The 72,089-nt window shown below is 31.6% G+C and overlaps 5 protein-coding genes across 10 annotated transcripts; all 5 read left to right on the top strand.

The window, feature by feature from the left end:
* Nucleotides 1–12,894: 12,894 nt before the first annotated feature.
* LOC150023291 (CLAVATA3/ESR (CLE)-related protein 53-like) lies at nucleotides 12,895–13,413 on the top strand. The gene has a single exon (XM_090297572.1). The coding sequence runs from the start codon at nucleotides 12,972–12,974 to the stop codon at nucleotides 13,215–13,217; it is 246 nt and encodes an 81-aa protein (XP_090153698.1). The 5' UTR covers nucleotides 12,895–12,971; the 3' UTR covers nucleotides 13,218–13,413.
* Nucleotides 13,414–32,946: 19,533 nt separating this feature from the next.
* Nucleotides 32,947–37,663, top strand: LOC137827240 (N-terminal nucleophile aminohydrolases (Ntn hydrolases) superfamily protein). Of its 4 annotated transcripts, none has more exons than XR_016517506.1 (10): nucleotides 32,947–33,170; nucleotides 33,250–33,421; nucleotides 34,607–34,696; nucleotides 34,866–34,947; nucleotides 35,044–35,170; nucleotides 35,634–35,737; nucleotides 35,838–36,057; nucleotides 36,628–36,751; nucleotides 36,817–36,921; nucleotides 37,235–37,663. XR_016517506.1 is itself a non-coding variant. In XM_068633525.2 (10 exons), exons 2-10 carry the CDS (start codon nucleotides 33,360–33,362, stop codon nucleotides 37,316–37,318), a joined length of 942 nt encoding a protein of 313 aa, XP_068489626.1. In that variant the 5' UTR covers nucleotides 32,947–33,170; nucleotides 33,250–33,359; the 3' UTR covers nucleotides 37,319–37,663. The 4 variants fall into 4 exon arrangements, 2 of the variants coding, with proteins under 2 accessions (XP_068489626.1, XP_068489608.1); XM_068633525.2 differs by having other exon boundaries at nucleotides 35,838–36,001; XM_068633507.2 differs by having other exon boundaries at nucleotides 32,964–33,170; nucleotides 34,612–34,696; nucleotides 35,838–36,001.
* An 8,996-nt stretch (nucleotides 37,664–46,659) lies between these two features.
* LOC137818631 (3-hydroxyacyl-CoA dehydrogenase family protein) lies at nucleotides 46,660–50,197 on the top strand. Its single transcript, XM_068622165.2, has 4 exons — nucleotides 46,660–46,942; nucleotides 47,127–47,348; nucleotides 48,947–49,059; nucleotides 49,654–50,197. Exons 1-4 carry the CDS (start codon nucleotides 46,757–46,759, stop codon nucleotides 50,021–50,023), a joined length of 891 nt encoding a protein of 296 aa, XP_068478266.1. The 5' UTR covers nucleotides 46,660–46,756; the 3' UTR covers nucleotides 50,024–50,197.
* Nucleotides 50,198–52,842: 2,645 nt separating this feature from the next.
* On the top strand, nucleotides 52,843–56,931 carry LOC137818638 (phytosulfokine receptor 2). Of its 3 annotated transcripts, none has more exons than XM_068622192.2 (2): nucleotides 52,843–53,014; nucleotides 53,526–56,931. In XM_068622192.2, exon 2 carries the CDS (start codon nucleotides 53,643–53,645, stop codon nucleotides 56,799–56,801), a length of 3,159 nt encoding a protein of 1,052 aa, XP_068478293.1. In that variant the 5' UTR covers nucleotides 52,843–53,014; nucleotides 53,526–53,642; the 3' UTR covers nucleotides 56,802–56,931. The 3 variants fall into 3 exon arrangements, with proteins under 3 accessions (XP_068478293.1, XP_068478287.1, XP_068478278.1); XM_068622186.1 differs by having other exon boundaries at nucleotides 52,843–53,222; XM_068622177.1 differs by having other exon boundaries at nucleotides 52,852–53,019.
* Nucleotides 56,932–62,532: 5,601 nt separating this feature from the next.
* On the top strand, nucleotides 62,533–63,468 carry LOC150023290 (uncharacterized). Its single transcript, XM_090297789.1, has one exon. The coding sequence runs from the start codon at nucleotides 62,533–62,535 to the stop codon at nucleotides 63,466–63,468; it is 936 nt and encodes a 311-aa protein (XP_090153915.1).
* The last annotated feature ends 8,621 nt before the right edge of the window (nucleotides 63,469–72,089 follow it).

Below are 72,089 nucleotides of genomic sequence, written 5' to 3'. Positions count from 1 at the left end.
TAAAAGATAGTCTTTTTGGAATAGATTTTTTTTTTCCATAACATAACACTGTTTAAAAAATAAAATTCTGCAAAAAGTTATTAAAGTAGAATGTTTTATTGGAGTTGCTCAGAATTAAGTCTTTAGTAAGCTAAATTCTAACCTTTTTGTCCAAAACTAGCAATAGAATTAGATAAACTTAATTCTAGCTTGATTTTTCAAATTTAAAAAGAAAAAAGGAAATAAAATTTATTTATTTTAAAGTAATTATATTATTAGAATTACCTGAAAAAAAATGCATTTAAAACTAAAAAGACTTAAGAGCTAACTAAGTGTTGTTTATAAATTTGTGTTTAATTAAATTTTTTTATTACTAATAATGATTTATATAAAAATTAAATGAAACAAAAATGAAGAAAAATTTGAATAATCAAAGGAATTAATAAATTAATATCAAGCAAATAGAATTGATATTAAAAATTATTAACTTACCAGGTTAATTACTTAATAACACTATTGTGTTGAAATTAATGAATATACTTATTATATTAATTGAAATTGTTAATATTTTACCACTTTATTATATATTTTGACTATTTAAATAAAAATATAGATTTAATTTTAAAATATATGAATATTTTTTAAAATTTCAAGGGATTGTTAAGAGGATGACAAAAATAATTTTTTATTTTTTGTATTTTTAAGTATATTTAAAAATTATAAAATTTTGAACTAATAAATTTTGTGGTTATATATTTTGTACTCAATAAGTTTTTTAAATAAATTTGATGGTTAGAAAGAAATTCAACTCACCCATCGTTTAAATTTATATAAACTTGTACAAGAATAATATTATTTTTAACTTTTTTTTAATAAAAAAGAGTTTTAATTTCTCTCATAATTTTGAGATAAAAGAAAGTTGTTAAGCCTCTATATCACTATATTGAAATTTGTTGCAAATCATTGAATATTTTCTTCAGTTTACACACATGATTTGAATGGTTATGATCTTCAATTTTAGTGATTGTAAAACATATATTTTTTTTTGATAAATCTATTCAAAAGTGTCTTTTTAACATTCATTCAAAAAAAAGTTTAAAATCACTCATAGCATAAACAATAAATAATCTCCCAACTTCTAATTTAACAAGAGATTTATATGTATCATCAAAATCAATTCCTTCTTCGTTATTATAAACTTTACCTATTAACCTAACTTTATTATTTAGTAATAACACTTAATTCATCTATTTATTTCTAAACACTCATTTAGTACCTATTAGATTCATATCTTTTTCTACACGCAAACATTCAAACATCATTTTTAACAAAACTGATTCAACTTTTCACACAAATTCAAGATTTAAACTTCTTGTATTAGAGACCACAATAATATATGAATATTAAGATACTAACATTGCAAATGGTAAAAGTAAGTTATATTATTCTTCACCCTTTTATAATTCATTATTTCTCTATTTCTAAGTATAATATGAATCATCTTATTTCATACTTTTCTCTCTTAGTTATATCTCTCTCTTAAGTGTTTTTCTAATATAAATATTAGCATTTTATACCATGACTATGTCTGACAGATTAAATTCACATACTAAAGATTAGGGATGGCAAAGCGAGCCAAGTGCGGTCAACCCGTCCCGCATTTGCCCGTAAAATGCGGGCCGGGTTGACCCGCCCCACAAAGTGAATGCGAGCTAGATTTTTTGTCTCGCCTCGCATAAGGGCTGGCCTGCGGGTTTGCAGGCCAATCCACATTCAATTTTTTTTATTTTTTTTTACAAATTGAATGATTTTTATTTTTCACTTTTTCTCTTGAAAAAATTGTTACAAAAAACAAAGGCAGTAGGATTAATACAACAACAAATATTAATTGAATGTTACATAATTCAAGTATCAACCTTTCAACATTCTTGACTTACCCACTACCTAACATATCCACTATTATTTATTCCAAATTACATGAAAAAAATCATATCCAACATCCTGTATTTTCATCCCGAAAACTAGACCAAAAAGGAGTCTCAAGGAAATTATAACTCCAATGACCCTTGTAATTTTCTACCCCAAAATGAAAAAGGAAGAAAAACAGAACATTTTCTCCACTATTGTCAAAGTCATTTTTTGTTTGTTTGCAGGCTTGTGGGTCAGCCCGCCCCGCCCCGCTGCTAGCCCGCACAGACTGTAAGTTATACGGAGCAGGCTAATGCGGGTTAACAGGCTGAAAAGATAAACCCATCCCGTGTTTTTTACCAGTGGGCTATGGCCCACCCCGCTTTGTTATTCCTACTAAAGAAACATAGAAAAAATGAGGATGACTTGTTGTACTCTGTTGACTCTAAAAGTTCAAACAATACTATAGTAGAAACCAAAACAACAAAACATATTTTATTTTATTTAAGACAAAATTAAAATAAATTTATAAACTAAATTTATTCAACATGAATTCAATGTTGTTGTCAGAACATAATCTTTAACTTTCTCATAGACAATTTAAGAGAAAAAAATAAATTTATTAACAATAAACATATTTTACTGCAAAAAGTTTTTTTGTTTTTATCCTTCATAGCATCATACATTCTTTACTAAATTCAAAAACACCTTAACTGAACTTACGAGTCTCAATATACAATTCCTGTCGATCCACGACACATCCAAGATTTACTTTCTAATACTTATGATCATAAGTCCCATAAACACTACATGAATTTTTTATTAAACTCAACGATAAAAAATATTTACCATCTTGTGTTATTTTATTAGACAAAAGTTTTGAACCTCCAATATGTGGAATTTTTTTTTCTTTTTTCTAACTTCAATATTTCTTTTACATAATTCCTAAGCGCAAGTAACTTATTAATTAAAATAAAAGATAAAAAATAAATTATTGATAACAATTATCTGTTGAAACTACATTATATTTTTCACTTAGATGATAATCAAGAAATGAAGAACAATGATTTTTGTGAATACCATTAGGAGCGTTAGCAATTAATTGTTATCTTGATAATGAGATATAATAAATACGATTCCACACATTCATCATTGAAAGTAAATACCACACTAAAGCTAAATAAATAATTAAACAAGAATTAATATCTATATCTCATTTAAAAGTTAAGAGTTTTCGAGAAAAGAGTATGATGCAAGGGAGTGACTGTGACTTTATCAAAAGAATAATAGTCCAAATATCAAAATAAGCCTATATGAGTAGTGGGCCCTAAAAGGGCCTTGTTTTATTTTTCACACTTTGTTTCTTCCTACCTTTTATTCTTTATCTTTCTCCTGCCACACACACAAGCACGACCTACCCACACCCAAACACCTCAAAACCATTTTGCTACTTAAATTTATTTTTCTATGCAATATGGAATTTCAAGTGTGAATTTCTAAAATTATTTTCATTCTAATTATCACCTAAATATTATAGTGGAACTTAATATAATGGTAAAAGTAAGATAGAATTGTGAATATTGTATTATTCTTATTAATGGAGGACTATCCACATAAAGGCAGCCACCACAAAAAAAGGTTTAGAGTAGAGACTCAAAGGCACAACAAATATTTACTTCTGAAGTCTCATATAAAAATATGTAAATAGTATATTAGGGTTTTCCTTTAACCTTGTGTTTTGGATCACAAAATAACATAGAATGAAAAATCCTAAATCTATAAATCTAAAGGCATGATGGATATCTTCTAAAATCCTAACTTACATAATAAGTTAGGGTTTGTGGAGGCCTGGATGGCAAGACGCAAACTCTAATCATAATTTGCCATGCAAGTTAGGGTTTTGGTAGCTTATCTTGCACACTACTCTCTCTCTCTCATAGCCTATAAATAAGTGCATTATCTCATGTAAAATTCAAACTTGAATGTGTAAAGAAACTCTGCAGAAATTAAGTTCAAGCATTATCTCAAATCTCACTCTAACCCTTGCTAGCATTCATCAACCCTAACCTAAGGTTCTTAGTGTTGATCAAGTGCTTTGAAGAATCCAAATCCAAGGTGTTTGATGAAAGGCTGGTGTTGTTGTTGTGTTTGGGTGGGATCTGGGTAGAATAAAGTGTGATCCACTCCTTTGTTGAATCTAAAGCTAATGTGAATTAAAACCTTTTTGAAATTAAGTGTTTTTCCAACTAAGTGAAAAACAACCTGTTGTGTTGTCGAATCAACCAGTTGTTTTACTCTTAAGAGTTTTTGAAAAGGTTGAAAGGTGTTTGGTTTGATTGACTTAACTGTCAAGCCAAAAACAATCGGTTGTTTCGTGATTTCAACCGATTGTTTCTTTGAAAATCCTAACAGAATTCAGTTTTGAATGGTGAATCTGTTTTAAATATTTTCTAACTGAATACGCTCCTTCATTAAATGCTTTGACCAATCTTTGGAAAATATAAATGGTTTGTTTATGTTTTCAAACAAGTAAGAAACAACTTTGAGAAATTCAGTTTGACAGATTTGATTCTAAGATTTCAAGATTCACATCAAGCTTTGGATTTTCAAGAGAGAGTGGAATAGGATTGCAATTGTATTCAATTCAGACTGTACTGTGATAAGGTGTAATCCTTTATAAACCTACTGTATTTTTGGTGTTGTGTTGCCAAGGAGTATTGTGTGTTCTTGAGGTGTTCAAGATCAATACTCTTGGTGTGGTTTGCTAAAGGTAGTGTGTTTCTTGAAGGGTTCAAGGTCACTACTTTGGTGGTTTGTGTTTTGTAATCTAGTTTGATTGCTTAGTGGGATTACCTAGTGGTATTTTGGGGACTGGATGTAGCTCTTGGCTTAAGAGTGAACCAATATAAGTTGTTTGTGTGATTCTCTCTTACCCTGGACTCATTTAAATTTTGTTTTAAGCTTAACTGATATAAATAACTGATTGTTTCGAAGAAACAACTGATTGTTTTTCTGTGTATTGTTGTATATTTGTTTGAGTTCTTGGCTAACTTGATTCCTGTTCTGGATTTATACAAAGAATTTCATTAAACCTGAAAAAGTTTTCAAAAAGCCCTTTTAAACAATTCACCCCCTCTCTTGTTTAAGGCCATATATTCTAACACTTAGAAGAAGTCTTCTTCACATAAATCAACTTGAATGGGTCCAATGTACGCAACCACTCAATTCCCTTAACGACTTCAGATCCTTCTATAGGTAAGAGATAGAAGGGAATAGTGAAGAGTGAGGTTTGGAGAGATATTTTTACTAAAGAAGAAATGCCTTGACATGTTATGAAGTCGTCGTTACCAACCATGACTCTAAAAGGTGGGTTGGGTTGAATGAGGAGGTGTATGACAATGTGAAGTTGGAGGATGTTGTGGGAGCTGCCGGAATCTATAAGAACTGTAACTGGAAAATTGTGGATGAGGCCTTGGAATTTTAAGATTTTAGGTGAAAAGTTTTCTGTAAGGACGTGAGTGGTATCAATAGGGTCTTCGTGAACCTCCAATGTTATATGTCGTCTAAGAGTAGTAGAAACCATGAGGTGGAGCATTTGTGACCTGGGATAAATTTCTCGCCACAATTATAGCATAGGTCGAGAGTGCGACGCTCTTGCATTTGTGTGGGACTGAGGCGTTTTATGGGGAGGTTAGGGGTTAGTGACGTGGTGGGCTGGGAACGGTTAATGGGTGTATGGGTGGGGTTAAAAACATTGGTGTAGGAAGGTGGACAAGCTGGTCTAGGTTTGGAGTCTTTGATTTTATCTCCAATGAGTATAGCTAGGTCAATAACTTGGGAGATAGAATAGGGGTTGAGGATGGTAAGTTCTTTGTGGATCTCAGGGATAAGACCAGAGATGAAACAATTGAGAATGGTTTTCGGTGTTAAGTTGTTTACACAATTGCATAGTTTCTCAAATCTGATTTGGTAGTCAGTAATTGTGGTGTGTTGGTGAAGCTTGAATAATCAACTTGGTGGTTTGTTTTTTAGGAGGAGCCAAAGCATAATTTTAGGGAACGTGTAAAGGAAGGTCAATCGGTAATGAGATAATTGTGATGCATCCACTTAAACCAGCTAAGTGCTTCTTCTTTCATGTAAAAAGGAACCATAGATAATTTGTTTTTTGGAGAAATATGGTAAAAGTCGAAATATTGTTAAGCTTGGAATAACCAATCCAGTGGTTCTGGTCCTTCAAAAAATGTGAGTTGGAGTTTGGATGGTCGAAGTGATGGGAGAGGGGGTGTTAAATTGTGGGGTTGCTCATGTGAACTAGTAAATGATGAAGACTAAGGAGGAGGTAAAGTAGAAATCTGGTCTTGTAACATAGCAAAGGAGGACTAGAGGAGGTCATTGCGTGCCTCCAGAGTGGTCTGACGAGCTTCATTGGCCTGCATATGATACTGAATGACAATGAGGCGGTCTTGAATGGCTTGAAGAAGGTCTTCAAGGTCTTTGGATTGAGGTTTGGGAGGCATGGAGCAAGATAGTGAAAGCACCAATGATAGAAGAGGGATGAACTACAATAGCTAGTGACGAGTATTAGGGTAAAAATTCTCTCAGCCTTTATTTCCAAAATTTCTCACTTATATATGTGAGTTTTAGGTTAACAAAGATTAGGTTGAAGGTATCGTCTTTTCCTATGATTACACTAATCTGCGGTGATATGTATTGAAGGAAGGTTGCTGCAAAATTGAAGATAAATGCATTGATATAAGATTACTGGACCAGTAAACTACATAAACAAAAGCAAGCAACATGTGACTATGGATTTTAGTTGACGTTAACGATGGATCTATCATATAAATGAAAACCCTAATTAGCAATCAAATGAAATGGTTTCTAGAATTTTTGAACCGTTATAAAAAATGAGCGAACAGAATACAGAACAGAGCAAATAGAATACGAATATGAATGAATGCTAGTGACTCGATTCATCAGGAGCGGTTCATCGAGCTAATGTAAGAGTTGAAGACAAATATTTTTTCCTTGAACAGAATAGTTTCAAATCAACAACTATTTTTCCTTAAGCAAAAGACTAAATTTGAAAAAAAATATAACTAAATTTAATTTTTTTTAAATAATATAAAAAATTGTGACAGTGAAAAAAAATATCAATGAAAATATTTCTAACAATTTATTAAAACTGTTAAAAAAATCGCTAATATTTTTCTTTTGTAGAGTGATTGATATAGCTTGTAGTATTAACTTTAGGATTATAACACCTACGCAATAGCATTCTTACTTTAATAATAAGCATATAAAAACTATTATATATATAATATAGAATTAGATTTCTCCATTTTGTTTAAATATTTTATATTACTATTTTATTTTTTTATATTTTAAAATTACAAAAAAAAAAAACTATCCTTCTTGTACCGGTAGGTCCGTACGACCATGTCGAAGTCCAACGCCTTGTCCAAGCCGATCGAGACCATCACAGCCTAACAGATGATTGACGAACTAATTAAAGGTCAAACATTAAATAATGCATTCTTAATTACAAATTAAATCCTTAATTAGGTCCAATAATGAAGGGTTCACAATAATTATATAAATAAGCAAGGGTCTCAAAGGATCAGGTACGTCATCATCTAGTATTAAACATTAAGTGGCAAGTGCCGAAGTTTGACTTGAGCGTCGGAGTGCCTTTTGTAGGTACCATCCGAGCCCAAAGTTCATGGAGACAAGGGGTGGGAGAGTGAGAGGAGCAGAAGGAATTCATTCGAGAGGAAGGAGTGAGGTGTTGACCGACCAACTGAGAAGAAGTTCAATAGTTCTTTTGGTTTCAACCCCTTCCAGAACACTTCTATTAAAAATAGTTAAAGAAACTTATAATTTCATTTCATTTATTCTTTTTTCATTCATTTAAATTTATAATTTATATTGTTCCTCCAGTATATTTTTTATTAAATACAAATATCAAATATAAAAAATAATACGAATATTGTATTTAAATAAATTATTTAAATTTACAAATTAATATAAATATTAAATTTTGAATTTATATAATAATAAAGAATGGGTATTATTATTATTGATATAAAGGTTTTCTTAAAGGGTCTTTTGTGGGTAAATTCCCTATCTAGCACCATTTACACTTTTATTTCCCTAACTAGCACCCTTTTGTTTTTATTTCCCTATCTAGCACCCTTTTATTTTTTATTTCCCTATCTAGCACCATTTCAAAAATAAATTAAAAAATAATAAATTAATTTTTTTTTATAATTTTAATTTTGAATGCATTAAAAAATAAATATTTTTAATGTTTAAAATAGTTAGAAATATAATTAATGAATAAAGAAATGAGTTTTTACAAAATAAAAATAAAAATTAATAAATTTAAAATGTTTAGTTTAAAAATTATTTTTTTTAAAGAATGAATAAAATAAAAAATTAAACTCTACAACAATATAAAAGTTGAATATATAAACATAAATGAGACATAAATTAGTATTTATTTTTATTATTATTGATGACATAATTATAAAAAACCAAGTTAAATAAGGATTGATATGGACATAAAAGAACAACATGATCGGACAAAAAATGTTCATATTGTCAAACACCAAGACACACATAAAGAATATGTCACAACATTACTGGATTGTGCACTTCTCGTCATTAATTATGTTTCATTTTGCACAAACTATTTAATGTACCATTGAAGAAAATATTAAATGAATGATCATCTTTCATTTATTTTCATTTTTATGATCAACATATACTTATTTAGTATCACCTTATATCTCTTATATTTATCTTATTTGGAATTATTTTTATATCTTTTATCTTTATCTTAATTTGTTTTGCCGTTATTTTATATCTTTTATGTTTTTAGTTATTATTTTTTTTCCACTATTATTTTTTTTTATTGTTGCTGTTTTTATTTTCTAGACTTTTTTTTGCTTCTCATTTTTAAGCATTAAGTGTAACATTTACATTAATTTTTTTTTTTTAGAATTTAGGGTTTAGGATAGACACTTGAATATTATTTGTGTATCCACTATTAATTAATACTAATTGACTTTGGTTTTTTTGTAATTATATCATGTATTTTTTACTTGAAATTAACATGATTACATCATCTATAATAATAAAAATAAATATTAATTTATGTTTATAGATTCAACTTTTATGTTGTTGTAGGGTTTAATTTTTTATTTTCTTCATTCTTAAAAAAAAATAATTTTAAACTAAACATTTTAATTTTTTTATTTTATTTTATAAAAACTCATTTCTTTATTCATTAATTATATTTTTAACTATTTTAAACATTAAAAATATTTATTTTTTAATGTATTCAAAATTAAAATTATCAAAAAATAAATAAATTATTATTTATTTATTTTTAAAATGGTGCTAGATAGGAAAATAAAAAATAAAATGATGCTAGATAGGGAAATAAAAACAAAAGGATGTTAGATAGGAAAATAAAAACAAAAAGGTGCTAGATAAGGAAATAAAAGTGTAAATGGTGCTAAATAAGAAATTTATCCGTCTTTAAAGGTTAAAATCACGTGATATAAATAATAAATAAAGTTAAACACGGTTTGGAAAGGAAGGGGTACATCGGCACGTAACTAACTTACAATTAGGAAAGTTTGTGTGACTATGACAAACTTAAAGGTTGTTATTATAATTTCTTATAAATGTAATTAATACAATTTGAAAGGGGAATGTTACAATGGTAACAAGATCACAAAATTTAGTAGATTTTGTATAGCAAAAATTAAATGAGGGGGTGCATTTGTAGTTATAGCAACCCTAAGTGCTGTTGTAATTAGCTATAATAATGTATAAATGTTTTTTGTGTTAATAAAGACAAAATAAATGGAACCCTAACTAAGTAATTATAAAATCATATTGATTTGGGTTTTGTGTAATGATGGTTTATTAAGTGAGTATAGATAAACATAATAATATGTTAGTTTCAAATTTAGAGTAAAAAACGGATCAAATTCAATTTATTTTATTTATTTCTATTGGTTTATTTGACTTCCATTTGTTCATTTTCTCATTTATTTTGATTGGATATAATTAATTTGTTATGCATTTCCATAGTATATATATATATATATATATATATATATATATATATATATATATATTATTGTAGCACAACCATTGGAATGGAGTCTATAAGATTACAATACATTGTTCAATAAATTATTAAATGATTATTTTATCAAATGCCTACTGAAAATAAACTTGATACGTTAAGACTAAAATTTCATATTTTAATTCTTAAATGTTACGCAAAAGACAATAACTTCGTTTTTTTAATATTTGTGACATGAAATTCATATTTTTTTCTACTATTTAAATTGATATAAAAAAGGAAGTACTTATTCAAAACATATGTTACAATAATTTGAATTATTACAAGTCACTTATTCCCTAAAAAAATAACTGAGTATTATAATATTGAAAATAAATAAAATTATAACTTTAGTAGAGATGGATATGACCTTTCTTTTATATATATATATATATATATATATATATATGTAAATATATAGAGAGAGAGTTTTTATATTTTAAAATTACAAAAGAGAAAAAGAAAAACTATCCATTTATTAAAATAGTTAAGGAAACTCTAAATAGTCTACAATATAATTACATTCTTTTTCTTTTTCTCTTTCCTTTAAATTTATAATTTATATTATTTTTCTAATATTATTTTTCTAATATTATTTTTATTCAAAAATATAGATTATGAATGTGAAATATAAAAATAACAATATAAATATTATATTTGTATTTGTATAGACAAAGTGGATCTAGATAGTACATGAAACTGGTTATACAATTATTGATGTGTTTGTTGTCTTTTCGCTTCTCACTTCAAGTTTTCTTCTTAAATTGATGGTACTTGATTGGGGTTGACCTGAAAAAGGTACTTCGAGTGTATAGTGAAAACTGATTAAAGCGTACCTTACACTTCTGTAGAGAGTTTATTTATACTATTTAGTAATGAGCCTTTAGTCTGATGAACCGAATCTATCAAATATCAGTGTTGATTGATTTCTAAGAATATTCCCTGATTTATAGGGAGGTATATTTGAAGAATAAATCAACATCTTCTACTAATCCATTTAACTGATTTCTCAAAAGTGTCATCGTGAGACAAAATCATGATTCATTGGGAGTTTCCATACTTGTTATTGCTGTTATTTATTGAATGTCTTGAATGTATATGTATATTGACGTGTTCAGTTTGTTACTAAAAACCGAGTGATTGGTACAATATTTATTAGACAAAAGAAGGTATAATTATTATTATTGAGTAAAGGCGGAGAAGACGTAGCTTTAACATTAGTCGCGTGGAATTGAAATTGTGGAGAAGAATAATAGAAAATCTTTATGGTGTGAGCATTTTACAAATAAACCAAAAGCTTTGTGAACAAGTGATGCGGAAGGAGTGAAGTGACGTGTGCATTCTGGTAATGCAAAGACGGCATTTGCGACAAAATGTAAAGAGTTTAGCTTTCACGTGGACAAAGCATAAAAGTTTACACGGCATGGATATCTTACATTATTTTTTTTGTACCATATAACCATATCATACAAAGGTTTTCTTAAAGGCTCTTTTGTCCTTATACCTTTTCTCCCTCCATCTTTCCAATAATCTGAACAAGACAATTTATGGTGAATTGGTTTGGTCTGCTCATATATTCACACATCAGGAGGATCAACCACTCATAATAGTTTCAAGATCCGATAACGAGTATTTCACATTTGTGACTAACAACTTGAACAACATGATATGATATGATATGATAGATACAATGAAGTTCTTTTTTAAATTGTGTGTTTTTTAATTCGATATGTATTAGACATTCAAACGCGAATAACACTTGTATTATTTGTATAAGTAAATTAATTAAGATATTTTTTTTATTTATGACAACTTTAATACTGTTCTATTATAATTTTAAATAAATAAATATAATAATTCTTTAAAAATTTATAATTTATTATATAAATTTGTTTTATGATTGTAAAAATTGTTGGAGATCCCACATCGACTAGAGATTAGAGCATTTCATAGTATATAAGTGGGTGCAAACCTTTATCCTATGAGCTGGTTTTATGGGGTTGAGTTATGCTTAAAGTTCATTACGTAATATGGTATCAAAGCCATTTCGAGCCTATCCTAGCGAGTATTTTTTGGTGTACATAATTTTTTCCGATTCTACCCTTATTTAATATATTTCATTTTATTAGTACAATGAAGTATTTTGTCATTTCATATGAATTACTTAAAAAATAAAATTATTTTAAAATTTTGTAAATTAATATTAATGTACAATTTTTATACACAAATTGACTCTCCACTCTTCCTTTAATTCCTTATTTTAAGGCAATAACAGGAAGAAAGAGAAAACCTCACATATAAAATAAAATAACCTCCATTTTCAATCACTCCCTTCATTCCATTTCAAGCAACTATATTCTTTGGTAAAACCATTATTATTATTTTTTTGTATCTACCATCAAGTCAATCACAACATTAACGTGAATGTCATCACACTCTCCGATCTCTAAACTACCAATGGAAGAAAAGAAAAAAAATTGAAGAAGAAGAAAGACTTAAACCGGAAAAGAAAAAAAAAAGGTTGTTTGATCAATTCATCATTTTTTTTTACATATTATTTTTTGTTTTTCAATTTTGACTCATCCAAAATTATTTTTGTATATATGTTAAATTTCTATCATCATAAAATTTGAATAAAAAAGAAAATTCGGATACACAGACATCTATTGCACCTGTGTTTCCGCGAATATAATATTCATAAATCCAAAAGAGGAAAATAAGACAAGTTTACTAAATTGGATTATAGTTATGTGCTTACAAAGCCTTCCAATAGTAAAGTTATACACTACTTTCTACCCTTTGGACGTATGGCTTACAACCTTGGTGTATATATATAGGGTGCATTTGTTATGCCATATGCTTCACTCAATTACAAATCTACAAGCTTTATTCTTAGCTTATTGTACTTGTTTTTATTGCTTGCTAAGTTATTTGTAACAGCATGGGTAGTTCAATGAAGCTCAGAGATTGTGTTCTCGTAATAATTGTTCTTGCATTGCTTGCAGTGAATGCAGAGGCAAGACTGGTCCATGAGTTTTCAACACTGAGCAAAAAGATTAATGGTAAAGTTGGGTTACGTGAATTGATCAACAATGTGCGAAATGGTGAGTGGCACCAAAAGAGGTCAATGCTTGGTGGAAAGTTGGAGAGAGTTTCACCTGCAGGGCCAGATCCTCAACATCACTAGACAATCTCAAATTGACATGTTTTCTTTATCAATTGCAATGAAACCACAGAACCATGTGTTGCTGGTTTTAGCATTAATAAAATAAGTTTAAACTATATATATGCATGTACTGCTTTTTGGTATTAAGAATAAGAGTCAATGTCGTGATGAACGTTTTGCTTATGTAATGATTATATCATTTGGTGTTTATTTTAAATTATTGTTCATTTATATTTTCTTATTCGTAGGAATGCCCCCATAATATTTTTTTATACATAATGGTGATGATCGGCAAGAACATTAATAAAATAAAACATAAAATTATGGGACCGGAGTAGAACCCATGATACAAAAAAAGGAAAAGCAAAATGAAAGATTTGGAGCTCATTCTTGTTCCAAAGAAATCATATCCTATAAAGTTAGGAATCTCATACCATCAAATATAATCTTGTTTACGGTCAAGGTCATAATTAACTGGTTTATCAGCACATAACGTGACATGCATTTATAACATTGTAAAATCAAAGAAGAAACATAGTTGAAGTTTGTTCTAAAGGGAGTTGAATGGAGCTTTTCACTCTTTTCGTAATGGATAAAAAAAATAATTTGTCTAGTAGATTATCTTTTGAATAGTCTAACAGACCATCTAAAGAAACGTTTTGTTAAACCGTCTAACTAATCGTCTAACAATAAGAATCATAAGTAACTTTTCAATTACATTGAGTATTTGTAACTTTTTAAGTTACACATTCTTAGCATTCCTCTGAGATTAACTCTCAATAAGAAACAAGGAACACCCTCATATAGAGCATAAAGATTATATCCTTTGATTGATGTTAATGCCCATATAAAATTCATTTATATCAATTCCTTGCATGTAACATTATTAAGAGAGCCTCCTAAATATCTATTCTTCGCATATTTATAAAATCTCTTTTTCATTATGATTAGATGTTGATAGCAATTAACATTTCAAATCTATTCCTGACATTCAAATATGTTAAGCATTATCATTTGGGTCAAGAACTTAGAGATATTTTTCAGTCAAATTTAAGGATCTAAATCATGATAAACAAGCATTACAGATAAGATGACAATACCAATCATCAATCAAGAACATAATATTATATTTAAATAGCACCTAATTACATAAGAGTTTGAACAAATTCCTCTCAATCTCAAAGGTAAAATTATCCACTCAGTTGGTCATTACAAGCATGGAAAGCAAGAAAAGAAGATCAAAGATGTTTCTCCTTGACGGTTGCCTCCTCTAGGGTTTTCTAACACTTTCTATTCTCCCAATTGATAACTAGGGTTGTGCCTCACGCTTCTTATTTAACTTAGTTAGGATTAGACTAAGTGACTTATCGCTTGGGCGTAATTGGGCTCGCTTGGGCGAGTTGGAAAAAAACAGACTTAACATTCTCCTTTTTATCTTATATATTCTCCTTTTGCCCTTTCATCTCCATTTTTCCTTAAAATCCAAAAATTAACAAAAAGTTTGGGAATAAATCGTTCTTATTCATATTATAATCACAAAATATGTAAAAAGGTTTAAATTCATAAATTAGGGGTTATATTATAGTTATTTTATCAATTAATATTCATAAATGTCTGTATTTTAATATGAAATATTACTGAAATATAAGACTTATCACTTGATTATTGTGAATATATCTAAATCTTGTCTAAACATAACCAATTTGAAAATTGAAAATCTTAAGTACTTTGTTTTCAGTATCATGTATTATCTGGAACGAAAAGATTTTGTAATTATGTTTTGATTTGTTTTTACTAATCCATATTACAAATAATTTTGAATTAGTTTTTGAACAATTTCAAAGCAAAAATACATTGAAAGATTGCATATCCAAGCTTTTAATTTTTTTAGCATGAAAAGATGAAGATATTGCAAGATCCAAAATTAACCGATTCACGTATCAAAGGACAAATTTAAAGAGTTATATAAAGAGATTTAAGGTTTAAAAGATATTTGCAAGACTTCAATTGAACAATTTTGTTTAGGAAAAGATAGATTTTATACGAAAAATAGGATCAAACAAAGTCATTCCACAAAATAAACATATTGAAATATTTTTTCTTTTTTTTATCATAATATCTATTTAATTGAATGTAGAGGCTTCATTGTCCCCTCTAACTGAATTTTAGTAAATAACAAATACAATATCAATGTTCACTTTAGATTCTAATAAGTGGTCGCACGTTACAACCTTGTGCATGTATCTTGTTGAATGAGTGTCACATAGAAACATAGTCATGTCCCACAATGGCGGCCACACCATCACACTCACTAGGTAAACCCTCAAAGGGTGGTTTGTGACTCACACCCCTGCAATAATTGTCATTGGATTTATTAAGAGGTATTTTAAAAATTAAGCATGATAATGCACATACCTCAATATTATTATTACCACAATTTATAATACACCTCGTCATAGGAATGGGACACAACATGTATTCAAATCATTTGGTGTACTTTATTGTAACTATTTTATGGGCTTTAGTCTCATTTTCCTTGACTCAAGCATTTTTTGATGTGTTAACCCTTTGGTAAGCAGATCCATAATGTTTCTTTCTAACCTCATAAATAGTAGTATCTAAAGTAATGATTTTTTCTTCCATGGTAGATCGTGAAATAATAGTTTGTTTAGTATATTTTCATGATATTGCACCTCCACCTAAAGTAAAAACATAACCAATAGTTGATTTTGTTTCATCAAAATCAAAAATCTAATTTGCATCATTATATCCTTCAATAACAATAGGATTTTGTATAATGAATGCATAATTAGTGGTCTCTTTCAAGTATTTAAACACGCTTTCTAATGTAGTAAATGATAGTGATCAGGATTATATGTGTATTTTTCTAATTTATCAATTGCATATGCAATATCAGGTCTAAAGAAGTTTTTTAAATGTAATAAGGAACCAATAATTTGAGAATATTTATGAGAAGAAATACCTTCACCTAAATTTTTCTTTAATTTAATAAATGGGTCATAAGGCGTTAAAATTGATTTCATAGAAAAATAATTGAATTTTTTCAAAAGTTTCTATAAATATTGAGATTGAGTTTAAATAATGTCATCATCTTTATTTACACGCTTAATACCCAAAATAGCATTTATAGGACCAAAGTCCTTCATGTCAAAAATACTGGATAATACATGTTTCATAGATTTTATAATATCTAAATTGGTACCAAATATTAATATGTCATCTACGTATAACAATAAACAAGCATAAGCTTGGTTTGTTTTCCATACACATTTATCACTATTATTAATATGAAAATCATATGAAAGAATAACTTAATCAATTTTTTCATCCATTGCTTTAGTGTTTGTTTTAAACCATATAAATACTTAACAAGTTTACATACTTTCTTTTCTTTTCCTTGCTCTATGAAGCCCTCAAGTTGATTCATATATATTTCCTCTTCGAAATTACCATTTAAAAGAGTGATTTTAACATCCATTTGATGAATTTCTAAATTAAAAATACAAGTGATACAAACCACAACAACCAGTAGATGACTAAGGATACATCAAACACTTCACAAAAAGGTTAGTCGTCTCAGTATACAAAGTCAGACCCCACCAAACCTCAAGAGAGTATCAGCAGAAGAAGAACCAGATAGAAACCAGAATATTAGAAGTTCTTCCTTCTTGTCTTTCCACAAGAGAAGTTACGAAAATAAATTGGGTTCACTTTGGGTGTCCAAATAGAAGAATTGGCTAGAGTAGATTCACATGGCATAAATGGGAGTGTGCTTAGTGAAATGGGCTTGTACCAAGCCAACTTTTTCAAGATATGGCACCTAGAATTAGGATTTTTAAACCTAACTTCTAAAAGCTATGCATAAAGGGTGGTTTTGACCATGGTCAACAACCCTAGGTCGCGCCTCTCCCCTTCCCATTTTACCCTTCACTCATATTGTCCTCCATGTCACTCCTTCCTATATAAAGGGTGTCTTCCTCCATGTATTGACACATTGAAATAAAATTAAGTAAATAAACTTTGCGTGAGTGTTTTGTGAGTCTAAGTAATTGTTAATCCAAAAAATCATAAACAAAGTGCAACCCATAAAATGTGCAATCTTAAAATCAACTCACATCATGTGGTATTAGAGCATGGTTTTAACTTGTGCTTATCTTTTTTTAGTTAATTTTCTGCTTTAAAATTCCAACACATTTAATTCTTGCTTTTATCTTCAAACAATTTCAATTCCACCTTTAAATTCTTGTCATTTACAATTCCGCTTTTTATTCATTAAGCACTTTAAATTATGCTTTTGAATTATTTGTGTCATTCTTTTTCTTTCCTTACTTATTTTGTCTTGAGTCTTATGTTCTTACTTTTCTAGGAGTCTTTAAATCCTTTCTACTTATTTTGCTTTTAATTTTGAAGAAATAAAAGCAATTAGAAATTTGTTTGAGTAGAAGTTGATTTAGTTCCAAACAAAGAATTCAGGTGATCATATGAATTGAATTCCAATCTATTTGTGAGAATTGAAAGTGAATTAAAATATGCATGCCAAGATTATGGACATTTTGAATCCATAAAACAAAAGCAAAGACAAAAAAAAAAAGTTAGTGCAATTCACTTTTCAAGTTCAAAATTGTTAAAAAGATTATTCTTTTTATGTGTCAAATTTTTTTATATTTGTAGAATTTTATCCTTCTTGCTTTTATGATTTCTAATCAAAATTTCATAGTTAAAAGTTTAAGTAAGTTTCTTTGAAATTTTTTAAGTGCTTTTCTTGTTTGTCTTCTCTAAGTTTTATCATTATCTTAATTCCAATTTGGTTTAGCTTTCTTTCTTTTATCTTTTCTTGCTTGCCTTCAAATCTTAAGTTTTGTGGTGGGTTTCTTTGGTGAACAAGTGTTAAGAGCTTTGAACTCTTTCACTTAAAGTGTTGCTACCAAGTGTGGACCCTTTGGAAAAATTGCAAAACCTTTCTTGAGTGAAGTTAACCTTTTCTTCCATCCTTACTAAATAGTCGAGTGATACACGTGAGTAAGTACATTAATTGTTATTTTCACTAATTGTTTGCTTTCTTTTGTGCAACATCATGTATCATTTATCTTCAAGGGAATCTTCTAAACCACAATCTTCTCAAAAAACACATCTTTTGGGGAAACTTTAAGATGCCAAGAGGAGCTTGGCCCACACAGACGAAGAAATGAGACAACTAGTAGAAAGAATGCATCGGCTTGAAGAGACTTGAGAGAGATTAACTAGAGAAAGGAGGCGGGAACCTAGGCACACTACAAGGTTTCATGGGCACTATCGGAGTCAAGCAGAAGACCAAGATTGGAGAGTGTGCAATTTTGAAGAAAGGCGCCATCAACACCAACCACCAAAGACTTATTTTCCTTTTATAAAGTTACCTAGTTTTAGTGGGGATAGTGACCCAAATGTATATTTAGGATGGGAAGCTAAAGTAGAACAAATCTTTAATGTGTATGAGGTCGAAGAGGACCAAAAAGTTAAGTTAGCTTCCCTAGAAATTTTAGACTATGCCATGCAATGGTGGCATCGAACTGTAATGGACATTGGGCTAAACAAGAGGTCAGTCGTGGTCTCTTGGTATAATTTGAAAGAATGCATGCACACACGGTTTGTTCCTCCTCATTATAGAAAGGAACTCTTGTTGAAGCTCCAACGACTTCATCAAGGACCTATGACGGTAGATGAATACTTTAAAGACTTAGAAACTACTTTGACTAAAAATAATATGCATGATTGTGAAGAGTCAAAGATAGCTAGGTTTGTGAGTGGTTTGGGGAGAGAAAATCAAGATATTGTAGAATTATATGAGTACTATTCTTTAAAGAAGTTGGTTCACCTGGCCATCAAGGTGGAATCACAAATTTTGAATAAAACAACTTTAAAAAATTCTCATAATGATGGCTTATACAAATTTTCATGGAAGGATACAAACAAACTTAATCTTGGGGTAAAATCATCATTATTTTGCCATCAAGTGAATCTTAATCTTACGTGAACATTATCAACTCTCTGATCCCAAAACTTCCAATGAAATAAGAGAAAAAGCTTGAAGAAGAAGAGAAACTCAAACAAAAAAAAAGAGTTAATTAATCAATTCATCATTTTTCTTTTACACAATATTTTTTGTTTTTCAATTTCAACTCATCTAAAATTATTTATGTATGTTAAATCTCTATCATCGTGAAGTTGAAAAAAAAATGCAAATACACATATGACAGATCGTCTGTGTTAATGCTAGTATTTATAATACAGTTGAATTTTCGAAAAAAAATAAAGGAGAGATAAAGCTAGCACGTGACACGCGGAACAAGTAATCATAAATAAATCTTGCCCTGCAACTGTTATATATTACAAATAGATTTAGATTATGCCAAGATAACATGCATATATTGGTGAAGTTATGAAAGATGGATAATTTTTTATCAAAATTTAATGAAATAGATAAATTTTAAATTTTTTACAAAACTAGATAAATAGTACTTGTAAACACAATTTTTAAATAAATACGAATATCTCAATTGTTCACTATATTTATTTTATTGTTGAGTATTAATATATTGACAATCTTAAATTATATTATAATTAAAAAAATAATATTTTATTAAAATTATATTTGATCAAATTATAATTATAAACTAGTTTCTTTTTAATGTGTAATTGTAAAAATAATATTTTTTAAAACTCATTGAGAATTATGAGGGGATGTTGCAGCTATGTTAATTAGACCATATCCTCCTCCCAAATTTCATCATAGCCTCGTCATCTTGCTTTTGCTGCTGCTGCAAAAACAACATATGAGGACTAGGTTTCCATACACACGATTTAAAAAAAGAATAATCACACACTATCAGAATCATGTTAATAGACATGACTTCAAAAAATAAAAAATATTAAAATCATGTATATAAGCATGATTTTACTAAAAAAAATATAAAAAAAAACATGTTTTAGAGTACCATTTTATACAAAAATTCATCCACAAGCAAGTACCATTTCTTTATTTAAAATCACATTTTCAAATACGATATACTTATTTTTATAAATAATTTAAAATTTATTCATTTCAATAAATTTAATAAAAAATTACACCATTTCCATAAATTAATGGAATTTGTTCGTCTAATTTTCCTCTAAAAAGAGAAAACAATAACAACATGAAAGACGCAAGAAATGTCTTTAGTACTAGTAGTAGGGATAAGGTTCATGCTTCATTAAACCAAATGCTTAAAAAATTCCTTTCTTGCCAAATGACACGTATTAGTACGACAAACAAGAAAAGGAAATGGCTGATCTGATTGTGGAGAAAGCATAAAAGCTTTTTCATGGCACACACTATATTTATATGACAAAAAATGGCTTTAAAATGGTGTATTTAATGTCTAAAGCGTCTGAGTCGGTTATGCTTTTCTTAATTCACCAATAAGACCACCTAAGATGAATAGGATCACTTGGCATACATAAGATGGAAAATAAATCAAAATCCAATATGGGTAGTATTTGGATAATTTTATTTTCAGGGAAAAATGACAAAAAAACAAAAGAAAATAAATTCCCACATGAGTTAAATTTAGTTTAAAAATGTTCTTACATGGCCAGATTTCTGCGTTAGTATTTTATTTTTTACTTTCGGCCTTTAGATTTCTCGACTCTACGATTCTTCGACCTTTTTCTCTTCAGTTCGTCAATGATAGGAGTATATACAAAGATAACTTCAATGTTCAAGTTAGTCCGAGTACGATTTACAAGTATTAAGGTTGATTGATGATTACCTTTATCTCTTAGGTGTCTCTCTATTTATACATTTTGCTTGAACCTTTGCTGGAATGGACCTGTATGATAGATCCAAGAGGAGCCCAATTGCATCTTAATCATCTTTTGTAGATAATTTGGTATATTGCTGGTTAATAGTATTTTAGGGTCCCTTGCAAGTTTTGTAAGACGTGCCGAGATGTTGAGGGAGTAAAAAAGATACAAGTTTGAAAACATTATATTAAAAAACTATTAAGAAGTGGAGTTTAAGTCTTACTCAACCTTACCCAAACTGACTTATAATGTGAGGTTTGTACCCACTTACATGCTATGAATGTCCTAACCTTTAGTCGATGTATGATCTCCAACACACATGTTCATGCTAAGACCCTCCAATTCGTGCATTAGACTATAGATAGTTGTCCGATAGCGAATGACTTGATAAATACAATAAACTCTCACTATAATAAACTCTACATGGTTATGATAGAGTATACTTTAAATATAACGCAACTTTACAAAACCAATTTATAATACTATTCCTTATATCTAATCCATGTAAAATCTCCAACAAAATTATTTATTTAATTGAACTTATAAACATTTAAAAATTGGCCAAATATACTTGTTGACATTCATACATAGGACAGAAGAAAGATAACAAAAAAGATATAAGACAAGGAATTTTTGGGTGGTACTTATCTGCTTACACGACCTTCCAATATGATTCTTGATACGCTAGTTATGAAATCTTCCCCCCATAAATCGCTTTCAAGCCTTTGATGTGTGTATATATATAGGTAACTTGGTGTTCTCAAACACCAAGCTATTTCTCATCACAGTGATATCATTTGAAATAGCTACTTGCTTTTCTTGTCATCATTTGTGTGTTTTGTGAGACAATGGGTACTTCAATTAAGCGAAGACAGTTACTTGTTATCATAGTAATTGTTGTGACATTGATTGTAGTGAGTTCAGAAGCTAGAACTGTTCCTCAGCTCACAACAATGGAGAAGAAGATAAATAGTAAGTTTGGATTACGTGAACTAATGAACAATGTGAGAAATGGGAAGTGGCATGTGAAGAGGTCAATGCTGGGTGGAAGGTTGGAGAGAGTTTCACCTGCAGGGCCAGATCCTGACCATCACTAGAGGTGGCAATTAATGAGTGCATGTTTGTTTGGTTTAAAATTTGGGAAGTATTTTTATGAATTTTAATATAAAAATTATGGGCTTTTTTAATGCACTTTTGGAAAATAAAAATAAAAAATATACTTCTCAACTCTCAACTTTAATTCAAACATGTACCTAGTGTTTGTTAGGAAGGAGGCTTAGGTGTTTCACTATCCTAGCAATCAATGCATTCAAACCATGGGTCAATGAATAGTGTTGCCAGGTTTGCTTAACAATGTTATTAACAATAAAAAGAATGAGCCAATGATTGAATCTTAATGTATTTTCATTTCTCTTGCCTGAATAAAAGTGTGTGTGGTTTATTATCTTTATATTTTCTTATGCGTTTTGAATTTTCTTCATTTTGACATTTACTTCAACTTTTTATTAGAGATAAAAATATTTTAACAATTGAATAAATCGGTAAGTGTGTTTATATATGCCTATACTACAATAAAATAATTAAATATCAATTAATTTTAGATAAAAAAATAATTAGCTAATATATTGACTAAGTTTGATATTATTTAGAGAACTAAAAAATTATTGATATCTAAGGTAGTTTTTATTATTAATAAAAATTTATTAAGTAGTTTCTAAATTGGTATCTAACATTAACTATCAAAGGTTTTAGCTACTAAATATTTTGCTTATGTATGAGAAAATAAAGAACAACAAACATGGATCCTTTGAATGTTGTTGGCCATCTTAGACTCCTGATAATTTCCTCCAGAGATTTCTCTAATATTCAGGCTTAAGGCTTTCTTATGATCTCTCTCGTATACCTCTCAATGCCTCTTGTTGGCTTTGATTCTCGATTTCTCGAGACCTCTCGATGATTTGCAATGCTTCCTCAAGGTCCCTATTTATAACATCGGTGCAAGCCAATCCGAGCAGATTAGTTTTCTTCATCTTTATGTAATGTTTGGACTTCAAGTCCATTTCTTAGGCTTCTTGGGATCTTAAAGTTAGATATTTGCCAAGGATTCACTCCAAGCTAAGCCCAACACTGACCGTTCTTAACCATGAAGGAAATTTCACTTGGCTTTGGCTTCAAGCAAAATCTCCTTCCTTCAAACCTTGGTGCATGATGGCTTCAAGCCCTTCTTGAGCAAAATTGGGCTTTGTTCATGGTTAAGATTACTCTGTGCTCAGCCCTTCAGAATTCACACAACCATTTATTCTTTGGATTTCAATTGTTATGCCCTCAATCCGTTCAGCGTATGTAGAAGTGGTCATCGTTTTGAGTGTCTTTCATGGGCCTTGTTCTGTGGACTCAATTCGCTGAGTCATTCTTCATGTGCTGGGTGAATTGATTATTTTTTCTCCATCCTTGTTTTCTAATTTTTCTACCCTTTTCTGCAAGATTTCTACAAATTTCTTCTTTTCTTCTTTGTCTCTAGATGCAATTGGAGCTGAAGATCTTTTGGCATGTTTTTCACTAATTTTTACATATTTTCTACATTAATTACATGTCTACTGATATATGATTTTTAGTACAAATGGATCCTTATCAATCATCAATGGGATGATATTTTCACCAAGGCATTGCCTATTGAAAGATTTAATTTTACTAAATCAAATTCAAGCTTAGTAAAATTCATAGAGGATTATTTGGTTAGATGATTGTATCATTTGTATAGTACTCACTATTTTATGTGAGACTGTGAAGGTTTAGTATAAATAATATTTCATCTGACCTGACTTTAAAAAAGGTGTCAGTGATAATTAAATTTCTTTTATGAGATAAGGACATATCCTTGCTTGCACGATCATTGAGGTGTCACTTAGGAAAAAGACATGGCAAAAACAATAAAGCGCTAACTAACAGTGACTCGATCTCCCAAAAGGAAAGGATCATAAAATGGAAGCAGGAATTCAATGCTCTTTAAGGAGAGTGTTTCTATACTCTTCTTTAATAATTGAAGAACAATAAATGGTGACTCATAAACAAACTCATTCCTCACACCAAAGCTTGTTTCATTATGAAGAAAAATGAGGTTTCAAAAGAAGGTGACACACTCAACCTGTGGCTTGAGAATTCCAAAACTAACACCTTCTCAACCGTGTCCAAGGTTGAGATAGACTATCTCTTTAGACACTACTTGTTGATGAAGCTTGCTCCTCTTGGAGTACTAGGGATGAAAATCCTATTTAAAGAAGAATAATTCACAGAAGCCCACACTCTTGACACCTACGTTAATAGAGAGCCCAACTTCAAAGTGACTCATCTCATCCATCCTACTATTTGCAGCATACCAACCTCATCATACTACACTTGGCCTCAAACAAAACTAATTTTGAAATTGAGTTGATGTATGGGAACAAAGGCCAATTCCTTCAAAAGAATCTTCTATTCAGAGCCCGAGTCTAATTGAGATTGTTGCCTTATCTAACTCAATGCAACTCATCACACCATGGATCAAGTGGATAAAACCTAAGTTTGTTCCTTGGATCGCTCTCTTTAATACTCAAAATCTATAATAGAGTGAAGATTGAATAGGAAGAATATGAAGACGATTTCACTATACAGAAGATGGACATCGAATGTATGAAGAAAGGCTCAAAAGATAATAAGTCCTACGGAAGAATCAACATTGTCTAAAAGCAATTGTTTTGCTTTTAGCTATGTGCATCATTGCATTATTCCTTCCACCTCGTACTTATGATAAGTTCCAAATATTTTAATTTTTGTATCAAATTAGGCATAGAAAATGAATGATTTATGTGTAAAATATTATGAAAATAGTGTCTTCTCACCATAAATCATGTTTGATCTAATAAAAGATAAGGGTATGCAAAAATTGATGGAAACTTGCAGAAAATTAAAGAAAACGTCAACAAAACAAAGGAGTAGCAGAATGACCAATTCACTTAGTGCATGTATCCAAGGATAAGCAAATTGGTGAGAGAGAACAATGAAAGAAAGAATATTTAAACATTGAGCGCAGAGGAATTCACTAAGTGAATCTACGCTTGAGAAAAACCAAGTTATGAAAGTTTTAGTTGTTGAGCGCATTTGAAAAGCTCATAGCGAAAAATGGTTTCTTTAAGGTTAAGAAAGTTCATTTCGTTGGAGCTTGGCTTGGAGCATATTCAAAGCCTAAAAGAATTTTTCATGCTTAAGAAAGCTAAATTCATTGGGGTCAAGCTTGGAATGGAGCCAAAAAGAATCCTTCAAGATTAAGAAACCTATGATTTCATTGAGCTTAGATTAGGCTCTAGGCCAAAAGGTTTCTTAAAGAAAGCCAATCAAATGAGCGGATTGACTAGGCATTGAGCGAATGACAAATTTGAGGCAATCCATCTCAAAACTTTATAAATAGAGAGGTCATGGTTCATAAATAGGAGGTTGAAACAAAGGTGTAACCTAAGGTAGAAAAGAGCAACCTCAATGAGCAGACAACATTTAAGGCTCCATGTCCGTTGTTGGTAGTTATTTATTCAAAACATTACGTGTAAGCTTTATCATGAGTAGCTAGATTTATCTTATTAGGATTGAAGAACAATGTAATATCTCTTAGTTGTTGTTATTTGTGAGTGTTTGTTTAATTCAGTGTTGAACAAGGTGTTTGGATATCTCCAAATCCAAGTGGAGTGCATGAAGATCTTTGTTGTTGGTTTTCTGTGTGTGTCTAGTAGTCTTTGATTTGTTAATCCACTCTTAGTGATGATCCAAGGTTGTTTGATTTTAATTCTTTTGAAAAATATGTGTTTTCAAAGGAAAGTGAAAAATCAACCTGTTGAAATTTTGATTCAACTGGTTGTTTTACACTTAGTGTTTTTCAAAAATAATTTGAATAAGCTTAGAATTGGTTGACCTTGCTGTCAAGCCAACTCAACCGATTGTTTTGTAATTTCAATCGATTGATTTTTGAAAATCCTTAATAGATTTCTGTTAAGTTAGTTTAATCTGTTTTGTTTGTTTTAAAACTAATTTGACTTTCGCATTAAATGTTTTTAACAACTAATTGGAGTTTAAATAATCTGTTTTACACTCCTAGTTGTGATTGATTCAAATTATCTCTTTCAAATCAAGTTTTTCCAATATTGCTTCAAGTTTTGGATTCTTCTAAGCGTGGATTATGATTGCTTTGTATTTTTTGATTTTCAATCTGTGATTGAACCAGGTGTATTCATTTCATTTTCTCTCTTGAATATTGTATTTCTATAAAGATTATTGGTGTGCAGATCTAGAGGTTATTCTGGGATCTGTGTTGTGTTTGCCAAAGGAGGTTTGTGTTCTTGAAGGGTTCAAGATCACCTCTTTGGTGTGTATTGTGTAATCAAGGTGTTTGATTGCTTTGTGAAATACCTAGTGGTTTTTTAGGACTGGATGTAGCTCTTGGTAAAGAGTGAACCAGTATAAAACATTTTGTGTTGATCTTTCTATCCCTTATTCCTTTAAATTTGTTCTAAGCTTGTTTTTAATAACTATTGGTAAAAACAATCAATTGTTTCGCAAAATCAACCGATTGATTTTCTAGAATCATATTAAAACAAATTTGTTTTTTGGCTGAACTGATTTCTATTTCTTTGATTCCTCATTGGCTTTTACTCTATCTTCACTAATTTCGAAAATCTTTCATAAAAAATTCACCTTCCTCTTGTTTAAGGCCTATAATCCTAACATTCAATTCATATAATTTGATTGAATGTTTAATGCTTGATATGTGAGAAATCACCATTCATGCCTTTAGAACTTGAATGATGTTGGAAACACATTCATTTTTTGAACTCCTTCAAATCAACAAACTAAGTCAATGTCTAAGAATGAAATTGAATAATTGGCTTAAAATGTCTTATCTTAATGCAGAAGCAGACTAATTGTAAGTCAAGGAATTGATTATGATAGTTTGTTGTTCTAGATAACCATGATTAAAAAATTAACTTGATTTGGCCATAAGGAACAATGAACTTGAAGAAAAAAAACATTTGTAAGTAACATCAGCAAAAGAGGTTTACAAAGTGATTCAATCCTAACATTTGTTTTGAATAGATAAACTTCTCATTTTTTTCATTGAGTTTCAATATCGCTATTTATATTATCTATATTTTATATATTATATTTATTAAATATAACATATGCAACCCAAAAATGAACAACCTGCTCCTAGTAGATCGCCCTCACACGCAAATACCCTTGCATTTCTACAAGGGTAAAGAGGTTGTGTCAGATGAAAATGAAGAATCCCATTGTTTGAGCAAGAAGGCTCTAAGACGACCAACATACAATATGCTAGCATCCTTCACGAAGAAAGATCCAAAGCTTTAGATGTTCGATGACCTTTTTCGGCAAGTGTACCGAGTTAGAAGTAATAAATTGTCTCTCAAGATGGATATTGAACCCAGAAGGAACTATTCTAAAATCTCAAATATAATATTCACTAAATATAAGAAGATGTGTAAAAGTTTGTTTAAAAGGTTGTTTGTATCATGAATTTGTAATAAATTAAATAAAAACAAAGTATATGATTTAGATTATTCAATTGGAAAAATTAGGATTGGGGTTAATCATTCTCACTTGTCTGTATTTTCAATGAATAAAAACATATAACATTCCATTTTGATTGACATTGATGCACATATAAAAATCCTTCATAACGATTCCTCACATACAAAATTATTAAGAATGTCTCCTAAATATCGATTCCTCGTATTATAAAAACTTCTTACATTACGAACAAATGTTATAAAGCAATTAATATTACAAATCTATTCCTAGCATTCAAATATGTTAAACATTATCATTTAGGTAAGATGTTTAGAAGTACTTTCCAGTAAAATCTAATGATCAAAATTATAAATAAAGATTTAAAATTTAAGAATAAAATGATAATATTAATCATCAATCAAGAACAAAATATTATAAATAAATATCACCTCAATACATAAGAGTTTGAACATGTTACTTCCAACCCCAAAGGGAAAACTTAGCCACTCATGGCAACCATTACAAGCATGGAAATCAAGAAAAGAAGATCCAGAGCGTTTCTCCTTGACGATTGCCTCATTTATGGTTTCCTTCCTTTGGTTCCCCCTCCAGGTCACACTTTTCCCTCTGCCTTACGCCCTCTGGACTAAGTGACATCTTGCTTAAGCGAGATATTACTTGCTTAAGTGAGTTTTACGAGAAAAGGCCCAATTTTACTAGAGTGAACTTACTTAAGCGAGTCTTGGGTGAGTTTTCAATGTTCCAACTTTCATTTTCTCCTTTAGCCCTTTCTTTCCATCTTTCCTTAAATTCCTGAAATTAGCACAAAATTGAGAATAAATCGTTCTTATTCATCTCATAATCCAAAAATATGTAAAAATGTTCAAATTCCTAAATTAGAGGTTGAATTATAACTCTATTATTAATTAAAGTCCATAAGTGTCTATCTTTTTACATGAAATATTACTGAATTATGACACTTATCAACGTCCCATGACCTTTTGTTTGAAAAATTCAAGTTCAATACGACTCATACAAGTTGTGTCGAACCAAAAGAAAAACCTCTCAAATATGTCAACACCCATCCTTCCCTACATTTTATTTACATCTTCTTTTCTCCACCCAATGCTCAAGTATGCACATGGAAAATGGAATAATATTATCCTTTAGTCACAACAATGACCTTTTTAACTGCCCATTTTTTTATGGTGTTCTACCCTCTAGGCACCATTCATTGATGATGCTTAAAAAGATAGAGAGATCAAAGAAAAATTGTCTTAAGAAGTGAATAAAAAAAATTTTAAAAAAGAGAAAGGTGAACCTGTGCTAAAAAAAGACGAAGGCATCATGAGACAATGTCCATCTGAGGAGGAGCCTCCAAGAAGAGAAAATGAGAAGAAGACCAAAATCAGCATCCTTCATCTAAGAAGAAGCCACATAAGTTAAGGGGGAGCACCTAACATCTATTATCTAGTGAAATAGTGAATATCTCATGCTAACTCCTATGGTTAAGCACCATAAAAAGGGGAAGATTGTCAGAGAGAAAGTTCAACACTCTGCAACTTTGATTAAGTGCTTAAATCAACAAGACATGTAGTTGCATTCAATAAGATGAAGATTAGATGATAAATACAACTTAAGACTATGAGTTGGCAAGAGATAAAAAAATATTCTTGAAGCTTAAAAGTATTTCTCTTAGAGAATGTCTTCAAACATCTATCACCAAGAAAGATCGTGGCAAGACAAAACAACATTCAAATATCTCCTAGTTTTTTAGCTAAAGTTGAAACATCTGCTGACTCACCTAACACAAGTTGTTTTCAACTCTGGCTCATCTGTTTGTCTTATACGGTGTGCATTTTTATCATTGTTTGGTGGAAAAGGTTATCCTACCGAGGAAGTAAGTATTGCCAGTTATCAAAGAGATTATGTGAAGAAACGAAGAGAATTTAATGTTGCATACCATACTCATTGGATGATGGCAGTAGAAGAAGAAAAAGACAATCAAGAGTGTTCAAAGGTACTCAACGACCAAATTATTTATTGATGCATGTAACATGCATATCAATTTTAGTTAGTTTATGATGTGGATAGATGAAAATTGTACCGTATGGTCCCGAGGGGTCTCGGTCAACCTTGTTGACTGAATACCCCTCGAACATGGTCTTGACATGCATCATTTAACACAAAATGATTAAATTAGTCGCTATGTTAGAGGCCAATTACGACCCTATAAATAAGCACAACTACGAAGGCAAAGGTATGCATAAAACAATACTTATTACACTTAACCACCTCAAGTCGAGCATTAACTTAGGCATCGAATTACCTTTTGTAGGTACACCACCTACATCGACCGAAGACAACACGAGACCAAGAGTCAACAATCATTCAGAGAGCTTAAGTGATGTGATTCCACTAGCCATATAGAGAATGATTCTTGACATTCTTAGGAATCACCTTGAGCTGGACATTATTGAGGCACTTTTCTTAGAGTTGGATCATTGTTCTAAGACAAGAACTCACCAAAAACTAGTACCAAATCCCAAACTCATTTGGATGTTCCACATATTGTCAAATTGAACCAAAAGAGATGGAGGAAAGGCAAAAACACTAATTAACAACACAAAACAGTAAGGAACCGAATCAAATTGCTGGAATTGAAGAAGAAAAGATGAAAAACAGCCAAGAACACAAATGAACCATAGCTACACAAAACAAGCTGAAATTGCCGAACCAAAACAACTAGAAAACAAGCTAAGACAAGGAAATTAACAAGAGAAGAAAGGAAGGAGAAGAGAATGCTCATGAAGATGGAAGAATGGTTGGATGATCACGCCACTAGAAGTATGGATGCTCCTAGATGAGTGTGCAAGCCGCCACTTGAGGAAACCATGATCCTTCAAGATAAGACTAGAGAAGAAGGCTCAAAAGCTCTCCAAATGCTCACTCCAATTTTGAGTATAGTTTCTTTAGATAAATTCAAATCTGAATTTTACAAAGGGAGCACCTCTATTTATAGCCTAAGGTGCTGAAAAATAGGTGGGAAATTTCAAATAAAACTCATTTGAAATTCCCACAGAAAACAAGTCACATGGGAGGTGTGACCTTTTTCTACTATGACACCTCCTAAAAACTACACCTACACCACTCTCCTAAGTCACATGGACAATGTGACTTTATTTTACATTTTCACACTCCTTTATTTAATAACCACACCTCTTAAAACTATACAAGATTATTTCAAAGCTTGGCCTTGTCCCTCATGGGATGGACTTGGGCTCTTTGGGCTTTGGCCTTCTTGGGCTTGGGCTTTGGGCTTGGGCCTCATCTTTATTTTATGTCTTCTTTTTAATTTTGAGAAGACTAGAAGGAAGAACTTCAAATGTGAGGGTGGATGTCCTCTTCCTCCATTAATAAAAGCCTCCTTTATTTGATTCTCATCATTAAGGGAGGATTGAGACCTTTCCGACCTTTTTGTAAGTACAATTGGCCCACCGTGGTAAAGATTTATGGTATCAACACGAAGCACAAAGAACAAGCAACAAGCAACAATGGAAGGCGTTCACATCACCTAACTTTTGGCACTGCTATAAGAGATGGCAGATATGAAAAAGCAAAATGAAAAGGAGGTTTGAGCCCTTAGAGTAGAGAACAAGGAAATGAGAAAGAAGTTGGTTGAGGGGTCCAACGGTCGACAGAAGGAGGAGGCCAAGCGTAACACGACCCCGAAGGTCACTCCGATAACTTTCCCATTGGCTATGACCAAAATCCCTCACATCGACACTAAGATCGCTAAATTCAAGCTAAATATATCCACCAATACCTAAGCAATTGGAGGAGTCAGACGACACTCTTTTGTGGACGATATTATGGAGGCCCAACTACCACACAGTTGGAAGGGTCTGACCATAGACCAATATAACAATACAACAGATTCCGACAAGCACCTCGATGTGTACCTCACTCAGATGAGTTTGTATACCACTGGCGATGGTGTCATGAGCCTAGTCTTCCCCACCTCATTGAAGGGAGGGGCGTTCAGCTGGTTCATACCATCGCAAACTTGTCAAAGGGGAGGAGGAAAGGAAGGTCAGTAAAAAAAGCAGGAATAAACAAAAAAGAAATATTGGAACAACCTCTCGATCGTGACAGACGTTGATAATAGGACAACACCTACTGGTCGAGATTATGCCAATAGCCGTCTCGAAGTTTAGAGCGAAATGCTAGCAATAGCATCCACCAAAACCGTGAGAAGTACTCGGTCACCCTTTTGTCAACCGAGAGTACCCGAACCACAAGGGTAACTCGCTTTCGACACATTCAACAACCAAATCCAACGCCTTATTTAGAGCGTCCACGCGACATGACCTAGTTGCAGAGACCTCACTACCCACCTCCGCTAAGAACTCATCGAACCCTGTCGAGGAATGCCCACCCAAAGAAGGAGAGGAAGAATAGGGATAAGAGATGACTAACCTAAAGGAAAAGGGAATTCTCGGCACCTAGCCACCGTTCGAAATGTGTAGAAAAGAAGTGGTTCACTTAAAATGTGCTCTTATTTAAAGGCTAAGAGTCACAAAAAGTTCAAACACCACGACGTATCACAACCATTAGATATGTCCATATCTAACCGTTACAAAATGAAACGCTGGGATCCCAATGCGAGATTAAATTTCAAAAATCTTGCCAAAACGCACAAAATATTTTAGAACCTGCTTCAAAATCCTAAATCTCCAAAATCACCTACTAAGTTCGGCATCACCAAAAACCTCTTCAAGGTTTTCACCAAAAACCTCCCGGTCAACCTTGTTGACAGATTACCCATCAGACAAAGTCCTGACATGCATCCCTTAACACAAAATGATTAACTTAATCATTGTACAACAATTCACCTAAAATCTATAGGTTAATTGAAAACCTACCCTAATCTCGGTCTAGTGTTAGAGTCCCATCACGACCCTATAAATAGTCACACCTACCAAGTCAAAGGTACGCATAAAATAATATTTATTACACTCAACCACCTCAAACTGAGCACTAACTTAAACATCAGAGTACATTTTGCAAGTACATCACCTACATCGACCAAAGACAACACGAAACCAAAAGTTAGCGATGTTTCCAAGAGCTTAAGGGAGATCCAAAACCTTTTCCACCTTTTTAGAAATACAAAAACAAATAAATGAAAAAAAAACATTAAAGCAAATATATTCTTTAATAGTTTAATTTTTATGTATTCCTTTGAAAAATTTACGTTGTGAACTAGTAAATGTTATAAGAAATAAATAAATTTATCATGCATATAAATAAAATAAAAAGAAGAGCAAAAAAATTACCTTTTCTTTTTCGTTGCTTCAAATTTTAAACAAATGAAATCTTGTAACATAGGGTTAAAAGAAAGAAAAAGTGGGAAAGAAGAAGGCCAAAGTGGAAGTAGAACAAGAGGGTGACGAAATGGAGGGAAAGGGATTTTTTGTGGCGGTTCACGTCGGCGCCGGTTACCACTCTCCATCTAACGAAAAAGCCCTCAGGTCCGTCATGAACCGCGCATGTCAAGCAGCCGCTTCCGTTCTGTCCAGTGTAAACCAACCAACCTAGCCTTTTTTCTTTTTTTTTTCATTTTCAATTTCCACTTTTTCACCACTTTTTGTGTTTCTAGGGTTCGGGAACTCGCCTAGACGCCGTCGTAGCTTCCATTCAAGTGTTTGAGGATGATTCCTGCACGAACGCTGGCAGAGGCTCCAATTTGACCGAGGACGGTGGCGTGGAATGCGACGCCAGTGTTATGGACGGAAAATCTGGAGCTTTTGGGGCTGTAGGAGCAGTGCCAGGTACTTGCTTTCTTATTACAACTCAAATCGTTGATTCCATGAATATGATGATGGGTACGATAATAAATTCAAACTGTGCCCTATGGAGAAATGAGAATAACTCCATTTGTATTGCTTAAGCTTGAATGGTTAATAATTAATGGCAGCTAGGGGGTGTTTGTTAGAACCTATATGGAGCTTACGGAAATAGCATGTGACTCCTTTACAAGCTTACGAATCCATGTCGTGGAGTTCTCTAAGAGGTTATGGAATTAGAGCTTTTGGATAAAAATCTTTAGGGTCTATATCTATACAAGCTAGAAGTGTTTTTTAGTACTTCTCTGATTGAAATCCTATTTGGACAAACTTGTCCATAAAGACAAGAAGAAAGTGAAATAAATAAGCCTTTTCATAAGTTAAAATTAATATTTGTATAAGTTAATTTGTAGAAGTTCTTTCATATAGTTTCTTGAATTTTTTAATTTTTAACTTATGCATAAGTTAATTTTAACTTATGGAAAAATATGTTTTCTTGTTTTGTTGTAAGCTGTAAATTGTTTTCATAAGCTATTCTGAGAGCTGGAAGCAGCTTATATCTTGAGCTATTTTTATAAGCTTTTCCTAGTACTTACATAATGTTCATGTCATAAGATAAGTCCAAATAAGCTGTAAAAGAACCTTTCCAAACACAGCCCAAGTGCTTAGCTAGTTTAGTAGGTGGAATGTGAAAATATTTATTTTCTATGGCAACGAATGTTTTGTCTAATTTATTTTAGAGAAATATTTTTTTGAGAAATTCTAGGGAACTCTTGTTATTCCATTAATTCCAATACAATCTTTATTTTTGATAGAAGTTATGTAGGCTTAAATTATGTGTCAATCGTCCCCTCAATAAGAATGTGTGAGAGAGTGTCATTAGCATTTCTCTCAACTCTTTTACAGTTCCTGGAAGAGTTTTGCAAAATAAGAAATGTGTTTCTCCAGAACTTATCCCAACCAAACATGCATGTCTACAGTGTGCTAAAATAATGTATTTTCGTTCCTGCCTCCTTGAAGAATTGGGAAGATTCTAAGTTTTTACATTGCTGGGTAATCTAATTCTATGTGGATAAAATGTTGTTTTGAATTTACTTTGTGCTTGTTCGAGACTTTGGAATTTAACTATTTTATACCAAGTTATCTTTGTATTTATTCCATTCGCTATAGACCAGGTGTCCGCAATGCTATACAAATTGCTGCTTTATTGGCTAAAGAACAAATGATGAGATCTCCATTGCTGGGTCGGATTCCTCCAATGTAATCACTATTCAACATCTCTGCATTTGTTACCAAAGCATTTACATAACTTCATGTAACTTACTGCCAAAATTATTATTTGAGAAAGCCTTCTCTTTTTGACCTTGTGACAAGTCCACTGGTTAATGTCTATTGCTGATGTTCTTATGGGACTTTGTTTTATTTGCAGCTTCTTGGTTGGCGAAGGGGCTCGCAAATGGGCCAAGTCTAAAGACATCACTTTGCCAACAAGTATAGAGGAGGCCAATGAGGTAATATTTTCACTTATAATTTAAATTCTGCTCTGAAACTTAATTGAATAATGTCTTACCACTTTGAAATCATAACCTTGTTACTTTGTATAACAGTGGCTAGTCACAGAAAGGGCTAAAGCACAATGGATGAAATACAAATCTATGGTTGAAACTGCTAGATCTAAGGCAGACAACACTCCTGAGGTCGATTCTTCTGTCTGTCAAAGTACCACAATACCAGGTAGTTTAATGGCACACTTCCGCAAGACCTCACTCTACTTTTTGCTTCTAAAACTGTGAAATCAATAACAACAGTGCTCAAAGACCTTGGACAGATTCATTGACCATGAAAATTAGCATAAGCCTACTACTGTAAAAGCAATCTTACTGGGAAATAAAGATGTTGTGAAGTCTTCAAATTCTTGAAGTCTTCTGACTTAATATTAGGATATGAAGCTAAGCTTTTGTACCAATTATAGATCATTTTTCTAAATCCAAACTAAAACCTTCTCTTGAGAGAGATCTTAAATTGCTAAGGGATTTAAGTGGTTGTGTTCCAAATTAAGTGTAGATATGCTATTGGTAAAGATATTGCAATGCCTAGGAGTTTGGGGAAAATGATCTTGCCTGGGATCTTTTCTCCTAGCCTTCAATCGTTACAAGTGTGATACACCTGCCAAAGTCATGTGCTCTTTCATATGCAGATAGTGCTTTAGAAGATCGCGTAATGGACACTGTTGGGGTTATTTGTATAGATAATGAGGGGCATGTTGCATCTGGAGCCTCCAGTGGTGGTATTGCTCTAAAGGTGAAAATGGTTTTCTTGGTTTGCTTCTCTTCTAGTGCTCTGCAGTTCCATATTAGAGTAGTAAGTAATTACTTATAATTATGTATGAAATATCCAACAGGTTAGTGGACGTGTTGGGTTGGCAGCAGTGTATGGTGCAGGTTGTTGGGCATCATCAAAAGGGCCCTTTGGGTCTCCGTTCATGGCTGGCTGTTGTGTATCAGGGGCAGGAGAGTACCTGATGAAAGGATTTGCAGCTAGGGAATGCTGTGTTTCATTGTCACTGTATGGTTGGCTCTGGGTCATCTGTTTGTATTTTCATGATAGGGGAGACTTTTTATGTAAGATTTGTCCGTGTGCTTAAGTTCTACCATGTCTTCATTTGATATGATAGCATGGAGTGGAATATAATCACATATCATATTTGGGACCTTTTACAATTAAAATGATCTGGTATTTCTGAAGGACATTACACCATAATAGTGTATATTCAATGTCTATACATCCTGCGCCTGTGATTCTATGTTTGATGGTGAGGGCATGCATTAGAATGATGCTTTTCATTGAAATTTTCAAATTTGGAAACATTTTATGCTATAGTATGGGTCAGTGGATATTGTGTTGGACACATGTTAAAATATTTTAAAATTTCACTTGAGAAATTAATGAACAAAAAAGACATTTTTATCTCAAATTTACTTGCTGTGCAAAATTGGTATGCTAGAATTTGTCCAGGTTATGTTTTCTCTTGTGTGAATACTGAAAATATGATCTCTTCAATATCCAGCTCAGTTTATTGGCTTTAGAAATTGCAACTTCTGATATTAATGCGCTGTTGCATAACTTCATTAATGTGTGGGCTTTATCAATATACCATGGGGAGGATTTTTTTGATGTTGACTTTCTTTCAGATCACAGTCTGGTGCTGCTTCTGCTTGCACAAAAATCTTACGCTCTGTTGTTGAGGATGGCAGACAACATGCTACTGACAGCAGTGCAGGGATCTTGATTGTGCAGTCAGACGCATCTTTGACAGTGAGTCCCTTCAGCTTTTCCACCTAATAGTTTTGTGAATATTATTAATCTTTCACTTTCCTTAGGATCAAGGAAAATCATCAAGGCTAAAAGCTGTAGAGATTGCTGCTGCATACACTTCCTTGTCTTTTGGAGTAGGATATTTTGGAAGCTCCATGGAACGTCCCAAGGTAGCAGATCTGTTATGACTGAGATTTATCATCATATGAAGATTTCATATTATAATTTTTTCTAAATTTAAGTTAATTATGTTCATTTTAAGAAATCATTTTATGATGTTAAAAGGGTGCTCATTATGAAATCATCACATTATGGTCCAAATAGCTTAGAAAATTGTCTTCAGAATGTTTTAGGTTAACTAACGATATTTTTAAATTAGCAAGATTACCATATATTGTCTGGTTTGCTTTTACCTCCCTCTAAACTGATGGTTCTCAGCAAACCATTTGTAAAGTGATATTTTCCTATTGTTTTATGATCCAGGTTTCCATTCTTAGGAGTACAAAACAACAAAGCAGGATGGCAATAGATCAATTTGGAGCACGGATAGATCTTTCAAATGGATAGTTAGTGTGACTAGTATCAAATTTTTTCCGTGCTGATGAGGTGAAGTTCGTGACACCTACAGCAAAATTACTTGATTTTCTATATCCAGTTTTCGATAAACATTTTAGTTCAGGCCATTTTGGTTAGGATAGATATAAAAGGTTTCACTATGGATTGTTAAGTATTGGTCAATGGTTCTATGGACCGAGTCATACAGAATTTAATTAGTTTTCATGTTAAATTAATTTATCTGTCTTCAACATTTCCTAAGTTCCCAGAATTATGGTCTGTGAAAAAAAGGCATTTATTTGTAATAATACAAAGATGAAATCATAATGTAGGTGAGTAATTTGTAGTAGTTTAAAAGTATGAAAAGTGGATGCAGTAAATGATTGTAATTGTTGGTAAACAAAACGTACTGAAAATGTGTTCAAAACTAAACATGCTGAAATGTCTTGCAGTTTTGTCTGATCTACTTTGCTTGTTTCATTCAACCACACCGACCCGTCATTAACACTTCCCTTTTAAAAGCTTTATCACATCTCTTGTATTTTTCTTTTGATTTTCCGTCTCTTGCACCAAATTTTATGCATATTGTCATCAATTTTATTTTTATTTAAAACATTTTGAAGTACAATAATTATAATTAAAAATTTATAATCAAGTAATGTTAAATTTTACCATGCAATAATTTACTCAATTTTTTTGTGGGATTTCATTATAACGATGCATTGCTTTTTATAGCATGTTTTGTATAGTATTCTTTTTAGTTGGCAAAAATATGGGTGTTTCTTGGGGTTGGATAACCTCCCACCCAATCTAACTCAAATATATTAGATTATATTTATGGGTCAAACTTGACCCCACTTATTTTGATACAATCGTGGATAATGTACTTTGTATGTTAACTTGATCCAACCTAATTTAACTTGATGAACCTGATTAAAATTATTGAATGATGTTAATAATAGTAGTAATAGTACTATTATTTAATTTACAGTATTTATTGAATGATGTTAATAATAATAGTAATAGTACTATTGTAGTATCTTTTTGAAATTTTAGATTATTCAAATTTTCAAATATTAAATAAAATATAGTCTATTTAAGAAAAGTATTCTAAAATATGTAACAATTTTTTTTTTAAAAAAAATACGAATTTGAGGTAAAAAAGGTTTAAAATTTATTATCCAATTGATTTAACCTGATTAATGTTAAATTAAGTTGGATTGAGTCTAACAGAAAAATGTAAAAATCTGTTCAAACTCAGTTTAAGATCTTATCCATGTGTATGTATATATCTTTAGTTAAAATTTGCGAATCTCATATAACTTAATGCGTTATATGAATACATGCTTATATGAATACATGCTTTGAAGAGAAGAATAAGATAATGTATTATATTTTACAAGTGCTAAAACTTGTTGAATTTTTGTTTCCTGAAAATTTTGTAAGAACATTGTTCGTTTTCATTCCCATCTACTAGTAAAATGAGCTTAAATCTTGTAAATGTTCAAGGATGCTACTTTTTGTAGTGAATAAAAATTAATGATATGTTGATCATCCAGACTTTGCATCTATGTTAAGTCAAATGTGACTAGTGCCAAGATACTCAGTGTTGAGTCAGGAGTGGTTAGTGTCAAGAATACTCAGTGTTAAGCCATAAGTGGCTGGTGTCAAGAATACTCAATATTAAGTTAGGAGTGACTAGTGTCAAGAATACTTAGTATTAGCCAAGAGTGCCTTGATTAAATAGTACTTGTTTGTACTTTGTAATAGTAGGTTGCTTAGTGGAACTTGATTGGTTGGTCAAGAATTGGATATAGTCTGTGAAATGAGATGAATTAGTATAAAAATACTAAGTATCATCTTTTGGTATTGTATTCCCCGTTACACCCCTACTTTATCCGTGGGCGAGGGCTCTAGCTGCTCTGATGAACTACCTAGATGGACGGAATGAAATAGGCTAGCTGGCCAGGTATGAGCGCCCTCTGATCTACCGGTTGAGCTCCCTTCTCTTTCATTTGATCTCTTAGATTGCATGTTATATAATTGTTTAACTAACTAAAGAAAGAAGGAACAATTAAAGTCTATCTTGCAAAAATATCTAAACCATTTATCATATTCATATTTATATTGTCTTACGATACTTACACAGATGATACCAACAAAAAACTATGAAATTTTTAAAACACAACACAACCTTTCCCTTTTGTGTTATTTCTTGTTTTTCACATGCTACATAAAAACATTGTCATTCATAGCATATACATATGAGCATTTTGGTTTTGTCTACATCATTTAGGATTACTCTATTTTGTTAAGTGTGCTTGCATATGTTATTGCTTATCGCTTTTATAAAGTTTCACTTAAGTATTTTCATCATAAAAAATGGAGTGAATGTTAAGTCCTAGATTGTCTAAATCCTATAAAAAGTTTCGATGATAAAAAATAATGAATGTGCTAGATACATGATATTTTACATTAACAGTCTAATGTGTGTTTTGTTCAAGCTATAACTCACATACCATCTAATGGTCAATCCCAAATGTTAGACACTACAATAGTTCATGCATTTGATGGTAAAATGAGATATGTAACAAGGTTATAAGCAGAAAAGTTTTTTAAAGTGAAAATAAAACATTCTTTATTAAGTTTACATTATTAAAAGAGTATTAAACAAGTAATCCCACAAAGTGCAACATATATAGAGTTTATATTTGGCAACATTCATATTAGAACCATGAAAAGAAACAAAATAAATGTTTAACATATTATCAAGTAAATTTGAATTTTTTCCATATTTAGGTATAAAGGATAAAAGAGAAATCCTACCCTTCCTGTTTAGCATTTAATCAACACAAATCAAGAAATACAATGCTAACTCTATGACAAAGCTCGATTGCAATGGATTCATTTAAAGTATGACCGCAACAACAATCATTTACAAGAGACTATATAAAAAAGACTCAAGTTGCATAGAGAAAAACACAAACGATCATAAGAGCCGAGTAGACATTGTGAACAAATAGATTCTCATAGAACACATCAGATGATGTAACACGATAGACGATATAACACTTTAAAGACCTAGTTGTCATAAACAAAATTATCAGACGATACATGTGTTAAACATTGTACAAAATGAATGTCAGATGATTGTCTCAGCAAAGAATAAAGATGATGATTAGACAAAGTGTTAGACAATGTCAAACACTAAGTGTGACAGAAGATCAAAGAACTCTAGTGAACAAATGTTAATCCAAGTCTAGATCATCTTGAGAAGATGAGCAAGATTCATTAGACGTTAAAAACAACAAATACACAATGATGAACAAATGTTAATCCAAGTCAAATTGTTTCTCCATGCTCGTGACATGTAATATAAAATCAAAGTAGAAGTTACTGTATATAGCTTCTTATGAGAAAAAGATAATGAACAATACACAATGATGAAGGATTTGATAGGGGCGACAATGCGGGTTGGCTCGCCCCGCATTGACTTGCCCTGGGTTTGGCCCGCCCTGCGCAAGGAGTGCAGACTCATTTCACTAACCTGCCCCGCATAAGAGGTAACCCGCGAGCCAGCCCACATAAGAAAAATATTTTTTTTTCCAAAATTAAAATTTTATTAATTGTAAAAAAACTTATTCCTACTACTGAAAAATTAAAATGTTATCCCTGTTTCAATTCATTCAATTAAGATAAAAATATAAATTCAAGTATGAGGGTTGTTAGAAGGTTTAATTAAAAATAATTAAAGTTTTGTTTTGCATCTATTTTTCCTATATATGTATGTAAATGTATAAGAATATCTTATCAAAGTTTTGCTACAAAATATTTTAATGAAGATGACTAATTTTTTAACTATCCTATTGAAATCTATTCTTTATATTATTTTTTTATTAATAAATTTTAAATATAAGATTTTCCTTAAAACTAAATTCACGGTTACCCTTCATACTGACCCCATGGCTCAACTAGGCCTGGTCTTGGATAACCTCTAAAATCCCCTCTGCTTGTTTTTTCTTTTCTGACAGGTGTTTGATCCTTTGGTTTGTATGTATTCGACTAAACATAAGTGATTTATTTAGGTTGATCAGACTGTATTTATTCTAGTAGGAAATTAGTGACAAATTTTTTGGGAGGAGGGGTTGTTCGTTTTTGTGCGATTTTGTACATCGGTTAGATCACCCCTAAAGTGGTTCTTATTTCTTTTTATTGCTGATAAAAAAATAACTCATTTAAATTATTAAAATACAAAAAAAATTTCTTAGTACATTAAATTTAATTTTTTTTAAATAAAATATATGTCACACTGCAATAATGGGTGAATGGAGTATGATTTCTTTTACAAAAAAATAAAATAATTATTTTTTATTTATGTGGATCAACCTGCCCTGCCCCGCTGTTGGCCCGCATGGACTGTGGGTTATGCAGGGCGGGCTTAAGAGGGTTAGCGGATTAGATTAGCCCGCCCCGCACTTTTTGATAGTGGGTTGTGGGCCGTCCCGCATAACTCGCCCCACATTGCCATCCCTAAGATTTGATAAAGATACTCAAGATCATATGAAGTATCAATGTACACATTTGAACAAAGAAATAAATAATTCAAAATATATTTAAAGTCCAAGACTCAGAAGAATTAATCATATTAAAGAAAGATTTTCCATTCCTAGCGTCTAACGACTATTTTTTTTTTCGGCAAAAAACGAATGAATAAATAGGAGGTATTTCAGGGATACCTCAACCCTTATACAAAATACCTACTTGAAACTCTTACCCCTTTTACTCATGCTAAACATCTCATAGCTAAATTGACAGACATAATACAAATAAAAGGCTCAAGGCACCAATATGAATACGAAAAACATACACCACGTGACTATATGATCAAGAGAAGAAGACAACACACGATACCAAGCTTACATAACACAATCATATTCTTAGTTTGAATAATGTTAGTGTGATTGTATTTCATATTTGCTGCTTAGAGCATTCATACTTGGGTAGTGATCTATATATTGTAAATTCTTCAAAATGTGAAGATAACCATATGCGCTTTCACTATTACTCTCAGTTTGAGAGTGTTTTTCACTTGTTGAGAGGTCTTTATCTCAGGGGGAGATTAAGACTGGTTACCTGGAGATGTGTAGAATACTTGCATCGAGAAAGGTGTAGAATATTTGTACTTGGATATATGTAAAATACTTGTACCTAGAGAGATGTAAAATACATGGAGATGTGGAGAATACATGTGTACCTGAAGAGGTGTCGAATACTTGTGATAGTAAATGCTCATAAGCGAATTGCTTGAGAGGACTAGACATAGCCAAAGTCTTAGGTGAACCAATATAAATTCTGTATGTATTTCTCCCTCTTGTATTTTATCTTTTAGATATTATATTTGCTTTAATAATTTTTCAGGTACTCAAATTGAGTTCGAGCTCTATTTAATATCTCACAAAACAAGAAACATTTTAAAGTGGTTATTGTTTCTATATTTTCACAACATAAAAAAATAAAAAAATTAGTACAAACCAACCTTAAAAGTTTGCTCTTAACATGTTCAAAATCATAAGAACTTTCAAAGTTAAGATTTGGATTCTTAAACTTCTGGTCATAAATCAACTTAAAAAATGTATCCTGAACTAAGTAAAAGATTTTTTTTTGCTTGATTCTGGTTTCTAATTCATCATAGTATATAAAATTATCAATTTTTGCTTTTTGACCTTTCTCTTAAGTCTGACTTTATATGTGTCTTATATGTGAGCTTATATGGTAAAAAAACATCTTTTAACATCTTATATAATTTACACATAATTTACACTAGGTAGTTATGTTAGATAAAACAAAATCGTCTTGTATGTTATTATCAAAATATAGATGTTATTATTAAGATTATAATTAATGTCTTATTATTAATAGACTAACTTATACCTTAACAAGTTCTTTAGAGGTTCACTCAGAAGATTGTATTTGGATTCACATGGGTTTGGTAGGTGCACTTGTATAGAAAAGTTGATTCTTCTTGTAACTCTATAGGTTCTTGCAACACTCCCATAAGTTTTATAATTCCAAAAATATTCTTTTATAAAAAAGTTTAAATGTTTGAAGGTTTGGTTAGGAATGTGTGTTTTCTGTATATTCTGGATTGTGTAATCCGGTGACTCTATGGATTGCACATTTTGTAATTAATTGAAATATTTGTGTACCTTATGGTTTAAGCAATCCATAACTTGTTCCCGAATATAGTAAAATGTTCAATATTAACCAATATGTAATGCAAATTTATATTTTGGATTATTTAATTCAAAACATTATATTTTTAAAAAAATAATATTTTAGATTATGTAATGAGAAATCAATTTATAATATGAGAACTTTTTCAAATTGGTCAAATCTAGAAGTATTTTTGTTGAAATTTTTTTTTCCTAAATTTTGGAAAAAATATATTTCCTATTACATAATCCAAAATGTATTTTTTTACTTAAAAACAAAAATATATTTTTATATAAAATATGAAGTTGTAGAAAGAAACAACTGAATAAGAATTTTATAAGAGACTACACTTATAAGCTTTTTTGAAAAGCCCATAATATTGAAATTACACAATAAATATGATTACATGGATGTGACTTTTCTCCAAAAGGATGTGAGACCTATGTTTATGTAAAATTACAAAAGAAATTGGCAATTACTTCCTGCACCCAATCAATTGCTTCCTGCACTCAACGAACTTTTTAAAATTCCATATGCTCTTGTCTTCTTTATTTTGAAAAACCGTGTAGGTTTGCTTTTTCTCTTTGGTGGTGGTTTGAGTTGCAGAAAAGGTGGTTTTAGTGTGGTGGTGGATGGGCCGTTTGCACTGTAAGGTCCGCCGGTTGACATTCGAGCTGAGCTAGTCACGGATACCAATTTCCGGAAGCCTGATTTTAACCTTATGGATACAAGCGTTCGAAAGTCATTGTTAAACACTCTGAATATAAACATCCGTAAGCAATTAACATTTGCAGTTGAAGCTCCCGGACGCTTATGTCCGTAGTAGAAAAATGTGTTACGGATATCATTATCTGGAATTGGGTTTTGTATTCTGGATATACATATCCAAAATTGGGTTTTGAATTCCAGATATACATTATGCGGAAGTATATTTTTTTACTTATGGATTTCTATATCCGGAAGCTAAGTGACATTTTTTTTTCAGCATTATCAATGAATACAACAGCCTCAAAGGAGAAATGCAAACGAAAGAATGGCAAGACGATGTTGCCCGATCGTTCAGTGCGAAAATGAAGGTGGCGGTGGCGGCTGCTGCGCGAAAACGAAGGGGTGCTGTGATTGGGTGCAGATCTCTCCCTTAACCTAATTTCAATTTTATTAAGGAAATTTTCCTATTTCCACAAATTTCATTAAGGACATTTTGGTATTTTTGCAAACATGATTGGATGCCCCTTCAAATTGAGTGGGGGTACAGGGAGAATCAGCCAGAGAAATTTGTTTATAAAAATATGATTGGATCTAGGTAGCCAAAGAAATTTGCTTATAAAAATATGATTGGATCTAGGTAGCCAAAGAAATTTGTTTATAAAAATATGATTGCATCTAGGTAGCCAAAGAAATTTGTTTATAAAAATATGATTGCATCTAAGTATTTAAAAATACCAACAATATTATAAGATAATTACACCATTCTAATCTCATTGCTCAATCATGCGCTATATCAAATTTTAAATATATGTATTTTGGTTAACAAATAGGAAATGTTTGATATTTAATAGTAAAAATAAACAAATTAAAAAGACTAAATAAAGGTTAATATATAATTTTATCGTTTTCTAATTTTAAAGTAAATTTAGTTTTCTTATTTTAATTTTTAAAGTTTCTTTTTAAAATTTGCAAATTCTTGTTTTAGTTCTTCTTCTCAAATAATGTTAAATATTTTGAATATATGATAATGTACTTTAATTTTACATTTTGTTGTCAAATATCTAATTATGTGCTTTAAAATTAGTTATTTTAAAATCACTTAGGTATAAAATGTTTCAAGCACAATAACTATTTTTTAAATTATAAAAATTAGAAAGATTAATTTTAAATTTTAAGAAAATAATTTTATATATATATATATATATATATATATATATATATATATATATATATATTTAATAACTAGCTTTAAAACGTTTGCACACGCATAATAAACCATTTAACCAGGTCGAGTAACTAAAACATATTTAACATAAAACGAAATAAAATTAAAATATATTTAATTGAAAAATAAAAGAGAAATGAAAAAATAAAAATAATAATAAAACTTACTTATCTTTTTATTAAAACAATCATTAAATAAGAAATAATTTTAAAAAAATAATTAATAATTATATTGAGTAAACTAAATACTAGTTCATAGATTAAAAATTTGTTTTTAAATTAATATTTAATTAATTACCAATGTTTTAATTATTAATTTTTAATTTATAAAAATATTTAATTTAATTAATATAAATACTAATTCAGTCCATCGTAATGTACCAGAAAATATAATTTTTCTTGTTATTTGACCAACCTAAGAAGAAGTAAATAAAACAAGTACACTAATCAATAAATAATAATGTACCAGAAAAAAGAACAATTTTTATATTTGACCACGACAGAAGAAAACAAGTACACTAATCAATAAAAGAAATTAAATAGCAATTAATGAAAAAAAAATGTGCATATTTCTAATTCTCCAATTTGCCAATAAAAAGAATTTTATCAATTATTTTTTAATTTTAAAATTAGTTTTTATTTAATAATTTTTTTATAATATATTTTTTGTTTTTCTTTTATTACTAAAGAAAATATATTTTTGATCAATTTTTTTCAAAGTTTTTTTTAAATAAAAACAATTAAAATAAATTTCTTTACGTATTAAAATTTGCTTATGTTGATTTATAGAAACGTATATAACTTCCTCACGTTTATAGTTAATCTTAGTTTAAAATATAATTTTTTAATATTAGCGAATACACGAGCATGGAAATTGTATGTATATTTATAGTTTTGTTTCAATAAAATATGAATAATTTCAATATTTTTGTGAATAATCATTAAAAATAAAAAATAATACAATTTAATATATATAATTTTATAAAAATATTATCAATAAATTTATATAATTTTTAATTTAAAAAAAGAATTTATTTAATTATTTTAAAATAAAAAATTATTTTATTATTTATTTTATTAAATATCTAAATAAATAAATAATTATTTATTTATTAAAAGATAAAGTTTTTCAATTAAAATAATCAAATAAGAAATATAATTAATGGTTTAGATTAAGAAAATTTGTATAACATGATTAAATGTAATGTGTTTTCTCGCCAAAAATCATCTTATAAAAGGAACTCTGACCAGATCCAGAATCAGCGTTGAACTCGGACGAAAACAAACAGAAAAAGCAGAAAGAAAATGGCAGAGGTGAAGATGATCGCGGTGGTGGGCGGTGGCCAAATGGGATCGGGAATAGCGCAAGTTGCTGCCATGAACGGCATCGACGTTTTCCTTCACGACCGCGATCCCCAAGTCCTTTCCAAAGCCTCCTCTTCCATCTCCTCCTCCATCCACCGTATGGTCTCCAAAGGCACCATTTCTCAGGTCACTCCAAAATCAAACACTCTCTAAGCTCAGTTCCCTACTTGCTTTTCCATATGCTCTAATTTGTGCTTGATTTTAGTCTCTTTGAGAAGTTAATTTTAATTTATTAGAGGAACTTGTTTCGTGGTTTTGAACAGTTACTAAGAATGGGATGATTTGAGGATGATTTTTTTTTTGGTGACAGACGGTGGGAGTTGATGCATTGAAACGACTGCGTTTGACCACGAATCTAGAGGACTTTCACACGGCGGATTTCATCATCGAAGCGATTGTGGAATCCGAAGACGTGAAGAAGAGTTTATTCGTTAGATTGGACAAGATTGCGAAGAGTTCTGCGATTTTGGCTTCAAACACGAGCTCCATTTCCATCACGCGTATAGCTTCTTCTACAACTAGGCCTCGTCAGGTATTTTCTTAAGTTAACTTTTTAGGTTTTGAACAAACTTATTGAGAAATTTGTAAATAAAAAAAATAGTAAATTATATACTAAGTTTTAATGATATGGGACTATTAGGTATTAGAGAACAAAAATTACATTATTTTTTCTTATCGAGACATGGTGCACTGTGTAACTAAATAAGCTTTTAGAGAAGTGAAATCTGTGTCTAGTTGTCGATGATTAAGGATGAGTTTTGAAAGAATTGTATAAGCAGCGAGTAAGGTTTATTTGCTGATAACTCTGCGGTGATAGTAAAAGTTTAGAAATAGAGTTTGCGGAGTTATTAGAGGGTGCTGAGTTATTAGATTATACAAGATTCACCTCCAGAAAACTCTGGAATGAGTTATTAGTCAGTAAAAGTACTGTTAAGAGCGTCTCGCGAGTTATTTGATTATATAAAACTTTGAGTATCAATATAAAAGTGAATATAAATAGTTGTTACACTATCTTTTATTAAGTGACTTGAGTTGATAATAAGTATTATTCTAGATGGTGTGAGTGACTATAGATATGAATTCGAATCCATTAACTTTTGATAAGGAGATGTATGATTTGATTTTTTTAGGATTAGGGAACTTTATTGTTTTGTAAATTTTTAAACTTGAATCTTATATAACCAACTTTTTTGGACCTTTCTTTAAATAGCCAATTTTAGTACTCATTTTTAAATGATTGAATCACAATATTTAATGTTCATTTATAAAAATTGATCATGATATTTAGTGCCCATTTTAAAAAAATGAAACACAAAATTTAGTGCTCATTTTAAAAAAATTAAATACAATATTTAGTACTCATTCATAAATTTTGAAGGACAATGTTTTTAACCTTTATTTGGATGAGGTTGGGGTGGAAAGGAAAGGAAAGGAGGGGAAAGAGAGTGGAAAGTTAGATTCACTACTACAAAAATACATTTAGACAACGGTTTTAAAGCCCTTAAACAGTAGTTTAAGAATCGTAATCTATATGCAGGTCATATATAGTTTTGAATTATAGACTACAGTTAAACAATTGTAATTTATAACACAACTATAAACTATGATTATTAAAAGAACCGTTGCGTATATTGTAAGTGAGATAAAGACTTAGAAGTCCTAAAGGAGGGTATAGGGGGCATCTACTCCTATCTATTTGGCTAAGTTCTTATATTTATGTATTTTGTTGGATCTCCTTATTCCAAAGAGAAAATTCGCTCGAGATTTTCTTTCTTAGTTTCTATGAAACGATTTTACTATTAGTTGTGTTTAAATCTACAGTTAGTGCAAAATCAGCTCAAGAATTAATACATAAGTAGCCGTCAGTTGCAAAGTGGAGTGTGTCTTATTACACTCATTCATTGCTTAACTTTGACTTGTGTACAAGTCTCTATTGTTCAGTCAAGATACTTCAGGTTAAAAAAACTTTTAGTTCGTGCTACTTACAAAATTTAACATAAATAATTATACAATAGATGATCATTATTCAATAATTAAAACAATAAAATTATGTTTTATATTAAATGATTGACTAGATAAGAATATGTGTAACTTAATATATATATTAAGAAATTAACTTCATTTTCTCAGGTGATCGGAATGCATTTTATGAACCCTCCGCCTCTGATGAAATTGATTGAGATTGTACGAGGAGCAGACACTTCTGACGACACATTTGCTGCTACGAAAGCATTGTCAGAGAGGTAAGAATGTTTGATTCCCCTGTTCTAGGTTCTCAATTTCCCCTATGCATTTTTTTATCTCTATAAAATGTTCAGTCTTAAGATATTAGATACCTTGCATGGTTAAGAGGTTTATGTACCCCTGGTTGTCTCCATGGTTTCTTTCCTATTTCTGCTCTCTAAACACAATTTTCATGCATCCTTCTTTCTTACCTACTAAATAAGATTATAGGAAACTTTAAGGAAATATGGTAAAAGAAAATGAAGACAGGTAAAGAGAAAATTGAAAATATGTTATAAATGAAGTAAAGGAGTACTTATAAGACCCCTATTATTTAGTTTCTCCTTCCTATTTACTTCTCATCAAACATACAAAATTAAAATCATTCTCTCAATTTTCTTTGTTTCCTAGATTATATAAATATGATAAGTGATTAGTTTTGACAAGATGTTTGATCCATATAGTTGTATAAATATCATTACTCAGAAATTCAATATCTGAGTCCCTTTGTACATTTGCTGTGTTGTGAATGTGGACTAATTGTGTAGTTTTAATATCTAAGTAGCAGCAGGACAAAATTCACTGTCATAATTCTGTGTTTGTTGAATATGCAGGTTTGGCAAGGTAGTAATTACCTCCCAGGATTATCCAGCTTTCATAGTGAATCGAATCCTTATGCCTATGATAAATGAAGCATTTTATACTCTGTACACTGGGGTTGCAACCAAAGAGGATATTGACACAGGAATGAAGCTAGGTACTAACCATCCAATGGGTCCTTTACAGCTTGCAGACTTTATTGGGTTGGATGTGTGCTTGTCAGTAATGAGAGTTCTTCATACTGGTCTTGGAGACAACAAATATGCACCATGCCCTCTCCTTGTGCAATACGTTGATGCTGGAAGACTTGGAAGAAAGCGAGGTATTGGCGTCTATGAATATAGTGAAGAGCCAAGGTCTACAAACTCATCTTCTCGTCTCTAAAATGACGAAATTTTTTGTTGCTAGTTTTTACAACATTCCGTCACAATATCAATCTCTAAATTTTGTTTCTAACTTTATCCAGCAGATTTCTTACGCAACTTATTTGTTTTTGTAACTTTTCAATATATAGTCTAATTTAAGTCAATTCACAAGGACACAGTGATTTGAATTCAATTTGTTTAACGTAATTGAATTAAAACTGCAAAGTATACTTAAATTATAATGAAATATCAATTTAATGTTTTAAATGCATATAAATTGAAATATCATTGAATCCAAATCAATCTAAATTTGCATAATTAATCAAACTAATCTTTAACTAATTATCAAACTAATCTCAATCGAAATCAAGTTTGAATTTCAAAGAGAAGTACGTCATAATAAAAAAAAATACGAGATTAACTAATGAAAAAGAAACTATATTTACAACATAAGAGAAAAGGAAAGAATGTGAATAAACAGAGTGGAAAAGAGAGAATTTGGAAAGACAAAAAAAAGTTTTTGGAATTTGGAAAAATGTAGTGTATCCCTAATCAGAACTCTTAAAAGTATATTTATAAGTTCTAATCAATGTAAATAAATAGACTTTGATTTGACCTTGAATGTAATCTACAAACCCAATTAAAAATGTAATCTCACATACATATACATTTAACATATCAACTTCAAACAAAACATTAAAAATAAAAGAAAACTTCAAAAACTCATATATTCAAACTACTAGATTCCAATGCAAACTAAAATCAAGCAATAAATAATAAAAGTTATAGTCAAAATAATTCACAAAAGTTAGTGTAGCTAAAAATACCGAATTAAAATATTTAAAAAATATAATATAAATATAGTTGAAAATATCTTCTTATTTTAATGGACATATCAATGAATCTTGATAACTGATCATTCCATTGAATATATTCAATGATGGTCATTCCAAAAGTCTTAAAATTATATTTCTCTTGAAAATGTTATAAGCATTAATTATCCATTATCTCTTTTATGTGATAAGCCTTCCTCTCATTCTTTATATAAAAGGAACTTGTGAGGAAGAGAAATGCAAGCAAGTGAGAAGAGCAACATAGAGAGTAAATGAGAGAATAGATATCCACCAAAGTTCGAGATTGAAAATCCTAGTAAGAGACATTGTATTACATCATTTTTGTGTGAGATTGAATGTTATCCTCAGAGTGAGAAAAACAAAAATTATAATCCTATTTTCTGAACTAGGATATGTGACTTTTTATTTTTAAAGTTGAGAAAGTTTTTCCATATTAAAAATTCTCGATATCATTATTCTATTTTGTTATATTTTTTTTATCTGCTTATTGTTTCTCCAAATGTCCATTTTATATCTATCGAAAAAGGATAATTAGTTTTGATTTTCTCAACAAATATAAATAAAAAATATGTTATCATTAGAATGGATGTTCATTTGATACTGAATACTATTTTTCAAAACTTATTTCCTCGTAGTCTGCCACCCATCTAAGAAATCCTTCGTTTTTACTTTAAGAACATATTTTTTATTTTTTAAAGGATAAATTCAGAAGAGAGAGAAAAATTGAAGAGATGAACAATTTTATGTTATTTGATTAAGGAGAAAAACAGAGAAGGAAGAAAACATTTGTTTTGCATCAATTTGCGAAGCAAATTAAGAAAGAAAGATTAAAAAACTTTAGTAGTTTAACTTTTTTTTATTAATATGACTAAAGTTACAGTTATAATCTAAATTATTTTTCTTATGACATAAAAATATATATTAAAAATATCTCTTAAGAATTTTCTTTCTTTCAACTTTTCTATCCAATTAAACAATGAACTGAAAAACAATTTTTTTTCCAGCTTCTTACATATCCTAACAGTAAAATTCTATCCATTTCTATTAATTCTCCAAGTTCTTTCTTTTTACTTCTTTCAAACCTCAAACCTAATACTATTTTTAATGATTTACTGTAATTAACAATATATTATCATTTGAATACATGTGCGAAGAAATATCCGTGAACAATAAATATTATCTTTCGTGAAATTAAGAGAAGGTTAAAGAAAATTAGTTTACCAGTGTAGTTTTTTTAGTTTTACCCTTTTTATATATATATTAATTATTACATAAATTTAACTATCATAAATATTTTAATAAATTGAGTTAATAATAATTAATAACACTTAATAATAAAATAAAATTTTAATAAAAAATATTTAGTTATTTATAATAAAAAAATTATATAATAATAATAAAAATTTAAATGTAATAATGATATAAAATTATTTTTTAATTATAATTTTTAAATTTATGAATATTTAAATTATTTATATAATAATTTACAATTTTTATATATATTTAAAATTTAACATGTAAATTATTTTTCGTCAAGTAAATCATATTTTTTTCAAAGTTAATTATTCAACAATATAAAAAATAACTTACTTAATTTTAATTTATTCAAATAAAAAAAACACATAATATTTGATTATTTTATTTTTCTAAATAAGGATAAATTTGTAATCTTATATTTTAACATTTTTTTATATCATTTTAAAAAATGAGTTTATTTTAATTAAACTTTACAAAACTAACTTATAAAATTAAGTTTATATATATATATATATATATTATAGTTTAATTATATTTTTAGATAAAGATAGATCTTTAAGATATATGAAATCAAGATGAAGGTAGTTTATCCACTTTTGTATAACTCAAACAAATCCACAAACATACAAAAAGGAATAATGAAAGAAGTAAAGAAGAGTGAGAAAGATGATGAGAAAAATGATACAGTGTTATCCCTTATATTTAATGCCCTTTTGTTTATTGAAAAAAAAGAAGTGAGACGGTGAAATGTAGCACCCGTGCTCACATTTTCTCCTTTACACTGTTCCTTGATGTGAAGTTTCTCTTTATTTTGTTTCCCTCTCAACTCCACCACCTCCTTTTTCGGTTCTGAAAATCATACCTGAAACAGAGACCCAATTGGCCAAAAGTCTGAAAAGGTTAAGTAAAATGCACTACCACTTTCCATTCCTTTTCCTTAATGCTTCTTCAACGCTTTCTGTGCTTCTTTTTCAAACTTGTCTGCTATCTAACTGACCCAATATCACATTTTTACTAAAGAGGGCTATTTGGGTGACCATAGAATGCTGAGGTTTCATTTGAATGGTCACTTTTTAGCATAGAGTTCAGCTACCTGCAATGTTAATGGTAATGGGATCTTACTTTCTGTTAGGTGTCTCACAGTTTCTGCGTGAATTCAATGTTCTTTTTCACTTCCTTTGTGCACTTTTTATTTTCAAATGGTTACTGTTCATTGCTTCATCCTCACGCTGTTGTAGAATGATCCCTTTTTCTTTATTTGACCCTCCCTCCTCTCTCCTGATTTCTTTTTTAATTTGCATTCAGATTTAGTAGTCTTTCTTTCCTCTTGTTTTTCCAGGTTTTGGTTTTGGCGTGTGTTGGTGATATCTGTAGTTTTCACCTTGTAATTTGTCTTTATGTGTGGTGCAGTTACAATTTGTCCATTTTACCGAGTCTTGAAAATTTTGGAGGTTGGGTTCCTCGGAGTTGTGGAAAGCAATGATCATTTGAAGCTGAACACGTGTATTATCTCTTTTGGTTTCTGAAATGGTGTTGCAAAGATATTGCCCTATGGCTTTTGTGCAATGGAGTTTCTTCGCTTGGTTTATTTGCTTTTATGTGGGACTTGAGACCCTAGCCAGTTCCTGTGACAAGCATGATTTGTTGGCCCTGAAGGAATTTGCAGGCAACCTTACCGAAGGGTCTATCATCACAGCATGGTCAGATGATGTTGTCTGCTGCAAATGGGTTGGAGTTGTTTGTGACGATGTGGTTGATGGAGCAGCTGGTAGTAGAGTGTCCAAGTTGATTCTACCAGGAATGGGTCTTAACGGCACGATTTCAAGTTCTTTAGCTTATCTTGATGAACTGAAAGTGCTTGATATTTCGTTCAATCGTCTCCAAGGTGGATTGCCTTCTGAGTTATCTAACTTGAAGCAGTTAGAAGTTCTTAACTTGAGCAATAATATTCTTTCTGGACCACTTGTTGGGGCACTCTCTGGTTTGCAATCCATTCAGACACTTAATATTTCTAGCAATTTATTTGTTGGAGAGCTCTTTCAATTTGGAGGATTACAACATCTCGTTGCTCTTAGCATAAGCAACAATTCATTCACTGGTCAGTTCAATTCTGAAATTTGCAGCTTCTCCAAGGGTATTCATGTTCTTGATATATCAAAAAATAAATTTTCTGATGGTCTTGAATGGTTGGGAAACTGCAGCACATCTCTCCAAGAGTTACATTTGGATTCCAATTTTTTTACTGGCTATCTTCCTGATTCCTTGTATTCAATGTCAGCCTTGGAGCAGCTCTCAGTCTCCATGAACAACCTCTCCGGTCAGTTAAGCATGAAGCTAAGTAATCTCTCAAACCTAAAATCTCTAATAATTTCTGGAAATCGGTTTTCAGGGGAACTCCCAAATGTTTTTGGGAATCTTTCGGACTTTGAACAACTAATAGGACACTCCAATTCATTTTCTGGATCATTGCCTTCCACCTTGGCCTTGTGCTCAAAACTTCGAGTGCTTGATCTTCGAAATAATTCTTTGACAGGTTCTGTTAGCCTTGATTTCACTGGGTTGTCTAATCTTTCCACGTTGGATCTTGGTAGCAATCATTTTAATGGACCCCTTCCAAATTCTGTGTCCAATTGCCATGAATTGACAATGTTAAGTCTTGCAAAAAATGAATTAACTGGCCAAATCCCTGGGAGTTATGCAAACCTCACTTCACTTTTGACTCTCTCTCTGTCAAACAATAGCTTTGAGAACCTATCTGGGGCGCTTAATGTACTGCAGCAGTGCAAAAATCTCACCACTCTTATCCTCACAAAGAATTTCCGTGGTGAGGAAATTTCAGAAAATTTAAGAGTAAGCTTCAAGAGCCTTGTGGTTTTAGCACTTGGAGATTGTAGTCTCAAAGGCCGTATTCCTGCCTGGCTATTGAATTGCTCGAAATTGGAAGTTCTTGATTTGTCATGGAACCATTTGGAAGGCAGTGTCCCTTCTTGGATTGGTTGGATGGATCATCTGTTCTACTTGGATTTGTCAAATAATTCTCTTACAGGAGAAATACCAAAAGGTTTGACAGAGCTGAAGGGCCTCATATCCCTAAATTATCATATATCAAGTCTCATTGCATCTGCTGCTATTCCTCTCTATGTCAAGAGAAACAAGAGTGCTAATGGGTTGCAATATAACCATGCTTCGAGTTTCCCTCCATCAATATACTTGAGCAATAACGGATTAAGTGGAACTATATGGCCTGAAATCGGTCGTTTGAGAGAACTTCACATCTTAGATTTAAGCAGGAACAACATCACCGGCACCATTCCCAGCTCTATTTCTCAGATGAAGAATTTGGAAACATTAGAGTTATCTAATAATAATCTATATGGAACTATTCCTCCATCATTTAACAACCTCACATTCTTGTCTAAGTTCAGTGTGGCATATAATCACTTATGGGGAACAATTCCAGCTGGGGGGCAATTTTCAAGTTTCCCAAATTCAAGTTTTGAGGGCAACCTGGGGCTTTGTGGGGAAACATATCGTCATTGTAACAATGAAAAAAATGACAACATTTATACTCATTCCGAGGGAAAATTTGGTAAAAGCAGTGTCCTTGGCATCACAATTGGTTCAGGAGTGGGTCTTGCACTACTTATTGCAGCTATTCTGCTAAGAATGTCAAAGAGGGATGAGGATAAACCGGTGGATAACTTTGATGAGGAGCTTAGCTGGCCAAACAGAATACCTGAAGCACTTGTCACTTCAAAATTGGTGCTTTTTCAGAATTCGGATTGCAAGGATCTCACTGTTGAAGATTTGATAAACTCTACTAACAATTTTAACCAGAAAAATATAATTGGTTGTGGTGGGTTTGGTCTTGTCTACAAGGCGAATCTTCCAAATGGCACAAAGGTAGCTGTGAAGAAACTTTCAGGATACTGTGGTCAGGTGGAACGAGAATTCCAAGCAGAAGTGGAGGCACTCTCTAGAGCTCAACATAAGAACCTTGTTTCACTCAAAGGTTATTGTCAGCATGTCAGTGACAGATTGTTAATTTACTCCTACTTGGAGAATGGAAGCCTTGACTATTGGTTGCATGAGAGTGAGGATGGAAATTCATCTCTAAAATGGAATGTAAGACTCAAGATTGCTCAAGGTGCAGCTCATGGACTAGCTTATTTGCACAAGGAGTGTGAACTACATATTGTGCACAGAGATATCAAATCTAGCAACATACTTTTGGATGATAAATTTGAAGCTTATTTGGCTGACTTTGGTCTTTCAAGGCTTCTTCAACCCTATGATACCCATGTTTCAACAGATTTAGTGGGAACTTTAGGATATATTCCTCCAGAATATAGTCAAGCACTGAAAGCAACATTCAAAGGTGATATTTATAGCTTTGGTGTTGTTCTTGTTGAGCTTCTTACTGGTCGAAGGCCTGTAGAAGTCTTTGTCGGGCAATGCAACAGGAATCTATTGTCTTGGGTGTTTCAGATGAAATCCGAAAATAGGGATCAAGAAATTTTTGATTCAGTGATTTGGCACAAGGATATTGAGAAACAGCTCTTAGAGGTACTTGCTATTGCTTGTAAATGTATAGATGAAGATCCAAGGCAGAGGCCCCATATCGAATTAGTTGTTTCATGGCTTGATGGTGTAGGATTTGATGGCTCTGAACAATCATCATCTTAACTCTCTGCATTTATGCCATCTATCTGTTTTTTTGTTTGTGTATCATTGAGACAGGAAATACCTATAAATCATCTTTGTAGTATTGAAATTCCACTCAAGAGAATGCTCATATAATTTATAATTGGGAAAATGGTGTCTTTAGTCCTTATATATTTTTTTTGACAATGATTATAATTATTGTTTTTCTAAGAGGTTTAATATATATGATGATTTTTAGGTTAAATATGTTTTTTTGTCCTAGATTTGTTTTGGTCTCTAGTCCAAACTTTATACTTCATGTATACTTGTAATAAGGAAACATTACTCGAGTGTTGGAGTGCAAAAAAAAAAGTTGATAAAGACTCATTCCAATAGTGTTTCTTTATTACAAATATCCAGTTTATCTAAAATTTATATTAAGAACAAAAATTAATTTTACGATATAGCACATGTTTAACTTATGATTTTTTGAATTTTATCGTGTTATTTTCAACTTTTAAAATTTGTTCTTATTTAAAAAAATGGGTAATATAAGTTTTTTCAACTAATTGATAGGAATGACATAAATTTATTTATTTAAAGAAGCAGCGTGACATCAACAGCAAATTTCATCTCATATATAATTATGGAGATGAAATTGATAATATTCAAAATGGAGTGACAAATTTGACGGTAACAGAAGAACTTAAACAACTATTAAATCATTTTCAAATTAAAAAAAATAAGTCAAGCATTAGGAGATACATGATTTTTTTTTTTAATTTTGTTGTATAAAATCTCCATCAAAAAATAAGTTTGAACATGAAGAATGAGTAATATTATTTGTTTTCAATAAATAAATAAAAAATTCATGGATTTGAAAGTACAAAAAATAAAATCAAACTTTGAAAAAAAATATATAACAACTATGAACACAAATACTTTTTCTTTTATAATTTTTGTCACTTAGAGTTTAGATAGTTGTAAATATTTGATTTTAGGGAATTCTGGTATCTTTTCTTTCTTCTAATAAGATTCTTTTTTAGGGAAAATGAGTGTGTAAATGATTTGATGGACTTTGTGTGGAAGTTGTGGATTGAAAATGATTTGTTTGACTTTGATGCATAAATATTTCATTAGAGGATTTGTTTTGTTTTATATACAGGTGGTAATCAACATTCATTTGTTTTTTAGGTGTTTTAGTAAACTACGACATTGATTTTCTTGAAATGTGCAGTCGTAGTTTATTAGTTATTTATTTTTATAAGTAAGGAATTATAAGAGATTTATACCTACTTTTTTTTAAAAAGCTGGACTTTAGTAATTCATAATTTTGATTTTCTTAAAAAATGTTTTTAACTTATTAAATTTAAAAGAATCATCATTTTTCTAAACATTTTCTTATTTCTCTTTTATCTTCTTTCTAACTTCTGGAACATAATTCTCCTCATACTAACAAACAGAGTTTGCTATTGAACTACTAGTAGAAAAGACTACAAGACTCTCCGATTAAAATTTGAGATAGAGTAAGTTCATTTTTATATTTTTAGTCAATTTTGAACTTGTTAGGTTTACCTCTGGTATAGACTTTGCATGTAGTGATTTTAGCTTTAAGATTAGTCTTTGTTAGCTCGAAGTCCTAATAATATAGTTAGATTTTTTATCAGGCCTGTGCGGTGCAAGTTAAACTACCCTTGAGCTTTTGTAGAATTGGAGTTTTTAGTGAGCACCGATTCAAACTCAGGTAAGAGAAGCTAATTTAAATTTTTTTTTATAGAACCCTAGGCTAGAAAATCTGAATATTGGGGTGATGTGGTCACTAATTCCAAAATTTGTTTGCAAGATTGATTGTTTCTGAGTAAAATAGTATATTACTTGAAATTAAATATGAATATGTTGATTTTGATATGAATGAGTTATTGATGGAATTTCATTTGAGATTGAAAGTGTTGAACGGTAGTATAGATTGACTTGAATTACATTATGAATTCTACTGAAGAGTAAGAGTGTATGTAATTGTTTTGTAGTTTTGAGTGATTGGAAATTGATTTAGAAATAATGAATATATATGTTGATAAAGTATATCTACCATTATGAGTAAAGAAATGTCATTTTAATGTTGCAGGTTGTGAAAATATAAGTTTGAATGTAATTTTTGGTAAAAAAATATGTAAGAGACTAGTTTTTGGAAACATTTTTCTACATATCTCGCTCAAGCGAGAATAAAGTGAAAAAATGGGGCACTCTCAGGTCCATTTTCGCTTAAGCAAGAGGGTATCTCGCTAAAGCAAAAATGGGGTGAAATTTGGAAGTACTCTCGAGTCTTTTTTCACTCAAGGGGGAGGATTTTTGCTTGAGTGAGACTCCTTTTCGCTCGAGCGAGATCATTTTCGCTCAAGCTTAAAAAAAATCTTAAATTTTAAGATTTCTTTTTGTGTTTCTATTTTATTATTATTTATTATTTTTAATTAACTTTTACGAGAATTTAATTATATATTTAATTGAAAATCCTTTAGTTTTTATGTAAATTTGTTTGCTTTTTAAGCTTTGGTATGAATAAATGGTGTGATTTTAGATAATATGAGATGTGAAATATGAATTATAATCAAGACATTATTTTCAGGAGGAAATAAAATACCATGTTGAGATTGTTAAGATGTGCATTAACTATGGATTCGTCTAGAAGAAGATATCCTGACTCTTCTGGTATATTGGAATCATAATGATGAAGATAATCGGGTGGTGAGAGTCAAAGGAGGTTCATATAATTTTGTCCGTGGTTTAAAATATAATATGATCTTTCAGGTCATATGAATTAACTCTATCACACTAGGTCATATGATATTGAGATTATTTATGTTCATAACTGTGTGGATTCATAGTGAGTTAGTATGACATGTGCAAATCTCTAAGTCTAATTCAATGCACGATTTTTCTAAAAATAGAGGCAAGTGTCTGAGTATGTGGGTTCCTAGAAGTCTGACATAAGCAATATGAATGTTGAAGTATGATAGACACTTATTGTTGTGTGAAAATTGTATTAGAATTTATAATTGTTATCTTAAGTTTAAATTTATATTAGAAATTTTAAAAAAATAGTTAGCTTACATTGTTGTTTGTATTATGTTTTGTTTTATTTATTTGTGATGATCACAGGAACAAATGATTTTAGAGAGAATAAGGCTCTATCCTTAATTGATGGATGAATTTGAATTTTGTTGAATAATTATTTTAAGTCATGTAATTATTAAAATTTAAAAAAAAGAATATTTTAAAATATTGCATAGCTAAGACTTGGATATGTAAATATTTAATTAGATATTACATGTGTATTATATAGTATTTATTTGTGAAGAAATAGGAATATTACAACAAATAGTTTATGAATTTTCCAATGAATTAAAGAAAGATTTTTGTCATAGTACACAATAAAATTACTTACACATATACACATAAAAATTAAGTTATTTTTAAGAATATTTGTTAGATAAATTATTCAGACGGATCAACTCATAAATTCAATAAATTGTAGAAATTATTTAGTTTGACTGTTTTAAGCGTATTGATTCTCAAGTTTAGGAATTTGAAATTTAATGAATCTGACATAATCTGATATACATCTTGTACTGGTAGGCTAAAACCGAGAGGTTCAAGCCGAGAACTACATAGTAAAACAACTAAGAGATGTTAGGTTAAAACCGAGAGGTTTAGACTGAAAGCGAAAAAGACATAAAAGAATAAAACAAAAATATAAATATTATATAAAAATAAGAGCCCAATTAGATAAAAACTTACAAGAGGGGTGCACAAATAATAAAAAAGGTGTAGAAAGAAAGCCCAAGAGTAAAGGGGAAAACCCATTAAAGAAACCTTATAAATAGGAGTTTAGAGTAAGAAAGAGGTAAGAGTGAATTTTATCTGATAAGCGTTATATCGTTTCTGACTTTGGCATCGGAGCGACTTGCAGGTACAACCCCCCACCTGTGGAAAGGAGAAGCCGAGAAGAACCTAGCAGAGTGAGAAGCCGAGAAGAACCTAGCGAGAGGAGAGGTCCAGAGTATCCGGCCCACGAAGAAACGGAGTTCAACCCAAGATTAAAAGACTTGCAATCTTGTCAACTTGCTTCGAGTGTTCTCGGTCCCTGTTGTAAGAACATTTTGGCGCCCACCGTGGGACCGAGGGTTAGTTGAAAAAGGTTAAAGACAAGATGAGTCAAGGAGGAGAGCAAGGTGGAGATCGGGAAGACAATGTTAACATGCCAATGGCAATGTTGGTCCAACTACAAAAAGAATTCGAGATGTTAAAAAAGAATAATGAAGAAGAAATAAGTATGTTGAAAGCCGAAAATGCACATATGAGAAGAAAGTTACAAGAGGAAACAATTTTGAACTCATCTTTTGAAACCGTTCAACCTAGAGCACAAATGAATGAAAGACTTCATCATAACGAAAGTTCCCAAACCAAGAGGAGATTGCTTGAAAACTCTGGGGTTTTTACAGGAGCATCCTCTAGAAAGCATCCGTTTTATGATGTTATAGTTGATACCCCATTACCCGACAATTGGAAGAATTTGACGATTGACAAATACGATGGAAGTACAGACCCTGATGAACACATTGCAATATATACCACTCAGATCAGCTTGTATACATGGAATGATGCTGTAATGTGCAGGGTGTTCCCTACGACGCTGAAAGGTGCAACATTAAGTTGGTTCACGCGCCTACCACCTTTGAGTGTTGATTATTTCGATACATTGGTGGAAAAGTTTGGTGCTCAATTTGCGACTAGTCGCCCTCATCATTTAACATCAATTGCTTTAGTGAACATAAGACAAGAGAAGGGGGAATCATTAAGAATGTTCATGGAGCGCTTTGGAAAGGTCGCCTTGGGTATTCGAAATCTCAGCCCAGAGGTTACCATGCATCATATGATAACAGCCTTAAAGCCGGGACCATTTGCCGACAACCTTTGCAAAAAACCTGCAACTAATCTGGATGAATTAAGGCAGCGAGCGTCAAAATTTATGCAAATGGAAGAACTTAGAGAGTTCCGAAACCAGGTAAGGATTGACGGAAGTGAGAAGAAGGTGATAGAAAGAGAAAGCGGACCTATGGTCAGAAGAGCCCGAGAAGAATTCAGAAGCCGAAAATTCCAACAATACACACCTTTGAATGCAAACAGAGCAAGAGTTTGACAAGAAGCTATGGCAGCAGAAATAATACCACCACCAAGAAAAGCACGAACACCAGAAAGAGCGGATCATACCAAGCATTGCGAGTATCATAAAAATCATGGCCATCATACAAAAGAATGCATTGGGTTGAAAGATAGAATAGAAGAATTGATTCAAGCAGGGCAGTTGAAATGCTTCGTACAAGGAGGAAATGCGAGAATAAGGTTAAGTCTTGAGAGAGGATCGAGAGGGGGAGAGATGGGCCAGAGAAGGGTGGAAAGATTTGAAAGAAGAGATGAAAAGAGAGTTGAAAAAAGAGATGATAGAAGAGATGGAAGGCCAGAAAGAAGAAGTGATAGGGTTTATCAAAACACCCAATCAGTAAGGCAGAGTAGGGAACAAAGTCTGGGTAGGCCGGTCAGAGGATTTATAAACACAATTTCAGGAGGTTTTTCAGGAAAGGAATCCTCATCAGCAAGAAAACAACATTGGAGAAGTATCAGAACCATTAATCATATTTTCAAAAGAAGAACCTTGCCACCAATGCTTTTCACAGATGAAGATTTTCAAGAGATTGATCTCGATCACAACGACCCTATGGTAATAACGGTAGAAATAGCCGAATACGCCGTTATGAAAACCTTAGTTGATCAAGGGAGTTCAGTTGATATTCTGTTTTGGGATACTTTCAAAAGATTGCATCTAAGAGAAGAAGATATTGTACCTTTCCGAGAACAGATCATTGGCTTCTCGGGGGAAAGAGTTAATACTAAGGGGTATATTGATTTGATGACCACATTTGGAAGAGCTAATAAAACTAAAAAGATCAAAATCAGATATTTGGTGGTGGATGCTTCTACATCGTATAATGTGTTATTAGGACGATCCTCTTTGAATAAACTGGGGGCAATAGTTTCAACACCGCATTTGGCTATGAAGTTCCCAACAGAAAAAGGTGAGATAGCAACGGTCTATGTCAATCAGAAAGATGCTCGGGAGTGTTATGCAGCAGGTTTAAAGATGAATTTGAAAGCAAACCATGATACTGAAAGAATGGTGGCAATGGCCGATTTGGACCCGAGAATAAATGACGAAAGGATAGAACCAAAAGAAGAGACCACAACTGTGGTATTGGGCCAAGGCGAGAAGCAATGCACTTATGTAAGTGGAAGTTTGCCCAAAGAATTGTTGAGTAAATTCATCACAGTGTTACGTAACAACAAAGATTTGTTTGCTTGGAAACCATCCGATATACCTGGGATTAATCCGAAAGTAGTCTGTCATAAATTGTCTGTATGTCGAGAAGCAAGACCGGTGTCTCAAAAAAGAAGAAAGTTGGGAGAAGAAAGACGAAAAACAGCAATTGAAGAAACTGAGAAGTTAATGCAAGCTGGTTTCATAAAAGAGGCTCAATACACAACATGGTTATCCAATGTAGTACTTGTCAAAAAACCGAATGGAAAATGGAGAATGTGTACAGACTATACAGACTTAAACAAAGCTTGCCCGAAAGATACATATCCAGATGTATGAACCAGACTTAAACAAAGAGATGATGAGTTTTCTTGATGCCTATTCGGGGTATAATCAAATACAAATGTATGAACCAGATGTTCCAAAAACAGCTTTCACCACAGATACCGCGAATTATTGTTATAAAGTCATGCCTTTTGGTTTGAAGAATGCTGGAGCAACATATCAAAGGTTGATGGACAAGGTGTTCAAAGATCAGATCGGAAAGAACATGGAAGTATATGTTGATGATATGGTTGTGAAATCAGGGGAGATAGAGAAACACTTGGAAGACCTTGAGGAGGTGTTTGCACAAATAAGAAAATACAAAATTCGGCTTAATCCAGAAAAATGCGTTTTTGGGGTGAGAGGTGGAAAATTTCTGGGCTTCATGTTGACAAACAGAGGTATTGAAGCAAACCCTGATAAGTGCGAAGCAATAATGAAGATGGGAAGTCCAAAGAATTTGAAGGAGGTACAAAGACTAGTGGGAAAACTGAACTCATTATCAAGATTTCTACCAATTCTTGCCGAAAAAACCAAACCAATAGTAAACTTGCTAAAAAAATCCGAAACCTTTGAGTGGAATGAGCGTTGTGAGCAAGCCTTTTCTCAAATCAAAACTATAGTGGCCGAACCACCAATCTTGGTTAAACCAGTGTTAACCCAACCTATTATAGTCTACCTAGCAACCTCAACTGAAGTCATAGGAGCGGCCTTGATACAGGAAACCCCAGAGCAAAAACCGATATATTTTGTGAGTAGATCCCTACAGAGTGCCGAAACCAGATATCCCAAGATTGAAAAAGTTGCCTTAACCCTGGTGTATGCTGCGAGACGTCTTCGACCATATTTTCAGAATCATCAGATAATTGTGAGAACAGATTATCCAATATCTAAAATTTTGAGAAAACCAGAACTTGCAGGTAGAATGGTGACGTGGTCGATGGAGCTATTAGAATATGGAATCAAGTATGAACCAAGAGGATCGATCAAAGCCCAATCCCTTGTGGATTTCATTATTCAAATGCCGACAACAACACAGCAGGAGCAATGAACATTGTATGTAGATGGCGCATCAAGCAAAAGAGGAAGCGGAGCAGGAATAGTACTTGAAGGACCAGATAACTTCCAAGTGGAGATGGCGTTAAGGTTTGAGTTCAGAACATCCAACAACCAAGCTGAATATGAAGCTCTTGTTGCAGGGTTACTATTAGCCAGAGACATGGGAGTCGAAAATGTCATTTGCAAAAGTGACTCTCAACTTTCGGTGGGACAGGTGCAGGGACAGTATCAGGTAAAAAATCCATTATTGATGAAATATTGTCATAAAGTGTTAAATATTATGCAATGTTTTAATAAGGCCGAAATGAAATATATTCCAAGAGAACTAAACATGAAAGCAGACTCATTATCCAAGCTAGCAAGCCAACAACGACAGGGGCAACATAATTCCATCATACAGCAAACTCTTAGTCAGCCAACAGTGAGTCTGGAAGAATGCTTCAATATTGCAACCTCAAAAGATGAATGGATAAAGACGTACATAGAAGTAATAAAGGGCCAAGAACAAGGAGTTGAACCGGATGCAAAAATGGCAAAGAAAGTAGTTAGTTTTGTGTTAATTGGTGATGAACTATACAAAAGGGGATACTCTGTGCCTTTGTTAAAATGTCTTTCAAAAGAACAAGCTGAATATGTAATTAAAGAACTCCGTGAAGGAATTTGTGGGCTACATTGCGGAGCTCGAACAATGGCAACAAAGGTTTGTAGAGCCGGTTACTATTGGCCAACAATCCGAGAAAATTGTGAATTTTATGTTAAAGCATGCAAAAAATGTCAAGAATTTGGAAGTTTATATCACATACCAGCACAGGAGTTGCGAGAAATTGTTTCCCCATGGCCATTTGCAAAATGGGGAATTGATATACTTGGACCATTCCCACTTGGACGAGGACAAACCAAGTTCATGATAGTGGCTGTCGACTACTTTACAAAGTGGATAGAAGCAGAAGCATTAACTAAGATAACAGCTCAGCAGGTCCAATCGTTTGTATGGAAAAATATAATATGTCGATTCGGAATCCCACACACCATTATAACTGACAATGGCAGACAATTCATTGACAAAAAACTTATGGAATTTTATGCAGATTTGGGAATCAAGTCAACAAGCACGTCGGTTGAACATCCGCAAACAAATGGACAAGCTGAAGCCGCAAACAAGGTTATTCTCGGACAGTTAAAGAAGAGGTTAGGAAGTGCTAAAGGTCTATGGGCTGAGAAGTTGCCAGAAATATTATGGGCATACAGGTGCACACCACAAACATCAACAGGAGAAACACCATTCAATCTCACGTATGGAACAGATGCAATGTTACCAGTAGAAGTTACTGAACCAACATTACGAAGGAAAATGGAAGATTGGAATATCAACAATGAATGCTTAAGAACTGACCTTGATCTTATTGAAGAACTCAGAGAACAAGCAAAAATAAAGGAAGCAGCAGTAAAAAGAAGAGCAATGAAGAGGTTTAATGCAAAAGTAAAGTTAAGAGATTTTAAGGAAGGGGATTTGGTCTGGAGAATGCGCACCGATGCTCGGAAAGATCCACGACATGGAAAGTTGGCATCCAACTGGGAAGGACCATTCAGGATAATGGAAAACTTACACAACGGAGCTTATAGATTAGAAACTCTAGAAGAAAAAGTGATACCAAATACATGGAATGCGAGTCATTTAAAGTTCTATTTTAGTTGAGACAGAAGATGTAAGCAAAAAACTTTTGTATGCATACTTATCATCTAATCAAGAAGAATTATCAAGTAACATCATCTTATTAGACTTTCATTCTTTTCTTTTCGGTCTTGGATGTTTTCACTACAGGTGAAATCCCTCCCGAAACAATACTTACTACTTTTCGGTCTTGGATGCTTTTCACTTCAGGTGAAATCCCTCCCGAAAAAATATACATCCTTCTTTTCGGGCTTGGATGTTTTCACTTCAGGTGAAATCCCTCCCGACAAAATTATTGACATAATTCTTTTCGGTCCTGGATGCTTTCACTTCAGGTGAAATCCCTCCCGAAAAAAGCAGTCTTTTCGATTCTTACCTCAACTCGCTCACAAGACATCTTCAAGCAATGGATATAAAACCAAGAGGATCACAACATCTAATTCAAACCTCGGCAATTAAAGGAAAGAGTTAGATCTATCCAAAATAAATTAAAGGTCAAGCCCCAAGCTGGTCCACGTTTTTGGTTAATCTCCTAACAATTGCAGAGTGGGAAAATTCTCCATTTTGCACTATAAAATAAAAGCCGAAAAGTAGTTTTTTGGTTTTCACGTAATAAAAACCGAAAAGTAGTTTTATGGTTTTCAAATAATAAAAACCAACAGGTAGTCTTGTTACTTTAAGGTGATACAAACCGAAAGGTAGCAATTACTCCAAGGCAATAAAAACCGAAAGATAGACTTATTGCTTGAAGATAATAAAAACCAACAGGTAGTCTTGTTACTTTAAGGTGATACAAACCGAAAGGTAGCAATTATTCCAAGGCAATAAAAACCGAAAGATAGACTTATTGCTTGAAGGTAATAAAAACCGACTAGTAATCTTGTTGCATTTGTAGTTTAGCATTTAAAGCATTTAACTAGAATAACCGAAAGCACAATCCCAATAGCGTTCGACCGAAAGGTTTATCATACAACCGAGAGGACAAAACCGAAAGGTTCTGATAACATTCAGTAAAATGCCGAAAGTAAGAGTCATAACGTAATATCTAGTAAATAACAAACAATAACTCAAACTAAAAAAGAGGAACAATATTCTTTAATTTCTGATAGGATTCCAAGAGGAGATTACAAAAAGGACGCAAACTTCCATATATAAGATCAACATTTCAAAACCAAATCATTCTCGTCATGTAAACCGAGAAACTATAAACAAAACATTAACATCTATATCCCCCTAATTTTCGATATTGATATCTTCGGCATCATTATCCGGAATCTCATTAGCAGGAACTAATTCACCATTATAAAAATCCTTCTTAACATCAAAATTCCCTTCATCAATAGGAATCTTGTAAAAATATTTTGCTTGTTGAAGAGCCTTCTCAAAACCAAGTTTATGTTGTTCAAAGATAAAGCTTTCGGCTTCAAAAACGTTAGTCCTCAGCTGATTTATCTCCTCATCCATAACTTTGATGGTGTTTTTGTCAGAATCATTCGCAGAAGATAACGCCGATACCTTTTCGTTCAAGACTTGATTTTCTTTACACAGTTGAACATTCTCTTCGCTAGATTTCAAGTTCTCATTCTTCAAATCAGAAATTTTCTTTCCAAGACCTTCTATTTCAACTTCTCGTTCCTTTTTCTGCTTTTTTATCCCTTCTAACTGCAAAGATAAAGAGCTCATTTTTTCTTTATACTCAGCAAAATCATTCTTCAATTTGTCAAACTCAGATAAAGCCACACAGTTTCCATTCTTCTCCTTCATCATCTTTCCAATCAAAAGATTTCTGCTTGACAATTCAATAACAGAATCTGCCAAAGAAGCAGCATCCATAGTCTTCAGCATGTTGTAAGACGATTCACCAAAAGACGTTTGAACAAACTTTGCATATTTAGTTGTAGCACTAAATATCGTTTCCGAGAGAGGTTCGGAAGAAACATTTTGACCATGGCGATGGCGCCGAGAAAACGAATGCGATCTCTTGCTATTTCTATCACGTTTTTTCGATTTCTTTGAAGGACCGGCAGCCTCAACATTACTTATCGGTTCAACCACTTCAACATTCACAACAGGTTCCACGACTTCTTCCACCACAAGATTCACCACATTCTCACGACGGGGAGTTACATCACCCACCTTGTTCAGCAATTTCGAAAAGTAAGATCGAGCTTTCAGATTAGTGCTTGCCATCAAAGCTGAAAATCAATAAAAAATTTAGCTAAGTTAAAAAACTCATCCTATAAAGCGCGAAAATGTGGAACAACCATGTACCAATAAGATCTTCTCGAGGATTTGGTGAAGTGTACAGTTGTAGCAAGGCGCGAGTGGGAACCTGGTACGAGAGCCGACTAAAAACTTCGATAACATGACGATCGGCCGCACCCATTGAATGAAACGATATTGAGTTAAACTTCATAGGATCCTTTGTCCAGTACAGAGGAAACCTTGGAGAATCTCCATCAAAAAAATACTCTCTTCCTACAGGCTCTATTAGAATTTTAAAAAAACTCCCCTTAAAATCTTTGTATGGTGATGTAAAAGGTTTAAGCAAACAAACATTGGATTTACTGATAAGGGATAACCACCCTGGCCGCTTCCCAGGCCGAGAGCTATAATAGTACAAGAAGGAAGCAAGACTGGAAGAAAGCGATAATAATTTACACAAAATGCTAAATGCTTGCATCGCAGCCCAACCATTCGGATGAAGTTGAGTAGGCGCAACATTAAGAAAGTTAAGAACACCTATTTGAAAGTTGTTCAAAGGCAACCGAATATGAAGATCTCTAAAAAAGCAAGCATAAAAATAAAAAAATTCATAACTATCACCCTCTCGGCCATGACAAACATTATCGGCATCTCCAACACGCCGAAAAGAAATAATATCATTTTTAATGTCAGAATAATAAATGTGAGAATGGGAAAGAAAACTACGAAGTTCGATAGCAGAACGGTACTTCGAAAAATACTCTCGGACTTTAGGATTAACCCATTGGTAACCTGTACGAAGATTTTTCTGAGGCAATACAATGCCGAATTCTTGAGGAGCATCAACAGTCTGTGCTCCATTTGAATCATTCATACAAGAAGGAGTAACAGATGAAGACTTCGAGTCTCGATGATCTTCTTCTCGCACCACTCGCCCAGTTGATTCACCACCCGCGCTCGAAAAATCATCAGAAGCAGAAAAACTTGAAAGAGACATATTACCTTTGCAAGAACTGATTACAGATTGAAAATGAGCTCCTTTTTTTTCAATAGGCAACGAAACACACTTTCGTAAAGGTTTGAAAGAAGAACCTATTTATAACCCAAAAATACACCCTAGAATTCGAAACGTTGTAAGCAATATGAAACCGTTCAAAAATTTATAATCTAACGGTTAAAACAACAAATTCACGTCAAATCAATTTAACTCAGCAAGCTACAACACAAAAACCGAGGCATTTAATATAAAATCAAATGGCAAAATTATTATATTTTATTAAGACACAAATATTTTTTAAGCTTAAAGTATTTCTGTCTTGGGGGGCCAGTGTACTGGTAGGCTAAAACCGAGAGGTTGAAGCCGAGAACTACATAGTAAAACAACTAAGAGATGTTAGGTTAAAACCGAGAGGTTTAGACCGAAAGTGAAAAAGACATAAAAGAATAAAACAAAAATATAAATATTATATAAAAATAAGAGCCCAATTAGATAAAAACTTACAAGAGGGGTGCACAAATAATAAAAAAGGTGTAGAAAGAAAGCCCAAGAGTAAAGGGGAAAGCCCATTAAAGAAACCTTATAAATAGGAGTTTAGAGTAAGAAAGAGGTAAGAGTGAATTTTATCTGATAAGTGTTATATCGTTTCTGACTTTGGCATCGGAGCGACTTGCAGGTACACCCCCCCACCTGTGGAAAGGAGAAGCCGAGAAGAACCTAGCAGAGTGAGAAGCCGAGAAGAACCTAGCGAGAGGAGAGGTCCAGAGTATCCGGCCCACGAAGAAACGAAGTCCAGTCCAAGATTAAAAGACTTGCAATCTTGTCAACTTGCTTCGAGTGTTCTCGGTCCCTGTTGTAAGAACTATACATCTGATAATAAATTTATATTTATTTTAATTGTATGGTATTTATAGAAATTGGAATCAATTCAAAAATAATTTTTTCCTTTTCACCACGATTGTGATTTAATACCTGACTCAGTGTATTTTGACTTAACCAAGAATGAATTGAGCTTAAACACGTCAACACACCTAAAACAGTTAAACTAACTATAAAGATAATATTAAGAGTTTCATTATTTAATTTATTAATTTATAATACTTTATGCCAAAATTTAGAGTTAACTGGCAAAAAAAAATAATATGATAACCTTAAAAACTCAAAATAACGAAATCACGAGTTGGTGTGATTTTTAAAATTTATTATATATTTTTAGTTTTACTTTACTTATAAAATTTAACTTTTATTAAATATTATTTTTGAGACACTAAAAAAAATGAGATTATATTTAGCGTTTCTGACGGTTTTAATCCCGTTAAGTACATTATCCGGGTCGCTAACGAATTACCAATGATTTCTACAAACCCTTAAAAAATATTTATTGTCCGACGGTTTTGAAACTCTCGTTATTTCTGAAATTTTCAAATTCTCCCGTTACTTTTAGGAAGTACATATATAAAATGATAGGTGACAAATAATAAAATTAGCTCAACGATTTTTCTCTATAAGTTATGTTGTTAAATAAACCTGTTATGTACACTTAAATAATATTATTATAAGAAGAAAATTGTAATGCTTATAAATCTTATTATTTAGATAATATCACAATAATTTTACATAATAATAACGAAAATATAATACAAAATAGTATAATAATTTCCAACCTTATTGTTTCTTCAATTAGAGAGAGAAGGAAACTCAAGTATATAAATTCAAAGGCCCTTTGAGCTTTTTTCCAAAAACATTTTATAGTATCCATTAATCCAAGGAATCCTCATAACCCCTTCACACCTCTAAACAAATCAACAAATAACAATGAACATTTTTAGTAATATTATATGGTTACATTTTTTTTTTTCGATTCAAAATCACCTTTAAAATATAAAACATTACTATAAGAAAAGGACAAACGGTATTCACCATAAATGAGAAATGATGGTCACAAAATATGTAAGGTAAATATGGAATGAGGGCAGAATTTCACTTCTACATGTCGAGGTATTTTGTCTCAACTATTTTCATTTTTATTTCTCTAACTAACACTCTTTTGTTTTTATTTATCTATCTAGTACTTTTTTTTTTATTTTTCTATTTAGCATGGTTTCAAAAGTAATAAAAAAATAATAAATAAAAAAATTCATAATTTTAATTTTGGATGCATTAAAAAAATAAATGTATTGGTTGTAAATATTTTTTTAATGATTGAAATAGTTAGAAATATAATTATTGAAGAAAGAAATGAGTTTTTACAAAATAAAAATAAAAAGTAATAAATTAAAAATATTTAGTTTATATTTTTTAGGAATGAAGAAAATAAAAAGTTAAACCCTACAACAACCTAAAAGTTGAATCTATAAACATAAATTAGTATTTATTATTATTATTATTATTATTATTATTATTATTATTGACGATGTAATCATGCTAATCTCAAGTAAAAAATACAGGACATAATTATAGAATAACTAAAGTCAATTAGTATTAATTAGTAATAAACACACAGTATCCACCCTAAATGCAAAATCCTAAAAAAAAACTAATATAAATGCTACACTTAATGCTTAAATATAAAAAAAAAACATAAAAAAATAAATAATTATTTTAAAAAACAACTACACGTTTACGGTTGTATATGTAAATATTGAAAATTGTTAAAAAAAAAAATTGAAATATTCAAAATTTTAAATAAATACAAATCTTAAA

Source organism: Phaseolus vulgaris, chromosome 11, assembly GCF_051622355.1.
Source record: "Phaseolus vulgaris cultivar YP4 chromosome 11, ASM5162235v1, whole genome shotgun sequence".
Taxonomy (NCBI): domain Eukaryota; kingdom Viridiplantae; phylum Streptophyta; class Magnoliopsida; order Fabales; family Fabaceae; genus Phaseolus; species Phaseolus vulgaris.
Note: the sequence above shows the minus strand (reverse complement) of the source record. Positions and strands in the feature narration are given on the sequence as shown.

Bases quoted from the DNA above. Each gene is read 5' to 3' on its own strand.
- LOC150023291 (XM_090297572.1), top strand. From the start codon at position 12,972: ATGGGTAGTTCAATGAAGCTCAGAGATTGTGTTCTCGTAATAATTGTT.
- LOC137827240 (XM_068633507.2), top strand. From the start codon at position 33,045: ATGGAGGGAAAGGGATTTTTTGTGGCGGTTCACGTCGGCGCCGGTTAC. The intron at 33,422-34,611 runs GTACTTGCTTTC...GCTATAGACCAG, and splicing joins GGCTGTAGGAGCAGTGCCAG to GTGTCCGCAATGCTATACAA. The intron at 36,002-36,627 runs GTATGGTTGGCT...ACTTTCTTTCAG, and splicing joins TGCTGTGTTTCATTGTCACT to ATCACAGTCTGGTGCTGCTT.
- LOC137818631 (XM_068622165.2), top strand. From the start codon at position 46,757: ATGGCAGAGGTGAAGATGATCGCGGTGGTGGGCGGTGGCCAAATGGGA. The intron at 46,943-47,126 runs GTCACTCCAAAA...TTTTGGTGACAG, and splicing joins CCAAAGGCACCATTTCTCAG to ACGGTGGGAGTTGATGCATT. The intron at 47,349-48,946 runs GTATTTTCTTAA...TCATTTTCTCAG, and splicing joins CTACAACTAGGCCTCGTCAG to GTGATCGGAATGCATTTTAT.
- LOC137818638 (XM_068622192.2), top strand. From the start codon at position 53,643: ATGGTGTTGCAAAGATATTGCCCTATGGCTTTTGTGCAATGGAGTTTC.
- LOC150023290 (XM_090297789.1), top strand. From the start codon at position 62,533: ATGGTAATAACGGTAGAAATAGCCGAATACGCCGTTATGAAAACCTTA.